This window comes from Vigna unguiculata, chromosome 5 (assembly GCF_037176805.1).
Source record: "Vigna unguiculata cultivar grain cowpea cultivar isolate G323 ecotype 2 chromosome 5, ASM3717680v1, whole genome shotgun sequence".
NCBI classification, from domain to species: Eukaryota; Viridiplantae; Streptophyta; class Magnoliopsida; order Fabales; family Fabaceae; genus Vigna; species Vigna unguiculata.
In genome coordinates this window covers 3,001,508-3,071,974 of record NC_140796.1, presented here as the reverse complement: position 1 = coordinate 3,071,974, position 70,467 = coordinate 3,001,508, and the positions used below count along the sequence as shown (strand labels likewise).

The 70,467-nt window shown below is 31.3% G+C and overlaps 10 protein-coding genes across 16 annotated transcripts; 4 read left to right on the top strand and 6 right to left on the bottom strand.

Annotated features, from left to right (window-relative positions):
* The first annotated feature begins 11,201 nt into the window (after positions 1-11,201).
* Positions 11,202-13,182, top strand: LOC114183451 (uncharacterized). 2 transcript variants are annotated; one of them, XM_028070475.2, is made up of 2 exons: positions 11,202-11,344; positions 11,785-13,182. In XM_028070475.2, the coding sequence occupies exon 2, from the start codon at positions 11,897-11,899 to the stop codon at positions 12,701-12,703; it is 807 nt and encodes a 268-aa protein (XP_027926276.1). In that variant the 5' UTR covers positions 11,202-11,344; positions 11,785-11,896; the 3' UTR covers positions 12,704-13,182. The 2 variants fall into 2 exon arrangements, with proteins under 2 accessions (XP_027926276.1, XP_027926277.1); XM_028070476.2 differs by lacking the exon at positions 11,202-11,344 and adding an exon at positions 11,363-11,489.
* A 3,100-nt stretch (positions 13,183-16,282) lies between these two features.
* Positions 16,283-19,242, top strand: LOC114186154 (uncharacterized). Of its 2 annotated transcripts, XM_085673519.1 has the most exons (3): positions 16,283-16,483; positions 16,652-16,710; positions 17,465-19,242. In XM_085673519.1, exon 3 carries the CDS (start codon positions 17,546-17,548, stop codon positions 18,890-18,892), a length of 1,347 nt encoding a protein of 448 aa, XP_085529645.1. In that variant the 5' UTR covers positions 16,283-16,483; positions 16,652-16,710; positions 17,465-17,545; the 3' UTR covers positions 18,893-19,242. The 2 variants fall into 2 exon arrangements, with proteins under 2 accessions (XP_085529645.1, XP_027929984.1); XM_028074183.2 differs by lacking the exon at positions 16,652-16,710.
* Positions 19,243-20,464: 1,222 nt separating this feature from the next.
* On the top strand, positions 20,465-25,594 carry LOC114185731 (EID1-like F-box protein 2). Of its 3 annotated transcripts, none has more exons than XM_028073614.2 (5): positions 20,465-20,604; positions 20,687-20,742; positions 23,352-23,514; positions 23,727-24,509; positions 25,156-25,594. In XM_028073614.2, the coding sequence occupies exon 4, from the start codon at positions 23,745-23,747 to the stop codon at positions 24,489-24,491; it is 747 nt and encodes a 248-aa protein (XP_027929415.1). In that variant the 5' UTR covers positions 20,465-20,604; positions 20,687-20,742; positions 23,352-23,514; positions 23,727-23,744; the 3' UTR covers positions 24,492-24,509; positions 25,156-25,594. The 3 variants fall into 3 exon arrangements, with proteins under 3 accessions (XP_027929415.1, XP_027929414.1, XP_027929416.1); XM_028073613.2 differs by having other exon boundaries at positions 23,352-23,528; XM_028073615.2 differs by lacking the exon at positions 23,352-23,514.
* Positions 25,595-25,957: 363 nt separating this feature from the next.
* On the bottom strand, positions 25,958-32,411 carry CLPB3 (casein lytic proteinase B3). Its single transcript, XM_028072140.2, has 10 exons — positions 31,912-32,411; positions 31,098-31,316; positions 30,731-30,968; positions 30,300-30,495; positions 29,631-29,685; positions 29,345-29,495; positions 28,778-29,086; positions 27,973-28,238; positions 26,790-27,716; positions 25,958-26,523 (listed from the first exon to the last, which is right to left on the bottom strand). The coding sequence occupies exons 1-10, from the start codon at positions 32,140-32,142 to the stop codon at positions 26,188-26,190; spliced, it is 2,928 nt and encodes a 975-aa protein (XP_027927941.1). The 5' UTR covers positions 32,143-32,411; the 3' UTR covers positions 25,958-26,187.
* A 1,477-nt stretch (positions 32,412-33,888) lies between these two features.
* On the bottom strand, positions 33,889-37,900 carry MUB2 (membrane-anchored ubiquitin-fold protein 2). Of its 2 annotated transcripts, XM_028072479.2 has the most exons (5): positions 37,617-37,900; positions 36,872-37,160; positions 35,278-35,442; positions 34,300-34,393; positions 33,889-34,209 (listed from the first exon to the last, which is right to left on the bottom strand). In XM_028072479.2, exons 2-4 carry the CDS (start codon positions 37,002-37,004, stop codon positions 34,338-34,340), a joined length of 354 nt encoding a protein of 117 aa, XP_027928280.1. In that variant the 5' UTR covers positions 37,005-37,160; positions 37,617-37,900; the 3' UTR covers positions 33,889-34,209; positions 34,300-34,337. The 2 variants fall into 2 exon arrangements, with proteins under 2 accessions (XP_027928280.1, XP_027928278.1); XM_028072477.2 differs by having other exon boundaries at positions 33,889-34,393.
* A 2,238-nt stretch (positions 37,901-40,138) lies between these two features.
* Positions 40,139-47,772, bottom strand: GAUT14 (galacturonosyltransferase 14). Of its 2 annotated transcripts, none has more exons than XM_028072764.2 (6): positions 47,253-47,772; positions 46,306-46,361; positions 46,057-46,212; positions 43,536-44,126; positions 41,450-41,752; positions 40,139-41,117 (listed from the first exon to the last, which is right to left on the bottom strand). In XM_028072764.2, the coding sequence occupies exons 1-6, from the start codon at positions 47,467-47,469 to the stop codon at positions 40,833-40,835; spliced, it is 1,608 nt and encodes a 535-aa protein (XP_027928565.1). In that variant the 5' UTR covers positions 47,470-47,772; the 3' UTR covers positions 40,139-40,832. The 2 variants fall into 2 exon arrangements, with proteins under 2 accessions (XP_027928565.1, XP_085530059.1); XM_085673933.1 differs by lacking the exon at positions 47,253-47,772 and adding an exon at positions 46,457-46,715.
* A 3,803-nt stretch (positions 47,773-51,575) lies between these two features.
* Positions 51,576-52,389, top strand: LOC114183688 (LYR family of Fe/S cluster biogenesis protein). The gene is made up of 2 exons (XM_028070800.2): positions 51,576-51,939; positions 52,044-52,389. The coding sequence occupies exon 1, from the start codon at positions 51,650-51,652 to the stop codon at positions 51,932-51,934; it is 285 nt and encodes a 94-aa protein (XP_027926601.1). The 5' UTR covers positions 51,576-51,649; the 3' UTR covers positions 51,935-51,939; positions 52,044-52,389.
* A 1,913-nt stretch (positions 52,390-54,302) lies between these two features.
* On the bottom strand, positions 54,303-56,123 carry LOC114182959 (calmodulin-binding protein-like protein). The gene is made up of 2 exons (XM_028069770.2): positions 55,483-56,123; positions 54,303-55,198 (listed from the first exon to the last, which is right to left on the bottom strand). The coding sequence occupies exons 1-2, from the start codon at positions 56,056-56,058 to the stop codon at positions 54,482-54,484; spliced, it is 1,293 nt and encodes a 430-aa protein (XP_027925571.1). The 5' UTR covers positions 56,059-56,123; the 3' UTR covers positions 54,303-54,481.
* A 1,701-nt stretch (positions 56,124-57,824) lies between these two features.
* On the bottom strand, positions 57,825-60,783 carry LOC114183214 (uncharacterized). Its single transcript, XM_028070145.2, has 2 exons — positions 60,317-60,783; positions 57,825-58,576 (listed from the first exon to the last, which is right to left on the bottom strand). The coding sequence occupies exons 1-2, from the start codon at positions 60,668-60,670 to the stop codon at positions 58,052-58,054; spliced, it is 879 nt and encodes a 292-aa protein (XP_027925946.1). The 5' UTR covers positions 60,671-60,783; the 3' UTR covers positions 57,825-58,051.
* Positions 60,784-64,927: 4,144 nt separating this feature from the next.
* LOC114183728 (UDP-glucose 6-dehydrogenase 1) lies at positions 64,928-67,727 on the bottom strand. The gene is made up of 2 exons (XM_028070847.2): positions 67,587-67,727; positions 64,928-66,647 (listed from the first exon to the last, which is right to left on the bottom strand). The coding sequence occupies exon 2, from the start codon at positions 66,627-66,629 to the stop codon at positions 65,187-65,189; it is 1,443 nt and encodes a 480-aa protein (XP_027926648.1). The 5' UTR covers positions 66,630-66,647; positions 67,587-67,727; the 3' UTR covers positions 64,928-65,186.
* Positions 67,728-70,467: the final 2,740 nt, after the last annotated feature.

Here is a 70,467-nt window from a genome sequence, read left to right as displayed (position 1 = left end):
TTTGTCTTTTTGTAAATATCCGCGAGTACTCGTGAATATCCGTGGATATTAAAAATTATGCAAATACTCACATAACAAATATCCAATGGATATCGGATAAGTACGGAAGAACTACTACCAATATCCGTCCAGATCACATCCCTAACTAAGAGATAATGACAGAATCAAAGCAATATTTTGCTAAAGAAATGATTTAAATATTATAAAGTTAAGTTAGAATTTTTTTTTTTAAATTAATATTAATAAAATATATACAAACTAATCCCTGAAGAAATCCAAGCTACTGTCATTCGGAGCACGGTCCTTTCTTTTTCAATCCACAGTGGAGCAAATGGCTTATTCATAATTATGAAACCATGCAAGATATTTATTAACTAAATCGTGTGATCTATATAATTGTGTGTTTTGTGATTTATTAAAAAAAATTAATAAAAGATAATAAAATATTATTAAGAATAGCTAAAATCCAATTAGTTTTAACGGGGCAATTACGATTACGATTTGGCTTTGAGAAAGTAAATCGGTTCTTCTTTTCTCTCTTATAAGCTATGGTTGCTTTCAAAGTGACGTGACGGTGATTAATAAAGGGACTCGGAAATTGAGTGGTTGATTTAATTAGTTATTTTTCATTAGCATGAACTTAAACTAGGTTACTTAGAATTGAATCATGATGGAAATTATAATATATTTAAGAATGAAAGACAAAATGGGAAAGTGGAAGTGTTAGAATTAACAGTATAGGATTTGTTGTGGAAGGACATCACCACGTGCTTCTATTAACTAAAATATACAACTATTTTAGCATTTCACTTTCACTATGATGGATATTTAGTTATTACAAACATTTTTGTGCTATTACCTTCCAACTATTATTTGAGACACCTAAGTGAAACGTAGAAGTTGCATAATCAAATATGGTTAGGGTTGGAATGAAAGTTTGAGAAAATGACACCATCGTTAAGGACCAGAGGAAAATGGTGAAAGAAATGAATAGTGATAGCAAAAATAATAAATTCATAAAAACAAAATAGGGTTAAATATGTTTTTATCTTTTAACTTTCAGTGAATTTTGGAATTACTTCATTTTGACACTTTAGACCAATTTAGTCCTTCATTTTTTCAAAATACGTGGATTTAGTCATTTAATCAAATTTTATTGGATTTATTAGATGTTTTGTACGTATTTCAGATTTTATTTGAGTTGTTTACACTATTTGATATATTTTTGCTTTAATGTTAAGTCAAACACTATTATAAAATACGTTTGAAATGTCAAATAAACTTAAAAAATTTTATTAAAATGACTAAATCTACGTATTTCGAAAGATAAATAATTAAATTGGTCCAAAATTTGAAATAGACTAATTCAAAAATTCATTGAAAGTTAAACAACCAAAAACATATTTAACCCAACAAAATAAATATGATTTACATGTTTTCTTTATCAATATATATAATAATAACAATAAGAAATGAAACTTTATTGCGACGCAAGAAGCAATGGCCCCTCATTTGCTTTGGTGTTTGTGAATAAACCAATATTTTCTATCACATAATATGCTTTAGTTTATCTTGTCGTATTAACCTTGTTTTTCTTATTGTCTATAACTAAAAGGATAAGGAATGCTAAATATATATACAATTACTATGATTTGTCAGTTAACAAATTTGTATAATCTTAAATTTTTGTTATTATAATAAAAATAGAAAAATAAAATTTGTTAACAATTTTTTCTTACAGATACGACATTTCTTAAATAACTTTTTATTTTTTATTTCTTGTTTTCTTATATTTTAAAATAATTTAGAAGATGTCATTTTATATGTAAAAAAAGTTGTCAAACTATTATTATAATAAAAATATTATTATAATCTAATGTAGATTTTGCGTGTCTTAGTTGAGTGAGTGAGCGAAATGGTAGGGAACAACTTTCCGCAGGTGGAAGGTTCGTAGTGTCTGAATTATTTCACATCAAATTTCGACATATATATATATATATATATATATATATATATATATATATATATATATATATATATATATATATTAATTGCATGCCTTCATAAAATGACGAACATATATTCTCACACATTTTCAATACACAATAATTGAGCAACTTTTAAACCGTTTCACTATATTAACTTATGCATGATCATTATTTAAATCTAAAAGAGAATATTAAATATGAGAAATGAAAATGTTGTATAGTAGAAGATAGGATAGATTATGAAATAAACTTTGAATAACTCATATAATATTAGATCGTAAAAATTAAGGGTTATATAGAGTTGATTAAGATTTATTTTACATGGAGTTATGACAAAAAAGTATTTCTTTTCTGAAAGAAAAAAAAAAAGTAGATTTGAATTGAAGTGGAAAAACATAATATGGGTCCCATTTGTAACACAATATTCTCCATTATTGTATCTTTTTAGGTTTTTGGAGAGTGACCCATGGTGATGGTTATTTTACGAGTATGATATGAACTATATTCCAAAATTTTGGTGCCGTGATAAACTGTAATTAAATGACACTGTTACGAGATTCCCTAAGAGTACTCATTTGTTTCCCTCTTCCTACCGGAAAACCAAACCACTTCCATGTTTTCATCAATGTTTTGTTTTGTTTCTCCTATATGTTTTGTGAAAACTCCCAGAGATCAAAAGTAAGTTGTAACTTAACAGTTAAAGAGATTTTACGATGTCAAGTATTTCAACTGTGAGTACGAAAACTACCAAACTGTGGGAAACTGCGAAAAACATAAAATAATGAAAACATTCCATTAATAGCAAACTATATTTGCCTCTTTACAAGAGAGGATTGTCCCCTTTGAGACGTTTGAGTTACATGATGATTTTGTCTTTAAAAGATGTTTCGAAACGAAGAGAGATATAAATATTTAAATTTTGTTTGACTTTGACTCTTAACCGATACGAGACTTAATAGATGTACCGGAACATGTTTTATCTTCCAAAAAGTTTTCTATATTATTTAAGTAGGTTGATTTTTGTTGATTATTTGTTTTATTTTAGTTATAGAAGAATGGGGAATTAGCAAGTGTACTTTTCTCTTCTAAAATTGCTATGTGAAAGATATGTCACCACACGTGCAATTGAACACTCCGAATCAATAGGGCTTCATAATCATTTTCTATTTGAATATGAGTTCTTTTACATTTGCAGTGAAAATATAGATATATTATGGTCTTGATTTTATGATTACTTAACAGTACAATCAATATTCACGTGAGTTTCTTAGAACTTTGAAGTCTTTGTAATCAAAAGGGCTGAACAATACTATAGGGAGTAGGTGAACTGATTAGAAAAAAATCCTTCAGAACAATTTTTTTTAACGGTGTTTTTTAAATTATCTAAAAGCAGGTTTTAAAAACAATCTTAATAATCTTCTAAGTGTAAAAAAACAAAAGAAATATGAAGAAAACAAATAAGAATATAATAATTTTTATGCACAATCTACATTCAATTTCAATTTTTAGTCATCCTAAAATAAATTATTTCACTGTTTTTTGAAAAAAAAAATTACATACACTTTTACCAACAATATTTAACCCACACAAGAAAACAAAATTTTATGTAGAACGAATATGTATAGGTGTAAAACTCAAAACAAAGAAGTAAATTAGAAAGATGTCAAACAAAAGTAAAATTTTCCTAGAATGTTTATTGATATCTCTTGGTTCATAAAATCGTGTTTTTTAAGAAAATCAGTGTTTATGAATAAGTAAACATTTTTGAAATAACAGAATATTGCATAAGTTTGAAAATAACGATAAACGATTTTACCGTTTTGATAAACAAAACATAATTTTACCATTAATTTTGTAAAACTTTTATTCCATACTTAAAAACATTATAATGACAAAAAATATTCAAAGATCAAAATCTTATATAGTAAAAATATTCTGGTAGAAAATTCTTTCTATCAGAATAACATAAAGCGTTTTCACAATGTTGGTTATTCCATTTTATCATTGTTTAGAACTAAAAGATAGATTCAATTAATTAATTCAAATCACTCTTATGTTTGGGATTTATAAATAGTAATGTTTAAAAAATTGATCAAGATGGTTGAGATGATTTAATATTTAATAACTTGATTATAATTTAACCATGTCAAATTATATTAATAAAATACTATATTACAAATATATTATTTTCCACTGTGGTAGCCCTTTAGTTTTAATTCATCTAGTCCACGCATCATCATTACATATTAATACGTCGTCAAATTGAATTGAAAAAATATTTCATATAAATTGATTAATGTAACATAAAATAGAACAACTAAAATATGATTTTTTTTCTAAATATATGATATCACATTTTAATGTGAATTTAGAAAATAAAATATGAAATAGAAGGGTAGTTTCATTCTAGTCAAAAAGAATGATAACTTATTGAAACTTTAGAACAAAAGACTAAATAATGTTACTAATACACGTCATTCTCAAAGGGTTGGATTTGCATAATGTTTCTTTCATCGACTTTTTTATAAATAGCAATAACTATGTAGATTGAAAAAAAAAAAAAAGTACTACGAAATATAATTAAAATTAACAGAGAATATAAATATTATCCCACAATATTGAAAAAAAAAGGTTAAATATGTTTTGGTCCTTTAACTTTTAGTAAATTTTGGAATTAATCTATTTTGAAATTTTGGACCAATTTAGTCCTTCATTTTTCGATATACATGGATTTAGTCATTTTAATCAAATTTTGTTAAGTTTATTTGACATTTCAAGCACGTTTCATAATAGTATTTGACTTAACATTAAAGTAAAAATGTGTCAAACAGTATAAATAACTCAAATACAAATTCTGAAATGCGTACGAAACATCAAATAAATCTAATAAAATTTGATTAAAAAGATTAAATCCACATATTTCAAAAGATGAAAAACTAAATTAGTCCAAAATTTCGAAATGAATTAATTTTAAAATTCACTGAAAGTTAAGGACCAAAACATATTTAACCCTCTTGAAAAAGAAACACTGTTTCTTAAAAGTGTGGGACACTGTAATTGGATGTAACATTTTGTTCGTGTAATCATGATTATAATTTATGAAGGAATTGTTCGTTTTGTTTCTGAATATACAAATTGTAAGTCATTTTCGAATGAGGAAACCAAGAAGGTGCGTTTGCCGTTGCAGAATCTTTTCACACTGTGAAAGTGTTCAAGAATACAAAGATAGACGAGTTTCTTTAAGAAATAATAAAGGAGGAATCTTTGTAAAAAAGTTGAATAAAAATGGTTCAAATTTTTGTCTTTTTCACAATTAAAATCCTCTTAAAGTGAAACGTGATGCACGATTTCAGACACCGAGGGTAAAAGCTAAAAGGGTAACAAATAATGATAGCAAAAGGAAGACATCGATTTTTCTTAAATCAAAGGTTGTTCATGAAACTGAAAACGGAAAGCGAAAGCCTAAAGTTATTGCTCCGTTTTTCATTGAACTGTTATTTTCACCCTACAAAACTTCAATATTATTGAAATCTTCAACACAGAACACTCTCTTTTTTTTTTAATAATTTATGTATTTTAATGTTAGTTTAAATTTGATATTTGACATTTTATTATTATAATGGTATCGCTGTGATGAACAGAGTGAAACTAAACTCAAAATTTTTAAGAAAACAATCATATTTTTTTAGTGAAGATTAATTTTGACAAAATTATACATGTGTTTGATGGTGATATATATATATATATATATATATATATATATATATATATATTAAAATAACATAAATTACAGAAACCTAAATATAGACTTCATAAAATCCCGTAAGTACTTATATTTGTAAAATTGTGTTGTCGATAAAGATAAAAAGTTAAAAACATTAATTATAGTGTGATGATTACGTTGAGTGTATCAATAGAAGAAGCACGAGGAATAGTCAACTTTTTAAATTTAATATAGAAATGTAGATATCCGTCTTGTCTTTCTTTATTTTCATTGTGTTTTATTTTTAAATTATTAAAACATCATTAGCTTATTAAGTAGTTTTAAAATATAATTTTACTATTTTTCTTTTACTTTTTATTTCATTTCATCCAAAGAATATTTATTTATTACATTTTTACTCTTTCTCTTAATTGTTTGGGTTATTTAAACAATATATTGCATCTCAAAAAAATATAAACTTCAATTTCATTAAATTAAATCACTGTTATTTGAACCATCATTTTATTATTTATCATTTTTTATATTTTTATTTATTTATTTTTGTCACATAAGAAAGTCCGATTATCAATTTTGTTTTAAATATTTACTTTATCAAATAATCTATTTTTTTTCTTTTTCTTGATTATTTTAATTTCGTTTCTTTTGAAAATATTTTCATTGGTTACACAATTTTTCATTGTCTTTTCCAACAATTTGAGTAGTTTGACGTGCACTTAATTTTCTTAAATCCTCTAAATGTTTTTTATTTCAGCATTTGTAAAAAGGTAATAGATCTATTGAATTGTTATAAAATTTTGACTCTGTGTAATTATTTGTTATTTTTTTATAATTATTCTATACTTCTATAATAATTATTTTAATATTTATGTCATCAATTTTTTTAATTTGAAATTTAATAATAAAATATAAAAAATAAATATAAATTAAAATAATAACGAAAATTCATTTGAAGTTGTAAAATGAAGTTGTGAAAATTTAGTTTTCAAAAAATATCTTTTGTCCTTTCATTAAATCCATTATTCCTTAATACAAATTTTCAACGAAGATATATGTTATCTCAGGATAAATTAATTATCTTAATGATATAATGATTATGAGATAAAATGATATTAGTAATGATAAAGTGACGAGTATCCCATCCCACAAACCACGTATAGGAATTGTTAAATTGTGAAAGTATACATAAAAAGTTTCTAAAATAACATTGGTAAGTACAAATTCCTATCATTTGAGGTCTTCGGAAAAAGGATATGTATCTGTCTCCATTGGAAGTGTGAGAGATGAAGAAAGAAGGTTTGAAAGAAAGAGTTCAAGAACCACATCCATGGCTGCACATCATAAACCACATTATTGTTTTTTAAACGGAAAATAAGGACACACATGCATAGGTCTAAATTCCTCCAATAATTACAAAACAACAAAACCCTTATCTTTCGTGGGACCGTCAAATAATGCCGCTGTTGTTTTCAAACATCCGTACAAATTAAATGTCGTACCTTTCTCTCCTTCTCCATTCTTGAAGTAAAATCGAAGCAAGCAATTGCTTCCAACTTCTACCAACGACAAACATAACCATTTTGTGTTTTTTTTTTTTTTTACATTTTATATTAATTTTTCTTATACTACTGATGTACCGTTAATTTAGTATATTAATAATTTGTTTAACTTTTCATTACAAAGAAGAAAAAAAACATGGGTGTTATAAGCGAGATTTTTGACGTGATGAGATTGAATGAGATGTGATTGATGGTTAAGTGTTGGTGTTTGAGAAATAAGTGAAAGACATTTGCCTAAAAATCAATGGTTATCTTGTAATCTATCGATAATAAGACAAATTGGAGAGGACTCTATAAAAACGATAAATTATTTGGTTCGGTGTGGAAAAATTAATTTTCTAAACGCAGAATCAATAATTAATTATCTTTTATTTAAAGTAAATTTTTTATTTTTTAATTAATTTTGAAAATCAAATATATAATTATTTCACGTTAGAATATTAATTTTATTCAATTTTACGTCAATTAGAATCATTTGACGTAGTAGTTTGATTCTTTCCAAAGTTTCTGAAATCACTTTCCATGGAGTAGTTTTTCTGGGGAGGCTTCAATTATTTGGTACAACTTTTACTCTTATTTTTAGCAGTTGCACGGAGATAGTACGAAAACACGTGGCTGACTCTTATTGGCTCAGATTTACACTAAAATTAGAAAATTCAACATTTGATGAAGATCAGAGATGGTCGTGGTATATGGACAGTTTTGTAATCAAGTAAAGAAGTAAAACCAATATTTCCCTCTTTTATTGGTTATCTTTTAATACGCCAATTCACCGAATTCATCTCAGTTTGATTTTTATTTTTGAAATAAAATTTTATTTTCTATTATCATATCCAAAAGATATAATTTTTTTTCTATCCTTATCTTAGATGTATTAATACTCTTCATGTAATTAAGGATAAGAAAAATAAAGATAAATTTATTAAATTATCTAATAAATTAAAATAAGAAAAAGGACGGATATATAAATGAGTATGGAACTATATATATATATATATATATATATATATATATATATATATATATATTATTTTTTAAAATATTATATCTATTCAATTGCAATAATTTTTAATTAAAACTATGACAAATTAAAAACGGATTTAATTATCATTCTTAATTATATTGAATGTAAAAAACATAAAATAAACTAGTTTTCACTCTATTTTTTTTTTTTTTGGTTTGAGTAAAGTTTCTTGAAATTCAAATTCTTTTTTTTTTCAGTAGAACACGAACCTGTTCCCTAACCACTAACTGATTTTTGTGTTATAAATTTGTGCTGAGATACAATGTTCATATTATATTAAAGAAATTTTTGTGACCCAACAAAAAAAAAAATTAGAAGTTGTTGACCTCTTACATGAGAGAAACGTGAGTGGTTAATTGGAATACGGTATTTGTTGTTGTCGTAATTTGTGGAGCTTGTTTTACTCCTACATAACCAACAACGCAATGAAGCTTCTCTCGGTACAAAGTAATCATTGAATTTTTTTAGAAATGACAAGACTTCCTATCTCTCACCTATTATTTTGCTAAGATCGTGAATACCTTATTTTATGTCTTTAATTTTGTTTTAGTCATGTGCTGTATTATTATGATGTGAAAATTCCCCAACATCACTTTAATATACTAAAATGTAGACCCCACTCAAAGATATTGGACTCTGAAAACTTGTGTCACCTTCAAATTCATTCAAACTTGTCTTTCTTTGATTTGCCAAGTACTTCATTCGCTCTCTCTCAAATATTTGATTACATTCCTTTACCTGTTTGCTTCTTATATATTTCAAAACTATTCTTCTTACCCAAATTGTTATTATTGCCTATTTCCCCATCATATCATGCCATAGATTTCATTCATCATTAGAGTGTGAACATAATTTATATAACATTCTTAGAATAAATAATGTATAATGACACATGAACCACCAAATAAGGATTATTTATGATGCGGTCGAAGAAGGATTTATTCAAAAGAGACAATATTAATGATAAATTCATATAAAGAATTGACACTATTACTAATGTAAAATTTAAATTTTTTTAAGATAATGTTGATATTTCTAGTTTATTGCATTAATACTTTTCGCTGGAACAGAAATAACAAATGTTTCTTATTTGTACCGTTGTTAATTATAACAGGACATACTTGTCTGATTCTCTATTAACAAGATTTTTGATGTAGAGACTCTTCTGAGTTAGTCACTGAGTTAATCATTGACTCTGACATATCATTAATAGATATTTCAAGGGAGGATTAACTAGGAAGAGACAATACTAATGAAAAATGAACTAAACTCACATTATCTTCAACACAAAATCTTAAGACAACAAGTTTTTAATCGTTTTCCTTGTATATTGTTCAATTCTTTCATTTTTACTCCATGTATATCTTAAACTCATACTTAATTTTTCAATAATATACAATATTATAAGTATCTTATATATAACATTATAGGTATCTTATAGTGAGATTATAAATATAATACGAGTGATATACAAGTTTTAATAAAAAATTATAGTGTTTTTATTATTTATATAATTCCTTATTCGAATTAAACAAATATTTAAGATTACCATAAGTGTTTTCATTACTTATATATTATGTAATGTAGTTATTTATTTGATTAAATCCATATTTAAAATTAAGACATGAACAAAACTTATGCATTACAATGAAATCATGTAAACTTATCATAGTATTCATTAAATCATGTTTCATTAATTATTACCTACAGTAACATATATTTTAATTAATTGTTAGTGTAGAAGTATTACAATTAAATTCAATAGTAATACTAATTATTTCATATAAATAATGAAGGAAATATTAACATAAGAATTCAACTTTTTTTTTCTTCTATTTCAATGTATGTAAGTAGGTTCATTATTGGGGCCTAACGTGATTTTAAAATATAAATTTAAGTATGAGTTAACATTTCTTTAACATCTTTTATGCAGAAGTCTTTTTAGCATAATGGATGCAGAAAATAGTTTTTCATTTGAATTGTGTTACTGAATATTGAGTGTACACGATTTCAATTTGAATTTGATGTTATTTTATTTTAATTAAATATACACATAACTGCGCAATATATGTAAAGATGCAATGAAACTTGGGTTGAATAACGTCATGTCCTCAAATTCCTATATAAGGTTTTAAAAATATTTCATATTATGTTATTTATATATATTTACAAATATAAATAAAATAAAAGTATAAATGATAAAAGAAAACAAAGTTAGATAAGATTGATTATTATAATATAAAAATTATATATATATGTGTGTATATATATATATATATATATATATAAAATTCAAGGAATATATTCCACTGTTACCGAGCATTCTACACTCCTACTCAGTCCATTAGAACTCAGTATCTTGGTTGGGCCTCCCTCTTAGAAATCTCAATTCCATTTTTACTATTTACACTTCCCTAAATTTTTATCGCATTCCACCTTCCTTTAATTTTTGTTATTACAAAATATACCCTCTTATCGAAATAAAATTGCAATACCTAAATCCTATTCTTTATACTATATTTACTTTATTTTTGTTATCTTCTCAATCGTTTCTACCAAATTATTATTTTTTTCTATTATATGTTTGTAAATTAATTAATCATCTTTAAAAAAACATTATTTAATATTCCATTTGTTTGAATATCTTTTTATATATAGACTCCTTTCTGATTTATATTAGTTTTATATTAACAAGCAAACTTAAAACTAATGAATTAAGAGAAGTTCATTACGGTTCAAATTGTATATCTACACATATAATAGTGTAGAATAATTTTTGTCTTAGCTCCCACAACGAAATAATTAAAATATTTTATCTATAAAAAAAATTAAAATTTATTATATCTATATTGTTTTATCCAAATATAGCATTTGAAAATAGATTTAAATAGAAAAAAAATGGAAATGTATTTTAATTTTCTAGAAATGGTGACCGAACACATGGTAACGGTTCTCCCTTAAGCTTCTTTTCCTTTCCTTTTTGTTAAAGGAATTTCAATCTCAGGTTGTGTCTATCTATCATGAATTTTGCTCGCAATCGCTTCCGTCTTCGGTACGTTCTTCTATTTCCTCACCTGTTGCAGCGGTTATTATCATCTCATTTCACATTATTTCTCTCACTTCCTTCTATTAGGGTTCTTTTTTCTTCACAACAAAACATTGATTTTCGTTTTAATCACGTGATTCAGTTTCCGTAGGTGTGTGTGTGTGTGTGTGTTCACTTGTTGATTTAATGTTAGTGTTTTTTTTCTGATGCGATTATGCTTTAAGAAGCTAAATTGTGGTAAACAATTCGTATTAAAATGAAAGGAAATGGAAGATAAGGTGATGTTAGTATTTAAAAGTTATATTTCCCTTGAATTCGATATGTGTCGTATTTGCGCTAGAAGTGCATGTATTATGATCTGAAGTATGTGTATAACATTTTATTTTAAGGAAATGTTTCATTTCTGTTAATACATCACTTCTCTATATAATGTGAACGTGTTGCAGGGCGTGTTCTGACACTTGTTTTGATGCTTTGATGTCACCGATAATGGCCAAATTGAGGACCAAATGATGCCTGATTCATGGTTATTGCTATAGTATTGTAACGTGATTCAGAATGTGGAACTTTGCATCTAGTCTCATTTCTGGAAGTGTGGGTCTGAAAAATGAATATGATTCTCCAAAGTCAATTCAACCTGCTTCAGAATATTCTGATGACGACACTTCTATGGTGAGCAGAGAGGAAAGGCTGGAATGCCCAATATGCTGGGAATCCTTTAACATTGTTGAAAATGTGCCTTATGTCTTATGGTGTGGTCACACTCTTTGTAAAAATTGCATCCTTGGATTACAATGGGCTGTGGTGAAATTTCCAACACTGCCAATTCAGCTTCCACTGTTTATCTCCTGCCCATGGTGTAACCTTTTGTCTCTGCGTTTAGTATACCAGGGAAATCTGAAATTCCCTCGCAAGAACTATTTTCTTCTTTGGATGGTTGAGAGCATGAACGGTGATGGAGTGAAGTCACATTCTACTGTTTGTGGGGATCATCAACCAGTTTGGCAAATTAAAGACAGCTTAGCAACTGTAAGTCAAGTAAGCCATGGCAGCCTTCAGAGAGAACAAATTTGCCATCCAGAGTCTCCAGTTTCCAATCAGAGTCATGGAAATACCAGTAATTACCTTAGTATAGAAACCCTGCATACATCCCTGCGGAAGTCGCTGCTTTTATTTATTCACTTGACTGCAAAGTTCCCATTGATCATTATTTTTCTTTTGATTGTCTTATATGCAATACCAGCCAGTGCAGCCATTTTGGCTCTGTATATACTTATTACCATTCTGTTTGCTCTCCCGTCATTTCTCACGTTGTACTTTGCATATCCTAGTTTGGATTGGCTTGTCAGGGAAATTATCAATTGAGATTGAGGTTGTGTGTCCTCTGCTTTGAAAGCATTATGAGTGTTAGTTTGCTTCACCTTGTGGCCACCTTCATCCGGTGTCTTTTACTTTGCAATTAGCCAACATCTCCATTTACAACCTGTAGCATTTATCTTATCATATATAGCCCCAGTCAATCTCAGTACAGTTTTTGGGTTTTTAGCTCTGGTTGAGCTTGGCTGGTAGGGAGGAGGGATACCAGTTTCTCGCACAAACTATTTTGATGACGACCAAGGCCATGGAATGAATAAGGTAATGAATAATGATTTTGCCATTTGCTGTGGCAAATGGTTGCTTTATCAGTATTTGAACTTCATAAGAACCCCCTTTTTTATTGTAGTTATGGAGTGGATCAATAACAGAAAGTTATTGTTATTAAATTGCTTACCGTGTTATTTTTACTAAATGTAATTTGTACTATTATTATTAGTGGAGTTGTTTGCCCGGTTACATTTGCAAAATTTGTAGTATTAAATGCATATTGCATATTGCATAGTATATCTTGTTTTCATCTCATAAAGTATGTTCAATCAATTATTGAATATGACTGCAAACTAAGTTACACAAATTCAGCTAATTAAAATCGAGATGTTTGTTGATGATGATATTTTTGGAACATAGTAAGGATTAAGAAAAGTGTTTGGACATAGTTTGGGTGATTATGGAGAGGGAAGCACTACTCAGCTAACATCCAAGAAATACCAAAACACAACCTCAGTTCTTTCCTTTTCCTTGAAAATTCCTTTTGTGTTCTCTTTGCCGTTTTGTTTTGTCAAGTTTAGAAAAGAGTTTATATTTCAAACAAAATACATATTAGTCTCTCTAACCGAATGTTCCTAGTGTTTTTTAACTTGTGGTGTGGTGTCAAAGTTAATTGACTTTTGTGAACATGATAAAACATGTTATTAGGTAAGCGAATCGGAGTTGGGTAGAAAAAAATTAAGCCTAAATTCAAGTGAAGTTTAAGTATTAAGTATTAAATCTTATATTTTACCAAGTAAAGCTCAACTAATCTTAGCTTATTTTGTTTGTTATAAATATTGGTGAAAGATAAAAAACAATCATACTTTAAAAAAAGTGTTTTTAAAATGTTCTTATTTATTTAAGGAAATCGTAGTTTTTTTTTTTCATACTTTTACCAAAATTTAAAGGTAGCAAGACCTATATATCATTAGTGGGGAAGACTTATTTGTTTTTAAGGTTTTGAAGTTCAAGCACTCTCAATGAAAAAAATATTATTGAAATGAAAGAATTTGGTAATAAGGGTGAACTAGTTTATGTTGACTGAAGTTTAATATACCCTTTTACTTAATCTAATTATACATTGTATATATATTTTTGATTAGTGTTAGATTTGTTGAGTGGATCATCAAATTGAGTAATTCTAAAAAACATGGAATTTTTAAGAAATAAGTACTTCAAAATAAATATTTTTAATTTTCTTAATATTTGCAAACGAGAAATCATCTTTATAACATATATTAATAATATTCAAATGATAAAATAATATTTTTATTACATTGTTAGGTTGAATCTGATTTATTGAATTTAAAATTTAGGATCATTTACACATTCCAATTCTAATTAACTACACACAAAAAATTATCTAGACCACCAAAACCATAATTAGATTAAGATAATCTATTTATATTTCTTTTCGTAAAGTTATTAATGACAAAAGTGATAGAAACTACATATCAATAACTTTCTTATAAGAAAAATATAAATAAATAGCTCATGTACTAAGTTTTTTTACATTATCTTTTTATCACAAATCGACGTACATGATAACTTTTATTATTTCGAAAGTTATATATACTATGTTTATAATGATCTCTTTGTTCTTAAAAAGACATTTCACACCGTAAAAAACTCTATAATGGTCCTGATCGTGGTCGTGTATAGAAATCAAATTTCATTTAAAATAGCTTTCATGAAACTTTAGTAAAATGATTTATGTTTTGCTCATATTTTTTTATTTAAAAAAAACTTGTTAAAGTAATGCAACTTCAATAAACTTTATTGTAATATTTATGTAAAAATTTTTATGCACTAAGTAAGCTAGTTTTTATTGCATGTATATTGTATATAGGCAACTAGAAATGGATCAAATCATCTTTAAAATTAGCTTTTGTTTTTCTAAAAAGTTTTAAATTAGTTTGAGACTCAATAACTATTTTGTTTAACTTTACTTACAAAATCAGATGAACTTAAATTTTCTTTCTACAAGTTGTATATTTAGTTTTTAATTAGTTACTTAGACTGTAGTTTATAAATGATTTTCTTCTATTAAAATATATAAATAACTTTTTTTTTAAATTATATAAAAAATATTTTAGCTTTTTACATACATAAGTGTTAATTCAACCTCTTATATTACAAAGGATTAATTTTGTTACATAAAACATTGACCTATATTGAAATTGATATCTTAAAAAAGTGTTTTTGATTAATAATATTTAATAAATATATTGATTTGATTCTAACAATTATTTTTTTATTTGTAAACTGATAATATTAAAATGTCAGATTTTTAGAATGTTTAAAAAAAAAAACATTTGACTAGAATGATTATATGTCCATTCAAGATTAATAAAGTAATTCTCAAAACAAAATATTAAGTTTATTAAATGTTGAGTATCAAAACAGAGAAATTATTAATCCTATGATGAATAGTTTAAAACAAAGTAAATATTATACAAGGCTACACACACAGAGATTTTATATATATATATATATATATATATATATATATATATATATATATATATATATATATATATATATATATATATATATATTTCAAACCAAAAGAATTGTGTATTAATGTCCTAAAATATACTTTTATGAAGTTTTTAACAACATGCCGTTAACCAAAGGTATGTTTATTCAAATTTTAACTGAAAAAAATATTAAATGATCAAAATGAATGAAAACATTCTTTTGGTGTGATAATATTAAATGACAAGATGTGGACCACGTATTTATGATTCTTGCTAAATTTTAATTAGTTAATAATAAAAAATGTGTTGAAGTGAATGTGTTTGTTGAGTTTTTTTTTTTTTTTTGTTCAAATTTTGAATTTTTTTGATTTTTGGAGAATTGTAATGTCTTGAAGTGAATGTATTGGAATTTCTTTTTAATTTTTTTGTGTAAATTAAATATTTTTTACCGTGAAAAAAATCAAGATATTTCATTTTTTTTTTTCATTTTAAAGGAAAGTAGGAATTTTAATTTCTTTTTGACAATTTGAAATTTGGATTGAAAGCATAATTGAAATCCAAAATTAATTTTCCATATCATAAAATTTAAAAAATACATTTTCAAATTTTAACCAGATTACCATATTTTACTTTTAATGCTTGCAAAGTTTGAAAAAAGACATTAAAAACCAGTTCATGAGTGCATTAAATATTCAGATTTCGAATGGGACACTAAAAATCCAAAAATAAAAAAATTATTTATTTATGTTTCTATTTTCTTTAGAGTATATTATATTTTGTATTTTGTATTAGTATATATAATAATGATAAGATAACAAAACAAACGCGTAGTGAAGCAACAAGCTCAACGAACGAAGCAGAAGAAACAAAAACCAGAAACTGTTGCTTTCTTGCGCGCATGTTCTCTTCCCAAAAGAAATAACCCTTCAAAAATGATGGTTCAGTGTTCACTTTGTTACGTTCTGTTTCCCTTTTCCTCGCTTCTCTGTTGAAGCACCCTTTTGCTTCTGAGGCTCCGCTGTGAACGTATAAAACAAAGGTACCTTATTTTCAAAATATCATGATCTGGGTTTTTCAAGTTTTCTTCCAAAACCAAGTGCATTTGCTGAAAATTGTGATATTGGTGGATTTTAAGAGCATGCTTTAATATTTCTCCCTGCTCCTTTGTCTTGGATTGCTTCATTTCGGTGTGTGTTTTGCTAAGAAGTTTGCTTGGCCGTTACGGTTTCTAGCTGTGGGTTCTGAAGCTTGAAGAATCGGCTTAAGGTGATGCTTTAGTTAGAATATAAATGTGAATTTCTTCAATTGTTTGTTCTTACGTTTGCATGAAATGGGTGATGATTAGTGATGCATGTATCATCATTTTGTTTCGGATGAATATTATTACACTCTATCTCAAGCATTGTTTAAGTTGATCGCGATCAAAATGTACCTGCTTGTAATGTGATCTTCTAGTTATTTTCCTCTTAGTTGATTGCGTTGGTACTTTGTTATTGATGTGCTTGGTGCTTGATACGTGCCTTTTTTTTTTTCATTAGGGTCAGTTAAAGCTTATAGATGCATGGTCGAGATAATTGTACTATAAGAAAAAGTGTTAGTTAGACGTGATTGAATAATCTGTTTAGATCTGCCTCTAATCTACACATTTGAATCAAATTCATTATTTGCAGTAAAGATTTTTTGTTCATTTTCAGTTTGAGATACCTTGTTTGAGTTTCAAGTCATAAAAAAATATCAAATCATCTGTTTTTCCGAACGCTATGGATTTTTTGGCCTAAATTGAGATTTGCTTTGAACATATTCTGTTTTTGTTAGCTTCCAAAGATTGCGCTGAGAACGGTACTTTTCTTGTTATCTGATATTATCCAGTATTTAGTTTTCTTGTTGCTTCTAATCTTAACAAATTTAGGTATTGGTTATGTACTTTGACTGAACGTTGATCATTATATTGCTTTTGCTGTTAATCAGTGAATACTTCGTTTTTGCTTTTATTTAAAAATAGCTTTGTTTCTTTATTAAGGATATTTGCCGCGGATCTTGTTCTGCATAGCAAAAATAGCTGAAGGCAAGGGTTGATTCATCACTGATCTCAGAAGTAACAATGTCAAGTGGTGCCAAATTACGAAGGCATTCCGATGGAATAGCAAGATCTGGAAATGATGAAAGAAAAGTTGTTGTTCCTCGTTATCTCAGAGCATCTATTGGCTCCTGTCATGATTTTTGTAAATATGGAAGGATGAATGTGGAGGAAGCAAAGGAGACACTCTCCATGCTTAAGAGAGCTGGAAGAAAATCACTTTCCCGAAGTTCAGATAACAGTATTGGTGGGATAACGATATCAGTTGCCAAACAGAAAGCTTCACTTGATTCCAAGCCAACACAGATGTCAAAAGTGAAAATTTCTTCAAGTTCTGAGGGGGAAATTCCATCAAAACCAACTTCTATAAGGGTGGAATCTTCACCAGCAGCAATTTCTCAGAGGGTGAAAACTCATCCAAAATTAACTTCCAAAATAGTCAAAGCTTCATCAAAATCTATGTCTACGATGAAGCAAGCTTCACCAAAGGTGTCTTCTTCTGAAGATAAAGAAGTGCAGTTGTCCGAAAAGCATGCGACTCCAATGAAGACCACATCTTCTATGAATTCTTCTGAGGGACTTGGTGGCCAAAGGATTAGTAAGATTAAGTTGAGAAAGAGGAAAAACTCACCCAGGTCTTCACCCGGAGGCATTGGAAGCGTTAGTGCAAGAAAGCACAAAGGCCTGAAAATTGTGCCTCATCTTATGATTATGAATCAACCCGCTATAGAAGTAGAACCTGAAGAGCACAACAAGGAGGCTCAGGAAAAGACTTTGTATGTCATCAAGATGGAAAGTGCAAACCAAAGTTCACAATCTGATCAAAACGAAAGCCAGGAAATTGAATCTCCCCTTTCTAATTCGTTATCACCCTCCTCAATTTCTCTAACCTCACCCCAAGAAGACCAAGAGGAATCGGAATATGCAAATACTGAATCCGAGGAGGATGTTCCTCCCCAAAACCATGAATTTGAATACCAGGCTAATGTGGATACACTGGAAGCTGAGGAGAATGGAAGGCATCAAAAAGATGTTGAGGTTGCTTTTTCCGAAGACAAGGACTGCCAAAAGTTGAGTGGAGAATTGGCTGAAACTCAAATTGACGAAGATAATCTGAAAAGCCTGGAGAGAGGAAAAGTGCTAAGGGACAACGCCACTGATGAGTCTGCTGCTAGAACTGGTCCAGAGATGGTTGTTTTGAGACCTGAAGATGAGAAGGAGAAGAAAGATGAAGAAGAATTGTATAACAATGTGATTGAAGCAACAGCAAGTAAGCTTGTTGAAGAGGGCAAGGTTAAAGCATTGATTGATGCCTTTGAAAATATAATATCTCTTGAAGAGAAAAGGACTTTGGCAAACATTTTCAACTGATCTGGGTAGACTTTTTCTAGATTTCTCTTACTCTATAAAGAGATGATAGGAAAATAAATCCAAGCTTGTTGCAGTAAATGTTAGCCAACAAGCTGTTGGTTCAGCTGAAAAGTATAGATAGATTAGCCTTGCCTGTAGAGACCGACCTGGGTGTGTAGTGTTGAAAGAGGAATCTCTGTTCACCACCACTCATTAAATTGCTCAAAATATTAGGTTAACTCTTCATCCTGTTCTTGAAACTTATATCTGTTGTTGTTATTGATTTTATCTTTGACTTAAAAAAATATAGCACGGATCATGCATTCATTCTAGCCAGCAAATGAAAAGTGCTTTGAGCTTGTGAAAATTTCGGTTCTGTGTACTCACATGAAAGTAACAGTTTTGGCACTGTGCATATGTTTAGGGAAAAACATCGTGTGTCTTCCAAATCAAAGTGGCTGTTTTTTTGCTATACTAAAGGAGGGCAATTGCTTCCAGCACTTCTGGAATTTTGATTGATTAGGATAGGAGTGATGCAAAGTTAGATTTTGTGAATGCGATAGCTACAAGTCACACACAAAACACTAATTATTACTCGAAGCAATATAAGACTTCTAGAAGCATGTAGCTCTTGTATACGAAGAAAAAGAAGGAATGTGCAAATTCAAGGATAATTATTCTATTCCTCTTGTTTTCAATTTTATGGGGAAATTTGACCCAAAACCTTGACTTGAATTAATGAAAAGTGTGAGATCTATTTGACAATCCCTCTTTTAACTAGATAAAAAAAAAATATAACTACATTTTGTACCCATCAAAAAATAGAAATATATTAACTAAAATATAAATATAATAAATATAAATAAAATAAAATACATTACCTAAAAATTAAATAAAAACTATTTACAATAAAATTTATAAAAAAACTTATACTTACAATAAAATTAAAAAAATAGTTTTTATTATCATAGAAAGATATGCTATAAATGTGCATTATTCTCCAACTTCATTCATAATTAATTTCTATCAAAACATCACACCACTAAAAAATCATTTATTTTCAAGTACATTTTTTTCATCCATGAAAAACATACACATGTCACCTTAAAGATTGAATTAGAAAAATTTCAATCGAAAGGGCTTGATGTATTTTTTAAAATTGTAATTGTGCATCTCCATATTGATTCAGCCACGTATAAGAAAACTTCTGATTAAAATATGATTAAGCTGGATAAAATCGAAAACAAAATTGCTGAGTTTGACCAGAAAATGAAGGAGAAAAGCATTTACCAGACACGTGGCATAATGGTCCATAAAAGAGTTCTGAGCAACCTGGTGCTGCCCGACAAAGAAATCTTTCTGTTTATCTTTATCCTTGAAAACAAGGTTATGGGTGGCGTGCTTCTCGCACACCTCATTTTACGAAAATGACCCTCCATTGTCTTCATGGCATGTCACTACATGTGGACCCCACCTCCCACCTCTCTCCGGTGACATCTAAGTGGTGATGACACGCTTCGCCACATGATTGGACCTTGATTTTGGATTGCACCAATATTGTGAATCAATGATTATCCTGAAATATATAAGAAGCAGTGTCATAAATCATTACATATCTATCAATCCAATCCTCAATTGTACACTTGCAACTTCCTCTCTTGTTGTTGCCACTGCTGCAACTTTCACTGTGTTCTATTCTATGCATCTATTTACCAAATTGTCCCTACTCAGAGGTGAAATTACTTCACCATTTTTTTCTAACTTTTTTTTTTTGGTTTTTTTTTTTCTTATCTGGGATTTGGAATTTGCATGCAGAAGTGGGTTTTTCTAGGGTTTGGAGGCTATGCCGAAAGCGGGTTAAATAAGTTTGGGTAAGGAAAATATGTCTCCTTTCTTTATATATTTTTAGTTTTTAATTGCTTAGGGAGCTATGCAATTCTCAAATTCGGGTTTTTTTGATTTGTATGTTTTTCCTTTCTTTTTAAAGTTCCTAGTTCGTGAGCGAATTTCTGCTTTGGGGTGGATTTGAATTTGTGTCTGCGAAGGGTTGTGATTGATTTACTGAGCATTTTATTCACGCGTGTCTGGAATTTGAGATTTTGGGGCTGGTATTCTGGGAGATTTGAAAAATGTGTTTCTCTGTTGCCCAAAGCTCTGATTGGCCTTTCCTATGAGGTGTTTCGATATATTATATGTCGTGGATGAAATATTGGTGTGACACAAGGCATGTGGGGTAGTTTGAACTCGTAGGTGTATGAAATATATGTGTGTTGAACATGTGGTGTAAGATTGCACATCACTGCGACAACTGGGGTGGGTTGAGAGGAAAACAACTGAACACCATTTTATGTCCAAATACTTGGTATTCTAGTTGTTAGGTTTGGAGCTTAGATGTATGAGAAAGTTTGAAACTAAATTTTGAGGTAGCGATCAAGATGAAAGCAGCAAGATGATCATTATGTTTTAGTGTAAGTTATGTCTATAAACAGATAACTATTTTAACGATCTAAATTAAGTCTTCTTAACGCTTTGACTTGCTGTTTTTCTTGATTTGCATCACCTCTTAACCACTGGACTACCCTCCATTTGATCTACTTTTCTTTCTGGATCTTCTATAAGTCTTCAAACATACCCAAATCACCTAGGGCAATACTATACCATCTTTTCCAAAATAGGTGCCACTCCAACTTTCTTTCTAGTCCATTCATTTCAAAACCTATTTCAAAGTGTGTCCCCTCATCCATCGTTGTATTCACATCTATGCAACATTGAGCTTCAGTTTTGTTGGCCTTTTACAAACATTCAGCTCTACATGACATTGTAGGTTGCATAGTTATATATAAGATGCTTTTTTTATGCTTGAGATACGTTTTACTTAATACAACAGATAACACTTGAAGTCCTCCTCACCTTTATCCAACCCACTTGAATCTTTTGATTTATAATTCTCTCTATAATCCTGTCAATGTTATGTCGTTCACACCAGTTACTTATACCATGTGACTTATAGTATGGTATAACATCAAATTTTCACTTCTATGCTAGAACTAGTATGCCTTCTGCTAAACGTATTTCATATTTTCTGTTCTAGTTCTACGAAACCTATGTCTTTTCATAGCTTTTCTTCACAGCTCTAACCTCTAATTTATTTCTTTTCTGAACTGCCCTACTAGGACCATAGTATCTGCATAAAGTTTGTATCATCATTGCTCTGGCACTTGGATACATTCAGTTAACGCATCAAAACCTGGTTAGAAAGATAGGGTTTGCAGTTGCCCTTGATCCTGTTCTACAATTATATATTACGTGGTCTTGTGTTCTCCTACACTCCTTCCATATTTGATTTCTTGAATATACAATATGAACTTTTTTCTTTTCACGTATTCCACGATAATTCCCTACGCACCGTATTATACATTTTTCATATCAATGGAAACCATGTTTGTCCTTTTGTTGTTTTATTCCTCTAATATCTCCTTCTACAGTTTTATTCCCATAATATCTTTCCATCAATCACCGTTGTCAATCTTCAACATTCATAGCAAGTGTATTGATATCATACTTGATCAGCTAGCCATAATAAAATCTAATTAATCTTCTATACTGTTAATATCACCTGAGTCTTTCCTCAATTACCCTTACCATAACTTTTTAGTCTGACTATAAGCTTAATCTGGCTATCATTTGTACAATTTTTGCAAGTTACTCTTATCTTAGATATGGATATAAGTACTCCCGAGCTTGTCCGATGTTATCTTAGAGTTACAATCTTGTTAAATAGTTGCGGTATATTTTAACCCATTTGTATCTCAGTAGTTATTACGTTACTGACTATTTTTGTGATTCATTCTCTTCTTTGCTTTTTTTACCTCAGACTCCTGTATTCTACTAAAAGAAGCATAATTTCGGTCATGTTTCTTGTCTGTTTGGTTTAGCCTATCATGGTTAAATAAAATTCTGTCATTCTTTAAGTAGGTTGTCAAAGTAACACTTCCACTTTTCCTTGTATCTTGTTCTATGACTTTAACAGTACAAGTTTACCTTCTTTGTTCATAATGCATTTCCCTAGGTTCAGGTCTCGTCTTTCTTTTTTATACCTATAACAAGTATATACTTCTTTCCTTGGAAGCCTAAGGATTTGGTGTAATCTGTCAAGTGATGTAACCTCCACTTTGTTTATATGTATGTGTGCATTCAATTTTCAGGTTTTTACAGAAGAACTGTGATTTATAACTCTCCCTTTTAACCTTAACCTTATGTTCCATGCTTTGTCTCAACACACTACCAAATATTTTAAGCCCTTGGTCCAAAGCCTCCTGATTGATCGAGTGTCACTTTTGATACCTGGCCAATCCCTTATAGTCATCTTGTTCCGCATGTAGTGAGCAAAATAGAAACATGTTATTTTGTAATTATGATAAAAACATATAAACTGAAAATGGCAAAAAGAAACACTCTAATGTGCAGTATTTATTTTCAGTTTGGAGACAGAGAAGGTATTTTATGGATTGCATGACTAGAAGTAATCGAAGTCACTGTTCATTGGAAATCCACTCCATACCAAAGCATTGGAAGGAGAAGAGAATTTCTTGTATTCTTTTCTTGAGCTAACTTTGGAGTAACATATAAAGGAACTTGCTTAGGTTATTTCTTTATTGTAAGTTATTTGCTTTAAATGTATAATCATAAATTTGTTGTTTGAATTGTTCAATATTGGCTCATCTGTTGGTTTGATTTCTCCTCATCACTAAGAAGTATTCAATTAATAAATTTGGTATTTAGAATTTGTCAACTTTATGAATACCCTAGTATTCTCTGATAAATGTTTGTCATGAACTGATTCTTTTTATTTCAGTTTTTCTAGGTGAAGAAAATGATTCTCACAAAGCAGTATCGATGCATACACTCGGCTAGCTGTCAATGTACCAAAGGGCATTTAAGTGAAGATGTGATATTCTTAGTATTTCATAATTTGAATTGGAATCCCAAGCTGATTGCTACTCTATCCTGTGTGTGCAAATGGTTTGATGATCTTGCCAAGCGAGTTCTATGGAAAGAGTTTTGTCGAACGAGAGCTCCAAAGATGCTGCAGGATCTGCAATCTAGTGGGAGCCACATCGTTGATGGAAACTGGAGAGCCTTAGGGAAGCTTCTTATATACTGTTCAGGATGCACAAAAGGTGGTTTGTTCAATAGCATTCAGATCCCTGGTCACTTTGTTTATCAAACTCGATTTTCTAGAACATCAGGAAAGAGCTTTCTTTTGCCTCAATGCAGAACTGATGTTCTGTATGTGTCTGATCCCTGTGAGCATCTTGACCAAGGTGAAGAAGGAGATGTAGGATTCTTCCGTGGAATTTTTAAGTCGTTTGCTACCTCAAAGGTCAGAAAGATGCTTATTAATAAAGGAGCCAAATTCCATCCAAGTGAAGTCTGCCCTTATTGTAAGGCAAAGTTATGGAGCATGCTGCAAGCCGAAATGATTCCTCAAAGTGCTAGTCTCAGATTGGGTTCTTATGATGACTGTATTGAGTATTATGTGTGCCTCAACGGCCATATGCTTGGGATATGTACTCTGTTACCACTGTCCGATTCAGAAGAGGCATCTGAATTGAGATAACACCTAAATGATTCTCAGGTATTTTGTTTATCTGTAAAATCACAACTTTTTTTACTCTAATGTTTATGTTATCTGTTTGCATTTCAATTTGAAAAGGAAATAAGGTTTGAAATGTGTATTAGTAATTGTGACAATTGGTTTTCATTGAGAAGAACTGAACCCACTTAGAGTGCCATTGGGTGGAATTTAATTGGATGTTTTACTTGTAGTTAATATTCATTCTTTACTTTTAAAAATGAAATAATATTTCCTAAAATGAGACTATAAATTTATATAGTTTGATTATGTTAATATTCAAACAGATTATAAATAAGAAACTTTACATTATATTTCAACATCTGCAGTAGCTTGAATGTTTTCAAGTTAAATCGCTTTCAAAGTATTCAAGTTGCTATAGGGTTCTTGGTGGTAGATTTGATATTAGGGGTATTTATAGAAAGTTTGACCCCTGGATGGGAGGTGGTGGGGCCTGTGTAGGAACAGCCAAAACCAAATAATTATTGTGTGGTAGGTACATAATTCTTTTAATAATAATAATCTGTCTCTTCTAAAGTTGTATTATTTGCTATCGTTCTTGAAATTGTTCCCTTCTACTTACGACAACAAGAGTAGAGAATTATTCTGAAGAACTAGCATTATGACACGTCCTATTATCCTTGGACAGGTTGGCAGAAAATGTTCACAAGTTGGTTGAAAACTTTGGTGGTAAATTCTTGGGTCAATTCAGCCAATCAGAGCTTCGAGCTTGTTGCTTCAGTCTCTCCAAGCCAACATTTCCAACCATAGAGAGATATTAAGCATTTCTTGGAATGATTAATAGACAAGGTTGTTAATGTGAAATATGTTATATCCCGTATATTGATTCATACGAGGTGTCTCTGCATCACAAATATGCGTCTGCAATACTTTGCACTAGTTCAATGTAATGAATCCTCTATCCAACCCTCTCTCCAGCTGAACAATACAAAATAAATTGGATTTAAATGAGAAATAATATTCCCTTTGTCTTAATAAGAATGCGTGACATTAGGGATACAAATGTATTTGAGATATAACTAGAACTCCTGTAGAACTTGTATCAATTTATGAAAGGTATTCCATGACTCTAGTTATTCCATAAATTCATCACGTTTAGGAAACGCACACCATTTCTTTATTTTATTAGTAATTAAATAAATACTCAAATTGATACTGGAAGGATACAAGTTTCTAACTAAAGTTTTTATGTAAACATATTTTTAAAAAAAGTATTTACAAAATCATTGTTATACAGAAGTTGTTTATCGAATATTAAATACTAATAAAGAACGAACTTATATGCAAGCAAATAAAATTTTCAATTTACACGATAATTTAAATTTAAATTTATTTAAAGAAGTAATATACTAAATTATTAAATCAAATCCAGTCTTATCGACTATATCTTTCTTATCACCTATATCTTTCCAGCAGGAACAGTTTGATGCTTCTCATAAAGCTTTAATTCTTATCAAAAGTGGGACTAAATCAACTCAACAGGACTCAGCCTAGCTCATGTACATCATCACAATTATATCATTATATGATGGGGTTATTCGTATTGGTAATAGAAAATATACATCAGATGCAAACTACAGAAGGATCATGGTTCAATAGTATAAGGAAACTTTATACTCAAATTTGTGTGAAGGAAAAAGTAAGGAACAGTAGAAGGAGTTCACGGAGCCTGTGGAAAGGGTTCCAAGGAAGAGTCTTCTTGAGTGGTAGATTCTGATTCAGCTGCAAGCTTCTTAAAAACAAGTTTTTGCTGGGGAAGTTGGCCGTTGCTAAATGCAGTGAGTTCTGTGTCTATTAAAATTGCGTCCTCTTCCTTAAATTCTCCTCTGAGAATACCCTTGGCAAGTTCATTCTCCACATTCTGCTGAATCACTCGTTTCACTGGCCTAGCACCATAATTGGGGTCATACCCCAAATTTCCAAGAAGTTGGACAGCAGCATCTGTCACTTGGATTTTCATCTTGCGATCTGCAATTCTCTTCTGCACACGCTCCAACTGCAATACACCACAAAGGGAAACTTGTTATTAGGGATGTTAAAACTATGTAACAGCACCATGAAAATAATTCAAATATGGTTTAATGAAGTTGACACTTTTAGTAACTTCAGATGTTGAAATAAGTGAAATCAGATTTCGATTTAAGACTAAAGCCAAAGAAAACATGTCAATTTCACTAAATCAATATGAACATATGAACCAAGCAATTTTAGGACATGGGGAGGCTTGAACTCATTGAGAATGTGGTAACATGAATATAGTACCTGTAACTTGACAATGCTACTTATTTGCTCACGGTCTAGAGGCTGGAAAACAATATATTCATCAACTCTATTCATAAACTCAGGGCGGAAGATGGATCTTGCAGCATCCATTACTCGCTGTTTTATGGTTTCATAAGCCAACTCTTTTGGCACAGTGTCATCATCTGTGTTCAGAATATACTGCGATCCAACATTAGAGGTCATAATGATAACAGTGTTGGTAAAACTCACTGTACGACCTTGTGAGTCGGTTACTCTTCCATCATCCAAAATTTGAAGGAATACATTGAAGACATCCGCGTGTGCCTTCTCAATCTCATCAAACAAAATAACGGCATATGGTCTGCGGCGAACTATCTCAGTAAGTTGCCCTCCTTCTTCGTACCCAACATATCCAGGTGGAGCCCCAATCAATCTTGAAACAGCATGTTTTTCCATGTACTCACTCATATCAATTCGTACAAGAGCTTCTTCAGTGTTGAACAAGTAGGCTGCAAGTGCCTTAGCAAGCTCTGTCTTTCCTACACCGGTTGGTCCCATAAACATAAAGCTGGCAATTGGCCGATGGGGGTCTGAAAGACCTGCTCTTGAGCGTTGGATAGCCTCAGCAACTGCTTTAACAGCAGGGTCTTGACCTACAACACGGTTATGAAGCACTTCTTCCAAATACAGTAACTTCTCCCTCTCTGATTGTTGAAGCTTTGATACAGGGATACCAGTCCACTTGCTTACAATTTCAGCAATATCATTTCCTGAAACTTCCTCTCTAAGCATAGACTTCCCTGAATTCATATACTCATCTAATTCCTTCTCTGCACTTTCAAGTTGTCGTTGTAAGGAGTTTAGACTGCCATACTTTAATTCAGCCGCCCGATTCAGATCATACTCCCGCTCCGCCTGTTGGATCTCAAGATTCACCCTGTCTATCTGTTGCATAAATGCAGAAATCATTACTATCAGCTGTAAATCATATATAAAAAATACAGTGATCTTTTATTTGATTGAATTTCTATCTTAGATTATAATTGCCAAATCAACCCAAATAGTTGCACTAGTTATATGTGCAGAAAATACTTCAGAATGCAAAATTCATCCTACCCCTCTTCTGAACCATTGCTTAATTCAAAATGAAAAAATAAATAAATAAATAAAACCCCCAACAGGAAAAGCTTAAACAACAGACCTCTTCTTTGATTGATTGAATACGAGTCATTACAGACTTTTCATGCTCCCACTGCTCAGTCAGCTCAGCCTGTTTCTCTTTTAAGAGAGAGAGCTCAGTCTCAAGACGATTCAGCCTATCTTTAGTAGCCTTATCTGTATCATTCATGAGAGAGAGTCTTTCCATCTCCAGTTTTAGGACTGACCGGTTAATCTCGTCAAGTGCAGTTGGTTTAGAAGTGATTTCCATTTTCAGTTTGGCAGCTGCCTCATCAACCAGATCAATAGCTGCAATTTAGATGAAGCTAGCAATTAGTGTTTCATGGGCATTGTTGATGCTGATGCCATTCCAGAAGAAAGTTTGACTTAGATATGTAATAAAAGGAGATGAGTCACTCACAAGTCAGAACTATATTAGGATTATTCAAAGCCAAACCCTTCAGAAACCAATACTGTGGTCTATGTATGTTACTAACAGCAACCAAGTGCTAAAGATTTGAGTTTTTACATATGATTTTAAACTTTAATATTATCAATCCCTTGGTGGCAGCAAAATATTCTCTAAGCGTTGTCATTTCAAGGGTATCAAGAACAATTAATATTTTAGCAATCATCTGTACATTAATTGTTTTCCATCAACCTCAACTGAATTACTAAACTCTCAAAAGCATGCTTTCATCACTAAGAAAATGTTCTAATTTGAAATTCAAATCTCTTTCAAGTAAAACTTGTGTCAATAGTATTAATTGGTAGAATGAATGTCAATGCTCTAGAAACTTCTCAATCCTCACACAAAAATATTTAGAGTTTAAAATAAGTATTGTTACCTTTGTCTGGCAAAAATCTCCCACTGATATATCGATCTGAGAGAATTGCAGCTTCCACAAGTGCGCTGTCAGAAATTCGAACTCCATGATGTAGCTCATATCTTTCCCGCAGTCCCCTTAGTATTGAAATTGTATCTTCAACCGTAGGTTGGTCAACATAAACTTGCTGGAAACGTCTCTCTAGAGCTGGGTCCTTCTCAATATACTTCCTATACTCATCCAATGTTGTTGCACCAATACATCGAAGCTCACCTCGGCCAAGCATAGGCTTTAAGAGATTACCAGCATCCATAGCACCGTTTGTAGCTCCTAACATGAATAGATAATAATTGCAATCAAATTCAACACCCAACATGTTAATTTCAAATCTCTATATGGCATCAGGTACAAAAAAAAACATATTTCAAGAAAATGATGTGAACTAAAATGCATCTATGATAAGAATCCCAATTGATCCCAAGAGTTTGGTATATAAAACTTTGCATCAAGTAGTAGTCTGACCCTTTGAGCATCTTTAACAATACCCAAAATAAGCTGTTCAAAATGGTTAAGTTTCAAGCTTCTTACCTGCCCCAACAACCGTATGAATCTCATCAATGAAAAGGATAGTCTGACCATCAGATTCTGTTACTTCTTTAAGCACAGCTTTCAGCCTATCTTCAAATTCTCCCCTGTACTTTGCGCCAGCAATCAGTGCACCCATATCAAGCGATATAAGCTGAAGAGAGACCAGTGCAAAAAGACAAAGTTGAATATTATATGAAATTGAAAATGGGAATAGAAACTTGAAATTAAGTTCCTTTCATTTACAGCTCTATCAGGAATAGCCAATACATTTGGATTAAGCACATACCCTACGGTTCATCAAAGCTTGAGGAACATCGCCTTGCACTATTCTCTGAGCTAGTCTGTTTCAAAGGACGAATTAGATCAATAAACAGAATAAAGAAAGGAACATTAACAAAAGTATCAAATAAGATACAAGCAAGAAGGAAAAATTAATTAACCTGATTGTTTTCCAATAAAGTTAAGAAAAATCTGTGCTAAATTTTGCTAAATGCGTGTTCCAAAGGTGATCATGTTCACACTACGCATTGAGTAATAATGAGTATACAAATGAAACAAATTGTTTTCTCCATTCTAATTTATACAACTACGGGGGAAAATCATCATCTAAACTATCACTTGGGCAACCTCTAAAAATCCATCCAGAAAACTTACCTTTAAAAGATTAATTTTACAATATTACATATTTTCATTAAAATTTCATTTACCTTTTTTCATAATATAACCGCGTATGTTCAGAGAAAATTTTATTACTCTTTAACCTGTTTAACAGATGGCATTGCTAGTATTTATGAAGCAGGTTAGACATTGAAATTAAGGCTTGTCAATATTGCTATATATAAACTAGTTAAGCTTAATTTTACATTCATTCCAAAAGATTTTAACAGCAATAATGTTAAACATATGGTAATGTAATCAATCATAGGCAATGGAGGATAAAGGTCTAAGCGCTTACCCTTCAGAAATGGCAGTCTTTCCAACACCAGGCTCACCAATGAGCACAGGATTGTTCTTTGTCCTCCTGGAGAGAATTTGGATGCATCTGCGTATTTCATCATCTCTTCCTATGACTGGATCAAGTTTTCCAGCTTTTGCCATTGCGGTTAAATCTTTTCCATATTTTTCCAAGGCTTCATACTTCCCTTCAGGATCTGTATAGAAACTTAAAATGAGGCTTAAGCAATACAAAGTTGCCAATCATTTAAGCATACAGTTCAAACTCAAGGACCAAAAAAAATGAAGGACAACAACAATGTACATATCAAAAATCTCTAACTACCCTTCCTCCAAAAGAAAAGAGGTAAGAAGATAAAAAGAAGACAGCACCTGGTTACATATCACATACTAAAAGTTATAAAAAGAAGACAAATGGAAAAATATAACTACCTTGATCAATAACTGACTGAGGCCCCCTAATGGACTCTATTGCAGATTTTAAAGCCGGCTCAGATATTTGAAAATCTCTAAATAATTGCTTCCCAAATCGCTGATCTTGGGTAAAACCAAGAACCAAGTGCTCAACTGAAACAAATGAATCCCCGAACTTTTTCTTGTGGTCCCTAGCTCTCTGAATCAATGCCTCCAAATCACGTCCCAACATTGAACCAGACGATTCCCCTAGAACCTAACATAATTGAACAGGCATTAAACGTCTGGGGTTCTCGGGAGGAATAACTAGCAATTAAACTCAACCAGACAACAAAATATTAAAGCTAATATTTCAATTCAATCTTAATTGAAAATGTGATTCAACCTTGGGTTGCCGCTGAATGTACTTCTCAGTAGCTTCTAGAAGACGAGTGTTATCCACCCCAACCTTGGAAAAGATCCTACGAGCAAGCCCATTCTTCTGCTCTAATAAAGCCTTCATCAAGTGCTCTGACTCCACAATCTGATGCTTGTTCTCTTTGGCCACCTCCGGCGACGAAACTATCGCCTGCCACGCCATCTCTGTGAACTCTTGCTGCGTAATCTGCCCATAGCATCAAAACCTCAGCATCAACCACTTCACCCTACTTAACAAGCTCTAAGGCCATCATACAACCCAAATTCACAAACATTCAAAATTCTAAATAAGCTGACAAAATTAACAAACATAGTTAAATTGGTTGAGTTTGGTTAATAGAAGCTCAATTTTGAACCACTTTTCTACGTTCAACCTATCTTCTCTCTCAACTGCCTCTCCTCTCCACCATGTTTTCCAATGAAGACAATTTAAAATAGAGAAAACTTAAAACAGTTGTTCAGATCCGGATAGTTTTTTCCATAAACACTTTCAGACGAAGGAATAAGAAGATCAAATCAATTAAAACATCTCATCATTTAAAAACAGCAGTTCTCTCAATTACCTAACTTGATGTCCATCAATGGATTTTAACTTAGCTTAGTTCAATTACTTTTTTGTTTCATTTTTCTAAGAGTTGTTACATAGCAATTCATCCATCTGGACCTAGTCAGACCATTCTGAACTTAACTCAAACATGATTGCATGTTTTGAAAGGAAAAGAAAAAGAACAAAGTAGAAGCAAATGCGCTATTCATTTATTTAATTATTTAGGAAGTGTTACCCTTCCACTTGAAGCTTCACAGCGAACGGTGAAAGGTGAGGAATTTCTCCGAATTGTCCAAAACCCATTTGCAAAAGGGTGTCTTTTGTTGACGGGGAGCGATCGGAGTGGCTTAAGGGGAATGGGTTTGGAGAAGGAGGGACAACGGCGGTGAGAAAAGCGAGCACGGTTAGTGTTACAGGAGAAGGGGGCAGCGATGTGGGAGAGAGAAAACGACGTCGTGGAGGCCATTGGCGAGGAGGAAGAGAGCGTTGAGGGAAGAGGGAGTAGGAAAAATGAATGAGAGTGGAAAATTAAAGAAGGGAAGAAGGAAGAAGGAACTTTGTGTTGCGTGGGTATTGAGAAAAGAAAAAGAGAAACAGAGAGAAAGGGAAAAGCGTGTTACTGAATTGAAACAGAGCTTGGAATGAAATACAGAGAGTTGGACATGGAATAGAGTGGAGAGTGGAGCATTCTGGGAGGTTCCTGAAATGGTGATTTGTATGGATATGCAGCCATTCACCACGTGTTCATGTTCCTTTTGGAGTCATGCAGTTGCTGTGAAAATGACTAGAATCATTACATTTATCCTGTAAAAGTTATATATTTATTACTGATTATGTTTTACAACTCTAATAAAGGATAGATAATTTGAAATAGGCAGCGTAATTATAAGAATATAATTTTTGTGAAAAAATTATCTTAAATATGAGTCATATTTTAGTGTATTTTGCCATCATTGTATGATTTATTTCAAAGTTTCATGAATTTTATCTTGAATTTCGTTAATGGATTACTGTTATAATAGTAGTGATTGCTGCTATATCATTTTAAAAAATATGTAAGATTTATTGGAATTTGAACTTGTATTGATAATTAACAAAGAATGACTCATTAATAAATAATTTATAATATTCCTATACAAAAATTATCTTCCTGCATTCAGTTTGCCTTAATTGTGGTTACAATAGTATTAATAAAAGTAATTATAATAATTAGTAGTATAAACTCTTTTCCTTTCATTTTTTCTGACAAAATAATCCAAGAATCGTTTCTCTCTCTAATTTTTGTTCTTTGTTTTTTCTTTTCCTTCCTTTTCTTAGATGTCTTTCTTCCAAACGCTCACTCCACCTAATCAAAAGTGTTGTAGGGAATAACGGATAATTAATTGTCCATTGCAATAAGCACAATTAGTTAGTATTGTTTATTTCATCATGAAATAAGCAATTAGTACTCATAATTTTGCTTGATTTAAACAATGAGATCAAAACCTAAATGAGCACAAATATAAACAATAGTATTAAAGGAAAAACTATTAAGAAATAATGTTGGTAAGATGAACTTAAGTTTATTTCATTCTTCTGTGTTTTTCGTATATTGAAGACTGCAAACAATATGGCTACAATATTTCAGAAATTATTTAGAAAAATGTAACCAACGATGTTGGAGCCTGAAGTCTTTTTCCCCTAATGTTATCTACTTTGAAAAAACAAGGATGTAATTACTGTAGACCCATGATTGCGAATGGAAATGTTGATGTTGTTTAGAGTACATAAGATATTACTCCAAAAACATCAGCATAAGGTTATAATAACACAACCTCAGGCAGTAAAAAAATTAGAATGTAATAAGAAATGAACACCTCTCCCAATAGTTGAACACGAGAAAAGAATAGAAAAGGTAATTTTTCATTATATTTCTGACAAGAAATAGGGCATACCACAAGAATCTTTATTTTTATTTTTTTTGTAGGGCTATAATCTTGACAAGACATACTGCATATCTTGTGGTCAAATAGTAATGGTGTAAGAGGATTAAACCATTTTGTATGCGACTTCTAGCATGAAACTTGAATGGTAAGACTTTAGTCTGTGTTTTTCTAAAATATAAACAATAAATGAAGGGCAAGGAGATTTAATTCAAGCATCAAATCTCCATTTTGTAAGAGGTGTGTGGTGAAACCACTATTCCACAAGTGCTATACAAGAGTAGCAAGGGTACCAAATAAATAACAAGCAAATTAAAACACATTCAAATGTTCAACACATACATGTCTGAAAGCATGTTGTATCAGACAGATGCAAGAGAGGAATTGTAAAGTATAGATGAGGTGCAAGATGGCAAACTAGTATTGTTCATTTCAATATAGCAAGTGCCTGATGAGGCAACACCTAGGATACATGTTGAGACCAGCAGAAGAACATCTCCTATCAAATTGTGCAAGAAATATAGAGCCGCAGAGGAATCAGGGAACTACTAGTTTCACAATCTTCACCAAGTAAAGTGCTTTTTTTAGGTAAACAGTCCAGTACTCTTTGCCTGTAGTATGAATGAGACATGCAACCAAATAATTTGTGTATGTTGAAATCTTCAACGCCGCAGGTTACGTAAAAATGAAGTGTCCCTAACCTTCTAAGATAGATGACATCTGCTATTCAATCTGGATGCTATAAGATAATACACATGCATTTGTTCTGTGTTGCTTTGCTTGCAGCTTTCTTCTCTGTTCAAAAAAATATAATTGTCAGCAAGTAGGCACCAAAACTGAATGAAAACAAAATCAGTCAAACAGAATAACACCACTTTTTCATTTCGATGCGAGTGGGTTATTTTAGTTCTGGAAGTGCTAGTAACTGATAATTAAAAAAAAAAATTGTTTCCAAAGAAGTTCTTCTAGTTATGAAGTACCTACTACAAATTTTATCTTTCAGTTTTCTATTTCTCCCATAATTTTCAGGAAGGACTGTCTTTTTATTTGAATTTTCAAACAGATGGTTACTGTTTTGTCCGACACAAGATAAGTCTAAAAAATGGATTAGAACGAATAGTACTTTGATACTTTGACAGACATCAATGACCCATTTGTTTGTTTTTCTCTCAAGAAGAAATACATTATATCTATCTATCTATCTATCTATCTATCTATATATATATATATATATATATATATATATATATATATATATATATATATATATATATATATATATATATATATATAAAAACTTACATCATAAAAGCATTTTTCTAAAAGAAGCTTAGGGTCACGTATTTCAATGGATTTAGTTTCTTTGATCTGTAGTTCTTCCCTCTACCTAAAACCCTATAATTTCAACAAATGCTTTTAAAATATAAATTTATGTCAACAATGTAAGTGATCTTTGACCCTTAAAGTGATTAAACGACAATCCCAAATAAAAAAAATGACACAAAAGAATTTAACTATTTCTTGCAGTAAGAAAGTGTAATTAAGAAGGCATTTTTTGCAGAAATTAATAAAAAGAACTTGTTATCCAAGCCAAACTTTAAAAAAACTGCTTACTAAAAAAATGCAGAACTATCAAAACTAGCTTTTGGCATATCTCAAATAAACACAAAATAAAAGACCTTTCTCTGTAGCAGGATGTTGGACGACCACATGCATTGTCGTAACTGTATCAGGAGTATCACATAATGGGCTCTGGCATTCACCAACTGTTCTGTTGTTCTCCAATATTTTTCCTGCACTGATCAACTTCACATCTTTTATGGTCCTTGGCCCATTCTCCTTGTCTTCAAAACAAAAACACAAACTTACGAATCTCATTTGTCACAAAACACACGGCAAAATTTTAGCATGAAGCTCACACTATGACCAACATCAGAATTCACCACAGAATCTACTTAAAGATAGAAGTTTTAGTCTTGCTAACTTTGAAATACAACTATTGGAAAATGTCATTTTAGTTATATCTTATAGTATGCCAGAAATTTGTGGCGAACCATAGAAAATGGTACCTTGATTCTCAGTATAAGGACATAAATACTATGCTTACACACACCTATCCATAAACAATGAACAATTGCGTGGACTCTAAGCTACAAACATCCTCTTGAAAAATTACTAAGCAATAAAGAAAACCTAAAATTTAGAAACTTTCAGTTTAAAGAAATAGCAAAACCATTAGACACATAATATCTCCTTGTAACTACACGGCTAACAATTGGTAGGCATCAATCCTCCTGAACAAGTCAAACAGTATACACTAAGGGATGGGAGAAGAAATTATGGTTTAAGAAATAAACTACTAAACTAGGGACCTACACTCAAGCTGGGAGGGAATGTCCACCTATTCAGAGTCTACCAAACCCCTAATGAAGCTAGTTCACGCGTTTGCCGAGTGATACTCCTTGTTATGAACCAAAAAAAGGGACTTATACCAAGACTACCCACATTTTCGATTTAAGGTTGTTAAAGAGGTCTTATCACTTTAGATACTTTCACAATTTATAAACTCCCAAAAGAGCCTTCATATGAAAAAAAAAAGCGTTTGTTTAATGTTAGTAAAGTCTTCTAAAGGAATTGACCAACATTGACGCATTAAACATAAGTATGCACATACACTGGACGGCATATCTTCGACTAATGTTAAAAGTAACTGTATTACACTAAATGGAAAATATTTGTATTCATATAGCTAATTTTCTTATCTCATCAAAAGAATGAAATATTTCAATTGCTCTTCATCATTTTGGAAACGGAAAATAGTGACCACTTCTGCACTCACTCAAGAGGTGATAGTTATATGGTAAAAGGAATTTATAAATTATTCAACCAGTGTATGTCTTCTAAAATAAGAGTTCGTCCAGCCCAAGAGCCTCAACTGCGGTGACATCAGGTTCCTAAGGGACTACTTCTTCCTGTTAACAATATTCCTAAGGTCACTTTGTACCTATTTCAGCCCACTATCCTTGCCCATACCAGGTCTTAGAACTTTTTTTGTAACCAAAATAATAAAACCCACATAAATATTCCTGCAACCTCAATCGCCATGTTTTCCAATCCACCCAACCCAGAAGTCTCTTAATTTATAGCACAGAGTTTCCTCACAGCACCAGAACAATACTACTTCTTCTCAGTTCTAACATGGTAATTTAGCTATTAAACCAGAAGACCAAAAAGCGAAACAAAAAAGAAAAAAACAACAGTAACACAAGTAACCTTTTGGCCACTGAGCAAGAACACTCTCCTTTAATGTTGCAATACTGGTAGCTGCAGGAAAACTTTTGGGGCCAATATCAGAGCCATCAGTCAACCGAAACTTGATCTCAAACTGATCTTGATTCCCAGCCATGTTCGGAGATCCAACGAACTCGCGTAGTTAAAAGAAATATTACAGCTTCAGTTTTACGTCAAATATTACGAAAATAGGTTTTCCACTGAATCAATTCGTTCAGCTAAGTTTCATCAGTGAAAAACAGGATTTCATTCAAAGCCAATCTTGTGAGGTCTGCAAAGTTCAGACACAAAAGAAAAGGTTGAGTTAGAGCCCTGTCAAGCACGCATCCATACTCACTAAACATGCAGAATCTGGCGTGGGAATCTAGATATATCAGGGAAAAGTTTGGAGCGGTCTGAAAAATTCTTATGGAAAAAATCGTTTAATAAGAATATGAACGAAGAAATAGTGAATAACTGAGGTGGATACATCTTCTCACAAAATAAAAACAAATTACAAAAAAAAAAAAAAGGTAATGAAATGATTGAAATCCAACATCATAACATAATTCAACACACTGTCGCCAGCCAACAAAAAGAGAATCTCAAACAGCTATATCAAAAAGAGATCCAATCTTGAAATGGGTACGCATCAAACAAGAAAAAAATCTCGAATTTTCAACTGGGTCACCTGCAAAACAAGCAAGGATTGAGAAAAGGAAAATAAAATAACAGATTATGGAAAAACCTGAGTTTTTGTTGATGTGGGGTTTCTTAGATGGGTATGTGCGTCACTGATCTGAGGGGTGAATTGGCTTTTCACTTTTGGGAAAACCCAAATGGAAGACGAAGAACAAGAAGAAGAAAAAGGGAAAGTGGATGCTTTATTTTGTTTTGGTTGGTTAGTGTTTTCGAGAGCAATAATAATAATAATAATAATAATAAATAATAATAATAATAATAATAATAATAAATGGAGAAAGGGAAGAAAAATATGAAGGTAACAAGGAAAGAGGCTTCTTCGGAATTTTCAAAGTCATTCAATTCTTTGGTTTGGTCAATCGCTCCTTTCTTTCTTTCTTTGCTTTTCCCACTTCATAATAGCCTCCCAAAGCTGTGGAAAATGAAAATGCAGAAATGGTCATGATGTAACATATCATATAAAATTATTTTTTTTATAATACTTGTTATATATATATATATATATATATATATATAGATATATATATATATATATATATATAGATATATATATATATATATGTGTGTGTATCCAAACATTGATTTAGTACTCTAGTGTGTAAGGTTCAATTAGTTTTTTTTAGATTAAAAAAATTACAATCAAGGTGCTTTCAAGAGACATTTTGAAAAATAATGGTTAATAGTAACATAAAGTAGTATAAATATAGAATTTAGTTTAAATATTCCTACATTACAATGGTTTTTTATACTATAATTGTTGTATAAGAAGTACTTAAATTGTCACGTGCGTATATCATGATTTGCAATTAAACAAAATAATACACACAAAAATTATGACTGCGATAAACAAAAATTGAAGTTGTAAAATATATATAATTCTATACACAGTAGTACTAATACTAAAAGGTCTTACTATATTCAAATCCATTCTTATAGGTTAAAGACCAAGTCCTTTGGTTACGGGTCCGACAAAATAAAAATAAAAATAAAAAAGTAACATAATAAATGGTCTTTCACTTCCTATAAAAGAAAAAATATTATTGGATTTTTATAACTAAAGAAATGTTAATAATTAAATTCGTAAAAGTGGTTTATATCTTTAAGCAATTGAATCGGGTTTGAAATGTAGTGATACCACATTATGAAATAAAGTGTGGAAAGGAAAATATCATGGTTATGAACAATCAATTATTTTTCTTTCAAAAGAATAGTCGATGGTTAGAAAACAAAAACAACTAATAATTCATTTGCTGAAAGTCATGAAAAAATTTCATTTTTATTTCATGATTTTACCTTTTAAATTAATAGATTTGGCTAGAATTTTAGTTTATAATAATAAAATTGTTTTAATTTTTTATATTTGATTTACTTTGAGAAAAAATCATCAAAAAGATATTGATATCAAATAAGACATAAAAAGTTGACACTATCTTAAATTCAAAATATTTAAACAATAACTTTATGAGTTTTTTTATTTATTTAATTTTCTTTCTCTTTATTGTTTATTATTATTATAAAGAATAAAAATAATATGGTAGATATCGATAAAGTTGTGGTCCATCTCTTGCATGGTATAAAGTTGTAATATATAGTAATAGTAATAATAATGGTTATTTCCTTTCTCTTTCATGGCTAAAGAATCTTTCATAGTGTTTCACGTAAGATTTTGGGTGAATTGACACTTGTTAAAAACAGAGACACAACTAAGTGACGCTTCTTAAATTTCAATCATTCACACAAAAATTGTCGATTATTTGACAAAGCTTAGATAAAGAGAACGCAGAAAGAGGCCTATTTGTGGGTCCATAATATTTTGTTGGAAAACTCGTAAAAGATAATATCTTGCATGCAATTTGAAGGCACCACACTACGGCCAAATTTTGCAGAGAGAGGGATGAAGAAGGCTTTAACATTAAAATAGTTCTAATTGAAAATCATGTCATCATCAACTTACCAAATTCCTCCAACATCATTCTTCTCTTATTTTACATATTAACTAGGGTTAGTTACTTTTACTTATGGATTGTTTAAATATCCATATCTTTTATAAAAATAATATACTTTCTGAATCAAACAAAGCGAAAAATATATAATTTTAATGATATGTAATATGCTTTAGCTGGTTGACAAATTTCTCTAACCACAATTACTATCATGATAGAAAAGTTTATTAATGGTCTGTCTCCAAAATCCGTTGCATGTGAGTAATGTTATCACTTATAAATGCATTGTTACAATTGTAAAAAATAAATTAATAAAAATCTCAAGAGATTACAGCAAATAAAAAGTTAAGTGTTTCCTAAAATAGAAAACTACAAAATAAGTGATAACTTGATAAGAGAAAAATATTTAGACACAAATTTAAATATTCTTTCATTTTCTAAAGTATAACTAAAATTTTGCTTTCATAATTTGTAAACTAAAAGTTAGCAGTCCAAAATGGTCGGTGTTTATAAAAGTAAATACTAAAGGTCAATGTTTAAAATTAAAATTTTAATTTCAATTCCAGATCAGTATTAAAAACAACTAAATTTGAGTACGATTATGATCCGGCATTGCAAGGATACAGAAGGGAGAAAAATGAATTTTCTGCACATTTCCAATGTCTCGTAATAGTACATAATGAATAACAATATATATTATATATCCTACAAACAGTTCCCCAATTCAATGAACCCGTAACGAAGCAATCTCCATGAACTACTCCTAGAATTCACCATCATGATATCAAATCAAAGCAGGTGAAGGTAAAAATTGGCACTAACAAAAATTAAGAAACTAAAAAATGAAGGGTAAAATGCTGCTCTAGAGGGGGGAACCTCGCAACTTACTGCCCTAGCACTTGTGTTCTCAACACCAACTAGATTGATGAAACATGCCTGATTTTTTTATCTCCAGCATCCAGTTTATTCTCCAACAATCAACTATGGAATCTTTGATATATTTGTCCCATAGAAGACCAATAATAGTATATCCTTTCACAAACCAAAAATAGAGGATGTGTTTCTATGTCAAAACTCAAGGACCCAAATGATTCTTTAAGGCCGTGCAGTGACGGTGGTGTCGGATGTAAAAATGTAGGGAATGGAAGCAAATCCACCCAGTGTTTTTTATCACTTTGGCCCTCTCAACCAATTTTATATTTGCCTTGTCAAATTCTTCTTGAAGAAAATTTCAAGCTGCAAAAATTTAGATGAAACCTGTATTACTCGTCCCTTTCATATTCAATGTTGTACAAAACATTGCGCTCCTTGCTGGCAGACTATGATTCCAGGATATGACAGTTCCTCAAAAAATCATTAGAATAATTGACATATTTGGTCCAAAATGGCCGAAGATGTTCAAACCCAATTTGCAACCAAGGTTTTGACTGACCATTGTAGTGAATAACAGCAGCCTTTTTCACACTCTCAATATTGGTATTGTTCTGATAACCCAATCCAAGCATGTGCCATGAGGGATCAATTGGGTGAACAAGACCTTTAAATGCAATCAAAGCAGGAGGCAGCGTTCCAAGCTTCCACATTGTCAGGTTTGACTTCAGATTCTGCCATAGTGAAGTTGTCAATAATATATTCTTTGGTAACAGAAATATTCTAAAACTCAACGCCCAAGAACCAAATGCCCAAGAACTCCCAATCCCCAGCCCCCTCTTTCAGCTTCACTAGGGGGTTCAATAAGAAGAACAAAAACAGAAGGAAACAAAAGGTCACCTTATTAAGCATACAGATATTTAAGCCATTCAGTCAGTTGCCACGCAACCTTAATTTATAATAATGCGAGGATTTTGTATGAACCTCAACTTATAGAAAATCAAAGAATAATTTGATGTTTTGAAAAACTAAAATTATATTAGTCAGAATCTATTTGGAATTTTACCTCTTTCAGCCAAGAATGGTATGTCTCTCTTATATTAGTTCTTCTCCATGCACGCAGATCAAAGATATTCATTCCATAAGCCCATGCACACTCATCAGGATCCAAATTCCTTGCAATTAGGGGATGAGAAAAATTGAAGTAGTTCCTAAAATGCTTAGACATGACCCAGTCGTCCTCACCTCTGCAAGTTTCCACAGCTCCATTAACTTTTCCTTCCAGGTCAATTTCCCAAAGTGGAGACAAGTCACGTTGAATTACCACATCATCATCCAAAAACACCACCTTGTCAAGGTTTGGGAAAAGCTGTTTGACACACAAGACTAACATAATCAGCACAAATATATCAAACTGAATACAATTTATGTTCAAAAGAGAATTATTGCAATAACAAGAATATTTTCCGATTGTTAATATTAGTATTACTAAAAAATAAAGGGTCAAACATGCTTTTCGTCTCCAAACTATCATAAAATATTGTTTCGTCCCTAAACTAAATTATATTGTATTTAGTCCATGTACTTTACGAAAATCAATGTAAAACACTTTTACAACAAACATGTCAAGTGTTTCTCATGTGACAAACTGTGTTCCATAGTGAACTGAAATATAACCTTCACATGTTTTGTGGAAAATATGTTTTACATTGACTTTTGCAAAGTACAGGGATTGAATCCTTTATAATTTAGTTTAGGGACTAAACAAAATTTTTCATAAAAGTTTAGGGACAAAAAACATATTTAACTCAAATAAATAGCAATCTTAGCTATAATTGGAGCATAAGTTCTGAATACTGATGAAGGCAACACAACGCAAAAACAATTAAAGTTAATAATTATCTATTTGAACAAACATCAACCGAAGGGGAGAGAGGGGAACATTCCACTATGATAGGGACTTGGGAATCATAAGATGCCTGGTCTCATATCAAGTAGTATGGGATGCTTGGTGAAATATTTAAGTGTTTGGAATTACACCGCTGACATCTAGCTTTTAGAGGTGAGTTCTGTGTTTGGGTGCTTATTAACAGGTACCGAAGTCTGTTGTTAATGTCTTAAAAAAGGTTACCCATGGACGGAGGCTTTCGATCCATGGAAGGTTTTTTGACTTATGAGAAAGTTGAATGAAGTGTTGTTGTAGACCGTAAGCCGCCAAGACTTCCACTTTTAAAGACTATGCTATGATAGGGACTTGGGTATTATGGTCTTGCATAAACCACTATGGGATGTTCAGCACAGTACTTAAGAGCTTGGTTCTTCCCCCTTAACAATTAGCTTTTAGAGGTGAGTTCCCCATGTGTTCGTCACTCTATTCATAGCACTGAAAAATAGAGAAATTGTACAATTTGCAAGGATATCTTGAATCTTAAATAAAAAGGGACACAACGCAACTTCCAAAGGTTTCCCTTTTACAGTTAAGCCAATATTCAGATCTCCAATACTAACAACTAAGAATGACCTCTCTTCTGCACTTTTCCCCTCTATTGAAGCTAAGGCTTTGATACTGCCCCTTTCAACTATTTAACCACCTAAAAGTTTTAACTGTAATATTCCATATAATTGCTTTGTCTCACTTCAGTTGGCTTTCTTTTATTTTTTGTTCATCTCCAATCATATTTCATGCTTCATGTTCTATAAATTCCTAGAAGCAACTTAGTCAAAATAGAAAATGTTTGGCTTGAATTAAGTCTGCAAAACATATTCTGTGTTCTAAAATATGGTTTTATGTTCCCTTAAATCACTGTAGTTTGTAAAATATTCAGAGGCATTCAGTGCCCATAGGAACTTTTACCATTACAAATTCAGTTTATAAAAGCACACATAAAAGTACAACGCAGAAATTTACACCAAAATGTTCAGCTTCAGTGATCACTTAATTGTTCATTTATATTTTTAGAGTAATTGTCCATTTCTTTATGTTAAGTTCAATTCAACATACAAAATCACATATAAGACCCAAAACTAATAACAAAAGCCAATGAATTGCATTAGGGTAAATTATGGCTTGAAAATTATCATCGGTATATAGTGAGCATACGAGAAAGATAAAGGAAGAAAACAGAAAGAGCATTGTGATGAATGCAATTTACCTCTGGTAAGTATATGCGGAGGTGGTTGAGTAAAGATATGTACTTCGGACTTCTCGCCTGCAATTTAGATGCAAATTTACGTGGACTAGTATCACTGAGATTGGCTCCTGCTAGATGATTCCCATGGTAGTAATTCCTGATCCCGTTTTGATTTTCTACAGCTTCAAGTACTGGGACATTCTCTCTAGTTAACCAGTCAAATTGGTGAATTCCTTTGATTTCAATTACAGCAGGGTTGACTGGATTCAGTGCAAACCATGAGTGCATACCCGCATAAGTTTTTTTATCAGTGATCACATGGAAGACTATTTTCTCTGGTTTCAGAGACGATTGAACAGCTGAAGTAACAACTACTGAAGCAGCCAAGATGTTATCAGTAGACAGAATAAAATGGTGGTGCGAGTTGTCAGAGAGTAAAGGAAGTAACTCTGGAGGAGGCAATTGTTTGCGTGCATGGGCATTTGATGAATATTCATCAGTCAGACGCAAAGACAGACAATGAATCCCTTTAGGGATAGAACTTGCAGCAAAGTGTTTATTCATCAGCTCTGCAAATTTAGACTCTCTGATTTCTCTCTCAAGTTTTTCCATCTGCTCAAGAAGCACAGCATTGTAACAAAGATCAATAAAATCACCATTTATCACAAATTTCAATACAACAAGGGTAATCTATAGTCTGAAAAGTGCAACTAAGCTATTGCAATATTGAAAATATGGATATACTTGTGCTAAAGTTTCACACATCAACCTTGCCTCTACTCATACAAATTCTCAGGGTCTTAATGGAGATGCATAAACCATCGTTTATGAGTAGTTAACGTTGCAGATTGATGATAATGACACAGTACTAATGAATATTTGTTTTTTGAAAGACTACGGTGATATATAACAGATGAAAAGGAAGAGCCTTCTGCCTGATATAACAAAGACGACAAAAATACTTGAATGAACATGACACTTGAATCACATATTGCTGGGTGGAGGGTGGATGGGAATGGAGGAAAGTAGGTGGGAATGGGTGTTTTAATAGCATTAATTTTGAGGATTTAATTATAGAATTTTAAAACTATATATAAGGATTTAAGGAAAATACATAGATTTTCAGATTAATTTATATTTGAACTGCGATCTTTACCAGAATATTACTAATAAAAATGTTGCAGGTTCAAAGGACACATCAGACTCTTTCCCCCGAATCAATGTTCTGTGCAGGGCTTGCTCGGAAGCAGTTCCACAACTGTTCTTACATAGCTTGATCTACTTCTATTTCTCTTTGATACTCTTTTGCATTTTTCAAATCTAGTTTTAGCATATATCCTTAGAACAATTATATACGATGATCAAGTTCAACAGTTTTGGAAGAAATAACAAGGCTAAAATTGTAATAATGTGCAATATACACAACATTTTAATGAATACGGGTGGAGCATAACTGTAATACCTAAGGATTTTCCTTTTTTGCACATCAACTGATTTGGGATAATATTAGGCAATTGGCTTCCGTTTGGTCTGAAGTACAATATGTTGAGCGATAGGGCATCTGCTCCGTTAATGTTAAGTTTTTCTATTTGTTGTTTTGTGTTTTGCACTTATGTTAAGGATTCATCTTAATTAATTTATTTTTTAAATGCAACATATTGTTATTATTATCTATATACAAGAAAAGTGTAACAACCAAAGAACTTTATCCATCTAATAGTAGCATGATTTGTTTCGAAAACACCTGAGAAAGGTCTCCAACACAAGACACATTACCAGTATAGAAAACAGGATTAACTAATGTGAGACATGTAAGAAGGTGAAAAACTGAAGGTAAGGACAATCATGATTTTATCTATCTTTTGGAATAGAGGTATCATACCAAATTCAGGTAAAATGATAAATGGCATTCATGGTAGATGAAAAGCCGGTGTATCTATAGTAAAAGCAATAAAATAATATTGGTCAAGTATTCTGGACTAACTCCTTTACAACAAATCAACCAAGTTAGCAGAAACATCAACAAAAGCAAGATAAACCTTTCCCCCAGTCAAAAAGTAAATTAACATAAGCATAGTACCTACATAACTCAGAAGCGTCAAATCTCTCCACAGATAAAATGAAACCGTGTTTAGATTTTTCTTTTCCTTTTGTAAATATTACTTGAAGATGAACCAAAAAAAGCAGCCTAATTGTAAAATTTGAGGAAAATCCAAATCACAAACAGTCGGTACTCAGTACAATGCTACCAAACAATACAAAATCAGGTCTAGCAAGACTTCCATCCAATTGACAAAACCAAAGTCATAGACTCGTACATTCAAAATAAATATTCATCCAGAAAAGTCAAGAACTGAATCATTATATTTCTAGACAGAACACAAAATTAAAAATAAAATAAAAATGTATCTTCCTAGTAAGCCATTACACATGAGATTTTAAAATGTTAATAGAATTCAATTTGAGACAAGCTCTTCCTTACACAATATCAATTAACCAAGAAACAGACAACACTTCGTCTTGAACGATTCAAGCAACTTACCATTCCCCTTAGCATGATCGCAAAAGTTTTTGCATCATACTGATTGTTCTTCATATCAGAAACCAGTTGATCAAAAGAATCTGGCAGCTTTAGATCAGGTGGAATTTCCCCAGCCTTCACTTCGTTAAGAATCTTGTAAAAATCTCTAACTAGTCTCTGCAACATCATTGATTGCATCATAACCACTCAGGTTCAGAAAGCAACTTAAACCAAAACTATATTGGATATGAGATAATAAAAATTGTTTACCCCTGAATCGTCAACCCTACCAAGAAGCCTTGGCCCCAACCGCCTACCTAAGCAATCTGAAGCACAAAATAAGAAATCAATTAATGTTCTAAAACAAGCACATGGTGAGGGTGAGAGATAAAAAAAGGCACAAATAATAAACTTCCAGAACCTATTCCGGATATCCTAAAAAAAGTGCCATACAGCTGATGTTTTGGTAAGACAGAAACAGATAGAGCAAAACTTCTATCATCAACAACATACTGAAAACAGCCGAACCAAGCATTGCTTAGGCAGGGACTTAAAAAATCACACATCGCCCATAATGTTTTTCCCTGACATGTACAACAGCACAAATAGTTATCCAGTCAAGAACAAGAGGAAACTTTTCATTCCTCAAATGCAATACTAAACAGCCCAATGCATTCGGGAACACTTGCCGCAAAAAGCATCTCCATCCCATCACTGATTTTCAAGCTCAAATGAAATCAAGAACCGCCCATACAGAACACTTCAATAACACAGTCACACTTCAAAATTTAGATCCTAAAACAAAAGGATGCATAATTCATTAACACTAGCCAGCAGCTACAAAACTATCAACAGGAAAAACACCTTCAGAAATTGCATTACCTCGAGAAAAGTTTTATTATCTATCTCACTAAGAATCAACTACATGAATCAGAAGCAACCTAAATTTGCCTATACACCAAATACAGATCACTAACAAGAAACAACCGCAAAATAAAGCATCCCACCAGGTGAGGTCGGTCACACGGATCAGGCAGTAATACACAATTATTGCTATGTAAATCTAAAACAATTCCAGCGCTAAATCTTCATTTTTTAGAAATCCCATCACATGTATACAAACAACAAACACAATGTCCAAATCGTGATCTAACTTATAAAAGAAATGAAGAATAAAATCGGAAGGGGAAAAGATAAGAAGAAGTGGGAAAGAGTACCAAAGGAGGAGCACTTGTTGACACCTTCGAGGGTGACGAGAGCGGTGAGAATGAAGACAAAAGGCAACAAGAAAGCGAGGATGAGGATGGTGTGGAAGAGGGTTCGATAGGAAATGTGGCGAGCTGCGACCTTGATCTTCATCAAGTCAATAAACCCATTGTTGTTGCTGCTCGATATCGTGATGCTTCTCATGCTCGGCGAGAAGTGAAGCTGCATCGTCGTTCGCGCAGCCCCACCGCCGCAACAACCCTACCACCACCACCACAACCCCAAAAAGACAACGACACCCCCCATGCCCACACCATCACATTCCCATTATTCCGATCTCAGAACCACACGCCCTATCCAACCCTGTCAATCCCACGCAAGATTGTCCAAAACAATCGATCGAGGTTGAGGTTCACGTTCGGGCTAAGCTTCCAGTTCCTCTCCCATGGATCGATCAACAATGAGAGAGAGGGGGAGAAAATATGGAGAAAGAGAAAAGAGAGAGAAATTTTTGGGTCTTTTTTTCTCGTTTTGTTTTTATTTTTTTATTTTTATTTTCATTTTTTGCTCACTTTGTGCGGAGCCTTCCCATTGGTCCGATCTAAAATTTCGTTTTCCCCCAAAAAATTATGAAAACAAAAAAAAAAAGTGAAAAACATTGCAATTGTATTATGAGTCAAAATCTCAAAAGCGTGTTGTGCTCAGGGAGAGAAATGTGGTGAGTGTTTGACCTTGAGATTAGGGATTTAACTCCTAAATTTGGATGTTTCCTATGTTTATGGACAAGGTTAAAACCATTATGTGGAAATTAGTGCTTAATTTTGGTTTAAGTTTCTTGATTTTGCGTTTGTGTGAGGTAGTGTTAGGGGAGGTGATTAGGGAAAATTAGGGTTATTGAGAGCTTGGAATGTAGGAAAAGTACTAGTTGAGATAATGAGATAGGAAATTACAGACTAATTCTTCTTAAATATGATAATATAAAGTAAGAAAAACCGCGATATTTGTTAAGACACTAAACAGGTAATTTTGTTTTTTTTAATTTGTAAATAAAAAACAAACAAGTGATCCCCTATACCAATTTAAATAATATAAATATAAATAATTACGTAAACATAATAGTTGAGAAATTATGTAATTATATTTACTTTTAAATTAACTTAAATCCAAAGTATAGAGCAGCATCTTAAACTGAGTTGGAGTTTCGAGGATATGATTAAAGAACATAATACCAATTTATATTAACAATGACAAGTGGCAAAATCTGAAAAAATGAGGTGTGTGGAATCAATGAAAGTAACATGCTTTCATGTGAAGGGTGCTTCATTCTCCCTTATCCTTCACCACACTTGGAGATTGATAAAGGGTTAACATATTCTTTCATTAAATTAAACAATACCTTTTTTCTTTTATAAATGAGAAATTGAGTCTAATATATTTAAAGAAGAAAACATAAAATAAAATGAGTGAATTTATCTTTTGTAAAAAAGAAGAAAAAATTTTGGAGCAACTTTTATAAACCATCTAATCTTTCTTTATTTTGGTCTCTCTTTGTAGCCACAATTTGAGTGTTGATATGTTAGCTCCAAAAAGAGGAAGAACATAGGTTCCATAAATGTTAACTTCCCTCTAACAACATGAAAATTGTAGCCAAAGGCATGTGTTCAAGGAATTACCCTATTTCATTGGATGTTTTTGACCTACGATTATAATATTATTCTAATTTTTAATGTGATAAATTATTTGGGATAAATTAGGAAATAAGATTGAAAAAACATGTATATACTTATTACCATTGTTTTCTTTATAATTGATTATAAAAAATATATATATTGCTAGCCGTTTTAGTCTAACTCTCGATATAATAAATTGTTTAAAATTATCTAAAATATTAAAATTGATAATTATAGAAAAAAAATGGACATAATTATGGGATTTAACATTGTAATGAATTAGCAACTATTACAGTTATATATAATTATTTGGAATAATATTTAACAGATAATTTTTATGAAACGTGTTGTAATAAAAATAATTAACTTATAAATTTTTACATGTGATTTGATGTGATTCGGTGTTTCACTGATTCGATAGACAATAATTATCGTGTTTTAAATTTTTATTATTGTAAGGAAGAAATAGTAAAAAAAAAATTGATTAACACGAGGTTATATTAACCAAGTGTTGTTATAATGAAATGAAAACAAAGTTTATTTTGACATGAAATTATTTGTGATTTGTCTGTTTTATTTTAACCAAATGTTCTTCTAATGAAGAAATGCACAAAATAAAATTTATCTTGATGTGAAATAACATATGTAATTTGAAATAAACACAATCAATTGTACAAATATATTCATTTAATAAGTTAATTCGTAATCGAATTATAAAGAATTATAAAGATAAGTAACTTTTAAGTTGTTTATTGTACAACTAAAATATATTAAATGCTTATTATATTTATGTACATAATGTTTTTTTGTCCGTCATGCAAGTTGATCTTATGAAGATTTGTCTGCATCAAAGATCTTTTGAAAAATATGCTAAAGGCTAAAGTTATTTCATATCAATTGTCATGTTTTTAGAAAGAGTAAATGTTTTACAAATACTTTCATTTATCATATAACATGTTACTTGAATAAGAATTTTGTAATTAGTGTTGCATGAAAAACATTTAACATTTAACACATCTTTATGCTTGAACATGAAGAAGTGCAACTTGAAGAATAATATATTTTATGACATTTAGAAAGGATTACTGACAACTTTTTATTTTGGTTATTTATAAATTGAAAATACTCTTCAATAAATAAATAGGATTGATAATAATGAAATTGGTACCACTTTTACAATTTTTGAGCAACCCTTTAGTTATAACCTTAGAAATTTTAACATATTACTAATCTAGAAGAGTAAACTTTATTTGTATATATATTAAAATGTTACTTTTTTTTTAATAACTGCATATGATATCTCTTGTACAACAACTCTTGTAATTTACTTGTGTTAGTCATTGTGTTAGTCATGAGTTTGAATTCAAAATAATATTCAAAGTGTTTAATACAAATATGAGGTCCAAATAATAGTTTTGGTATTTGAGGTAGAATCCAAATAATATTTGTCCAGTCAACTATAAGTAGTTGAACTCAAGATAAAACTCAATTGTAATTTGCAACGCAAAATAACTCAATAACATAATATTTGTTAACAAGGATGTTAACAAGCAAATTAGTATACAAAATATTCAGACTAAATATTTTTTACCTATTTTTTTATTGCATCTATAACTATATATAAAGGGGATTCCCTCTTTTGTGTCCACATTTCATAATTCCAACTTTACCCTTTATAATTTAATTATTTATTAAATTTTTAAAAATTAACGGTTACTTTTACAAGTTTTTATAAAATTATTTACTTATCTCCTTTTTCTTTTTTTCTCTTACTATTCATCAACAGTTATTTTTCTCTTATTTTCTCCGTACATTTTATTTTATTTTTTATAAATATACTTTTATTTTGTTTATTAAATTAATAACATTACAATATCATCAATTATTAATATAATTCAAAAAATGCGTACACACAGGCGCGATAGCGCCTGTGTTTACACTAGTGTTATTAAAATGTTTTTAACTAGAAAATGAAAGTTTGTTTTAAACAAGATTTTTGAAAAATATTTTAAATAAGAGTCTATCAAGTTAATATATATATATATATATATATATATATATATATATGTATATATATATATATAACGACATATCTATTGACACTAATATTGAAAAAAAAAAACAGTAAATGATTGCATATTTCAATTATTCATTCTTATGTAAATTGTATGTTTTCACGTTAGTTAGTTTCTCATATTTGATATTTAGAACAGTTTTCTTTGTAATAAAATTTATAAATTAAATTAATATTGCTACTTATAAAAAAGTTAACAAAAAATATTAAAATACATACATTAATTTTATATTATGAAAAATAATTACTTTAATTTTATATTATGAAAAATAATTACTTTAGTTTCTTAGTTATCCGTTTTCTCAATAATTCTCAGGCTACATTTAAATTTCAGTCCCTTTCTAATTCTTTATTTGAAATTTTGATATTTTTAATAATTGTTGTTTACAAATTTTTGAAAAGTTATAACTTTAACTTAATGTTTTTTTTTTTAATTCACTAATCTTTTAGAATAAATATTTTAGGTATAAGAATCAATTACATCAAAATAAAAACAAATTGGATCAAATTATGAACTTTGCAATTATAGAAAAAAAAAATTGAATTTTGGAATTGATTTGGGCCAAAGTTTTTGGACCCAATAGGTGTCACTCAAATCCCCTTCAATTTTCTCTCTCATTCCTCTCTGAAGCTCTCAATCTGTGTTCTGTATCCGAACTCAGCCATGAGTGCATCTTCTACTCCTTCACCCGCCCAAATTCTCTCTCTCTTCCGTTCTCTCCTACGCGTCGCACGAGATTTCCCCGATTACAACATCAGGGAATACACCAAACGACGCACCATCGATGCGTTTCGGCAAAACGCCTCTCTGTCCGACCCCTCTTCGATTTCCTCCGCCTATTCCCACGGCAAGTCCCAGCTCGGCGTCGTCAAACGACAGGCCGTCGTGTACTCTCTCTACGCCCCTCCGCTCCGCAGCGTCATGGAACTCCAGCAAGTCCCTTTCTAGTAACGGTAACCTCTAGCATCACAGGGTTTAGGGTTTATGCCTCTTTGTGACGCTAATTTGTTACTTGCTGTGTATTAATTGATAATAGTTTGTGTTGGTATCAATTCAGGTTCTGAGAACTAATTGGAGAATTGTGTTTCCATAATCTGTAAGGAAGTGAAGATCTTTTCAGGTCTCAACCTAGAGTTGCTCTTTAATTTCCTGCCGTCATTTTTTAGGACAACTTTATGCATATTTTCTCTAAATTTGAGTGGTGCGTTCCTATAATAAATGGAAAACCGTTTTCTAGGGTTTAGAAGGGATGATTTAGTTGGTTTACCTGTAAATTTGATTACTTTTTGTTTGATGGTGATATCAATTTGGTGAAATGCTTCAAAAGTGATCATCTTGTGCTCTTGTTAATAATCAAGTTGCCATGCCTCATTATTAGCATGACAATGTTTTCTTTTGCTTAATTATTGGCTACCCTTGTGATTTTTGCAAGCTCTTCCATTTGGGATTTCGTAAGATGTGATGTTAAAACTTAAATTGCAAATTAAGAAGAAGAAAAAAGGTTTAAACTGGAAATTTCCAGTATTAGTTAAATACATGGTCAAACAGAAATGTGGTCTGTGTCTATAGTGCTCATGAAGGAGGTGTTGTGGAAGATATTATTGGAGAGGTTGAGGAATCAAATAGAGAGGATCATAACAATGGGGGAACTTGGTTTTGGCTGTTTTTGATATTATAAAATTATAAAACATTTTGTTAGAAAAGAATTGTAAAATATTTTGCAATGAAGAAATATTAAATTGGGAGATATACTGTGAATTATTTTTATAGTTTTTGTTATTATAAATTTGTTAAAAAAACTGTAGAACGTTTTAACATGAAAAATTATTAAATAGAGAAATAAGTGGAGAATGGTTTTATATGATTAGTGTTTATATTTATAATTTATAACCTTCTTTCATATTTATAAATAAATTATACAATTTTTTGCTATTTTGTTTTGATGTATACACATATACATACATATTTACTATTTTAAAAGTAAAATATAATTGAACTATAACATATTCATGTATGTTTGATAATTGTTAATTAACATTATACTTTAACAAAATAACCTATTTTTATCGGTTTGATTTTCATATTTTCAATTTGAAACAAATTGTTTGGCTTAAGAAATACTAAATTTAAAAGAATTAAAGAAAATTAGGTTAGCTCAATTATTAATAAAGAAATCGTGAAACCAAAATGACTTCTGTTGCAGAAATCTAAATCACATAAGTCGTGCTCCCTGATCATGACTTTGATTTTGTTAATCAAGATGCTAATTAGCTTTAAGTCCTGAGAAATTACATAAAAATAGTTAAAATTCGTAAGGGAGAATGAGAGGGAGTGATTATGAGTTTGTTTGGATAGAGAACTAGATGCACTTTTTCTGCATTGGGAAAAAAAAGTTTATATTTCCTGTAGAAAACTTCTAAGAAGTATTTGTAATTTGTATCCAGACAGGTACAATGTAAAAAGAAGATCAAAGGTTTTACGATAGAACAGACGGGATAATGTAAAAGAATGTTGTTCTGTACTTTGAAGATGATTTTACAAAAATGGTCGAAAGAATAGACAATGATTCTTCGAGTTCGAAATGTTGTAAAATACTTTATACATGAATTTAGATGCTACGTTATGTCTATGTTTATCAATGGCTTCAACAAAACAGTACCTATCCTCCAACTTTGAAAAACAAAACTGCATTTGGTGCTTACTATATGTTGCGTTTTTGTAAAGTCACGCTTAACACCAAAGTAGAAGATAGTCGAATTTGTAAATGTAACTTAATCACTCTAATTCTCCCAATTATCATTATTTTCTCTTTTTTCAGTCAATTTACTTCAAAATGGGTGCTTCTAAGTTATCGTGGTATTTCATGATCAAATCATCCTTAAATTTTACTCTGGCGGGACATTTAAGCTTTCTATTGTTAATTTTCTGGCCATTTTATTTCTTTTCTCAAGATCATTGTTGAATCCTTCATTTAATTATTCGAGTCAGATAAGAAATTGTGGTCTGCTTAACAATCATAATTTGTGTATCAACATTTTTTGGGTGGGTTAGCTGATTAGCTCACTGACGTTGACATTCAGGTATATGATGTATATATGAATAAGATACGAAACAAAGTATATAATCAATAAAGCCGCTTGATTCTTCATCAAATTATGGGTTTTCTACGATGAGACATTTAATAGTATATTTGTTAAATCCGCAAATTGGAATTGCCTAACAATATTCACAACTATCCTTTTATTCTACTACTATCAACATTGAGAAAACAAGTGACACTGCTTCAAATAGTGTTGGAAAAAGTTGATAGCCCGAATGCAGTAAAAACAACAACTGAAGTTGAACATTTCAAGTTCATTACAGAACCAGCGATCAGTTAGACACACAAATGAGCTCCACCAATCTGAAATCCAATAAAAAAAATACTCCTAGGTTACAATTAAACAATACAAATAGAGCGAAAACTAAGTCATACATGATACATTCCATGGTCCTTCACGTCAAAATCTTCACACCTTTACTCTTCTTCACACCACTTCTATTTTCCATCTTAAGTGGCAAAGGAGCAGAGTACATGAGCTTTTCTTGGTGCGCATGAAGCTGCTCTTTCTCCTCATTTTCCAGAAACCTTCCACTCTCCATCACCAACACTTCCTCCTCCTCATCAGCACCCTGATAAGAATTTACACCATCATCCTCAACTGCACCACTCACATTATCCAAAACCTCTCCTTGCTCATCACTAGATGAACAACTTCCATCGGAACATCTTACATCCCTACTATAAACCTCACGAATATTCCCATTTTCAGCAAACCTCACACTCTTCTTCACTCCAGCTTGAACTCCTCGCTTCCCAAGGAAGACGCCATTTTTCTTTGCAGACACCTCACTACTTCCACCAATCAAAACATTGGTCACCCCATCATCATGAATGCCCTCCTCAGACTCGGAATCTTCTTCATCATTAGCAGAAACCTTACATAATCTACTAAGCTTTTCAACCCTATCCCTCAAATTATTCAGCAGCTTCCTCCTTTCGTCATCACCTGCATTTCTCGGTGTTTGAACTTTCTTACCAGACCTCACAGTCTTTGCTTCTCTAACATAAAGCACGTGCTTTCTCAAAGCAACCTCTTCAATTGAGTCCAAAAACCGAACCAAATCTCTGCTGATCGACCTTTTCCCATCTACAATCATCGGATCACAACCCTAGAATCAAAATTGAAACTTTTAAGTTTTGTTGGGGGTAGAGAGGCTATTAGGCTAAAAAGCACAAGCACAGATCTCAGAGACTAAAAAAGTGTTCCAGAAAGTATTTACAGATTGCACACCAGCAAAATCTTAACACTCCTAGAGTAATTCAGACTCATTTCCTTCACGGATAGGATTCTGATCCTCACCCACTTAACCAAATTTAGCAGTTTATTTTTCTACTTTTTTTTTTTTTATTTAAAAGTAATAAATTCAAAAGAAAATTCTCATGATTAGATTACCTCAATGGAATCGAGTTCGAGGAGCAAGTTCATGGCTTTGAGAGAAAGGGCTGCGAAATCGACATGGGCATGGCTGGAACAGGAGGATTTGAGAGCGTTGAATGTGGATTTGATGGAAGCGAGGTGTTTGAGTTGGGTTAGGGTTCTTGATCTGCGAACAAGGAAGGAGCGAAAATGGGTTTGAATGACGGTGGCCGCGGTGTGTCGGAGGGAGTGGCGGGTGTAGTGATTGAGAGAGGACTCGAGGGATTCGATGCGGTGAAGGAGAGATGAGATAGCGGAATGAGTTTGGTGTTGGTGTTGAAGGTGGTGGTTTTGGGTGGGGAGGTTAAGGTTGTGGTGAGTGTGAGATTTGGTGTAGTTTTTTGGGGAAGGAAGAATAGGGTGAGGTTGGGGTTGAGAGAGGAATGATGCAATGGGGTGCAGAAGGTGGTGTTGGGGTGGCGGGGCTGTGCAACAGGTGTTAGGTGGGTTGTGGTAGCAGCAGCATTGGGTGGTGGTGGTGGTGGCTGTGATGGTGGGAGGAGGAGGAGGAGGAGCTTGGTGGTGGTGGTGACAGTGGCAGTGAGAGGCCATTCAGCGAGTGGGAGAACCAGCAACACTCCGAGGGAAGAAGGGTTTTGATCTTGTTGGCGAGAACTTGGTCAATTCAAAGGGTATTTAAGACACTGTAATGAATTGGTTTACCGTTTGCAAAAGAAATCAGATATTTACTTTCTTTGATAAAAGAATTTACTATGAAACATATTTTGATTATGTTTTTATCTGATAGACTTTAATGTTTTTAATTATTACATATATTATATTTCATAACCCTCGGGAAATTAAACAATTGACATTATTGTTTGTTCAGTTTAATGTGGAGGAAGGAGAATGAAAGGAAAAAGAAAGAAATATGTGAGAAATGAATAATAAGAATTAAGGTGATTTGGATTGAAAATGGAAATATCATAGAGAAAGTTGAAATTAAAATTAAAATAACCATAAAAACAGACAAAAGGATATAAATGTCTGAAGGTAGAAAAAGGATCACAATTTTAAAGAAAACAGTCTACTGATATTTATTTCGAGTAATATACTTTCCGACAAGAACACATTCCAATCAAATAAATATTCATTCAAGCATTATGTTTAATTATTTTGTTCTTCCTCTATTTATTTTATTTACCTTATTGAAATATTCTCATTTTTAATTCATTTTCAGCTTATTTTTTCTCTTTCACTTCTTCGCTTACTTTACTTTCATATATAGTTAGGGGCGTATTCAATTGAAATTCAAAAGATTTAATAGATTTGTTTTTATAAAAAATTGTGATATTCGGTAAAAAAATTAAACTAAATAAATCTCATGAACTCAATTAAGATTATCAATATTTAAATATACAAATTTAAAAGTAAAGTTTATAAAACTAAAAACGAGCAATTATACGTAAATATTTGAACCTTATCTGATCATAAATTATTAGATATGTTATATTTGATAACTTAAATAATAATAACTTTATTAGCGATTTTCAATTATTTCCAATTCATGTAATAACCTCCGTATTCAAAGTGCATACACGAGTCATGGTTGAGAAAAAAAATACACGAATTAATATAGTATAACATAATGACTAGATGATTTGAAAAATGAAAAACGCCTAAATACTATATAAAGTTAAGCCAAATATCCAATCTCTAGTGTATTTTCGTTAAAAACTTTGTTAATTATTTATTTATTTATTAGAGTTTGTTAAATGAAACTATATTCAATAAGAAAAAAAAAGACAAAGTATAAAATAACAGAAAAGGATAATCAAATTCTTTTATATTCTTACTAAGGAAAAATTGTCATATATTTTAAACTAGGAAAAAAAAATATAAGTTAAACTAAAATTGCATACTTACTATGATGGTTAACAGTTAAATGCGAGTTTACTCAGCTATAGTTTTGATTAAATACCATAGCTTCAACTTATTTTTGAATGAGCCGAGTGTGTGTAAAGAGAATCAGACAAATGTGTTGGTAATGATAGAAAGTTCCTATACTGTGAAAACATAATTCTTAAAAACAAAAAAACAGACAAAAAACAAAAAAAAGGAGCGTGGGGTATATACAAGTATTATTAAGATGGTGGCAAAGTTGGTGTCTAAAGTGTGCAGGAATCGAGGAAGGCAAAGTTTGTGGACACCACCACATTATTCCCTCCAAGAAACTATAAAGTAGTTTTTCTTTTTACTTTAAATGTAATTCATAAATTTAGACTAATGATAATAATTTGATTAAATAGAGTAAATCGGAAAGCCTTTGCCAAGAGTTTTTGTCTCACCTTAGTTTATATGATAACAGAGGCTACTAATTTAGATCACAATATCCATTGAAAAATACCTTTGAGCATGCAACATTATACGTTCTTGCTGAGACGATGGTGTGATACATCTCAAGTTTTCATCTGCTAAAACAATCTAAAAGTGTATATACTCACCCAAGTTCATATCTAAACTAAAAATTGAGAAGTGAATACTCTATTCAAATGCAGAATGAAGGTGCCAAAACAAACTATGTTCCTAAATATAAGGGGAGAATTCAACTGGCATATGTTTTCTTCAGCATAGCAGCATGCTTCTGTCCAGTAAGATGATAATTATAGACTGTCTCACTATTACACACCACGTTACATATAGCACATATCTTAACTGCTTCAGCTGCTGCCCCGCCATCAAGAACCTTCTTTTTCTTTTTCTCCAAGTCTTCAATGGTTTCAGCTTTTTTTCTCTTAATCTTGTTCCCACTGATTGATTTGCTCTTGTTGTCTGGTAACTGGGGTCCTATTACAGGATTAGATGACCCAGATGGTTGAACTTGGGTTGGTTTCAATGATTCTCTTAGTTTTTCCAAGTTCCTCTTGTGCTTCTTTCCTAATTTATGTTGGTCCAGCACTTCCTTTCCAGTGCATTCTATCTTGCAAACTTCACAATATGCAGGTTGCACAACCTTAGTTTTAGCTTTCTTTTGTTTTTTACTCAGTATTCCATTGCCATGAAGTTGAGCTGCAGTATTTGCCCACCACATAGCCAATTGTTCTGAGTCATTGGATGGTATAGAGATGCCCTGCACGGTTGCATGTATTTATGTATTTATTTCCAAATCTAGATAATAACAGTGCAATTAAAAAAAACGAATGGAGAACCCAGACTTGCATACAGCCAATAAACGAACTTTTATATACTATTCAAATCCTTATCCAAGCAATCTTAAAAACAATACAATAAAAACCCAGAGTCACTCAATGAATTTTTTTTAACACAGCGTTCTTCAAATGCTTTTTTGGGTCACCATGTGATTTGTGCAGAGTATTTGACAATGACTAATCTCCCCACAAAAACCTGACAAATTTCATGAAAACCTAACTGATCATCATAGCCGAGTCTCTCCTCCTAGATATATTTTTCTCCACTAAGGTCTCTATAAACTTAGTTCTACTTGAACCAACATGTTGGTAGTTAAGTACTTCCTTATAAAACAGATTTCAAATACACTATGAATGTAGAGAAAATTACCGGGACTATAATTTATAAAAGATAATGCACAATGAATTTTTACCATAATAGTATAGGCTGAATGACTTAATCAATGTCATGAGCTACTACTCCAATCCAATTAGTAGGTAAAACTTGTTCAGGTCAATTTTTTATGGAAAACTAAATATAACACGGCCAATGACAAAGGCAATGACTGCCAAACAAAGTTCATAGTAACTTCAAATCCATAGACAACTTCAATAAATTCAAAATCATAATCCACTCAATTTCAGAAATATATAGTAGAATAAATTTTTACATTCCTCTGCTTAAATTCTTAATTTCAGATAACTATGATAGAAAGATAGCTGATTCGAGATAACAAACAATGTGTACTTGATTCATGTGAAACCCAAACAATCAGATAACATAGTCTCGAGGTCATAAAACTTCCATTACCCAGATATAGAGGATGTGTATTTAGAATAGCAAGAGTATGCTCTACTAAGAGGAACATAATGGGTCAGAAGAATAGGCTTATGTAAAACATTATTGACTAATATGCTAACTCCTCTCATACTCATCATGGCCCTATATATGTCCAAAGTCATTTCAATATTGAAATACAAAACCATTGTATAATCTGCGATTTAGCTATAGCCAATAGTGTAAATTTTAATAATAAATGAACTTCTAACATCAATGAATATAATATGAAAGATATACTAAGCATGTCTAAGCATCCAAATATGGTATCCACATATTTCTACATGGATTTCAACTCCCTATGTCCAAACAAAATAAAAAACAAAAATCAGTCATACATCAATGGTAGACACTACGAGTATAGTTAACCAATCATCACCAACAACAAATCAATTTCCTATAAAACTTCAACTAGCTGCCACTAGACAAGAACATGCTCACTTCTATTTTAATTTTCAACTACTTCATGAAACTAATGGAAATGTACACAAGCAAAGATTAAAAAAACTCTCTGTCAGAACAATTTCAACGGCGACAACAAGGATACAGGGGCATCCAGGATAGTAGTAGTCCGTATTTGACCACAATTTCCCACAATATCAAGGATCTCAACAAAACTAGGACCGTGACTGCAATTTAAAACCTTGTTTAAAAGAGACCAATAATTGTGGACCAACATTATAAGCATAGCTCTATGCTCTCTACACGTGCAACCAGTAAACAGTATAAACCAGTCACAAATATAAAAGGAATCAAACTCATGCATACACATTATCCAAATCCGACTTTTCCCCTTTAAAAAATCAAAACTTTAGCCAAAGACTTTAAAGAAACGGGCACTTACAGGTGCATAGACAGTTGGGTCAGAACCAAATTGCCTAACAGCCTCTCTGGCAGCCCAGTTCTGGTTTACATAGTACCCAGAATTGGAATCAGCCCCAGCATGGGTCTGGGGATAGATCAAACTGGGAATGGGAACAGATTCATGATTTGAATACACAATAGGGTTCGACGGCGGAAGGGAATCAACCCCAGGAGGTTTGAGGGGAAGAGAGGAAGAGGGGTTAGGGTTTTGAGAATAAGAGGGGTAATGGGTGGTCTGAGATGGTGGAGGAGCATAAGATGATGAGGAAGGTTGAGGGAAAGAGAAGAGTGGGGTTTCGGTTTGCAGCGATTCAGCCCAATTGCCGTACTCCATGGCTAAATGTGTTTGAGTAGCATGAGGATTGAATTGAAGATGATGAAGAAGATGAAAAAGAAAGGGAAGATGCTATATGATTACACTGATTCAAAAAAACTACTTGCATACAAAGTTTCGGAAAATTATTTGTTCTTTTTCAAATAAGATATCCAAAATTAACAAATACAAAAAGATAATAACAGTTTTTTTTTTTTATTTACGCATGTACCTCCCCATATTTACCTTATAATAATAAAAAGTAACATTAATTATTCTAATTATTATTAAAACAAAAAATATTATTAGATTTAAATAAAATATATTCTTAAAAAATAATTATAAAATTTTAAAAAAATAAAATATTTTTATTAATAAAAAAATTGGTAGTAAAATACGTAAAAAGAAAAAATAAATATCAAATAAAAAAAAAACTTATAGCTTTTATTAATAACTAGTAAAAACACTTTTCTTTTACTACAATTGTTTTTATTAAATTACAAAATAATTTTAATTATTAAAATAAAAATGACTAATAAATTATAACATAACATTTATAAAAAGATAGGTTTAATTAATCGTAAGGTACCCAGTTTGGTACTAGAATGTCAAATTGGTACCTGCTTTTAAAAAAGTGTCAATTGCATCCCAACTTTTGAAAATTGCTTCAATTAGGTCCCTTTCAGACAGAGTTGACTAACGCCGTTAGTCAACGTGCCACGTGTCAATCTGTGGTTTTTTTGATTTTCTTTTTTAAAAATTTTAATTTTTTTTTAATTGTTAATTTTTTTTTAAAAATTTTATTTAAAAAAAAATTAAAAATGCCACGTGTCAAGTCCCTGTGTGTGACACGTGGCATTGTCAGTGCCACGTGGCATTGTAATGCCACGTGTCAGTGTCACTATCAGATGTCATTGTGATGATTTCGATTTAGTTCCCATTTATGTTTTTTCGTTTCAATTTAGTACCTACTGTATTTGATTCAATTTTGACCTAATAATTTTTAATAATTAAAATATTTTTTAATAAAATTAAAAGTAATTAAGTATAAAAGTTTAAAAAAAATTAAGTATTTGATATTTATATTAAAATTTAGTGGTAAAAGTCATTTTAGTACTTATAAATAGCATAACATTCATACAAATAATAAATTTGGTCTGAAATTGAGAAAAACATTATAAATATTAGTACTTAATTTTGTAAAAATATTTATACTTAATTATTTTTAATCTTATAAAAAATGTATTACAAAAATATTTTAATTATTAAAAAAAAAATTTGGACAAAATTGAATCAGATACACATACTTAGGTACTAAATTGAAACAAAAAGACATATGTGGGGACCAGATCGAAATCAACACAATGACATCTAATAGTGACACTGACACGTGGCATTACAATGCCACGTGGCACTGACAATGCCACGTGTCATACACAGGGACTTGACACGTGACATTTTTAATTTTTTTTAAAAAAAATTTTTTAAAAAAAATTAAAATTAAAAAAAAATTAATTTTTTTAAAAAAAAATCAAAAAAACCACAGATTGACACGTGGCACGTTGACTAACGGCGTTAGTCAACTCTGTCTGAAAGGACCTAATTGAAACAATTTTCAAAAGTTGGGATGCAATTGACACTTTTGTAAAAACGGGTACCAATTTGACATTCTAGTACCAAACTGGATACCTTACGATTAATTAAACCAAAAAGATAATATATATAATTTTTTTTAATAATTTTTTATTATGTAAATGATTTTTTATTACGAGTAATTATTTAAATTAAAAAAATTAATTAAGGGAGTGATCTACAAAAACAAATATATATATATATATATATATATATATATATATATATATATATATATATATATATATATATATATATATATTACATATTTGTATAAAATAAAGAGAATTAATTCATCATATAAATATTAATGGCTTCTTTTATTCTTAAGTCAGAGACACGAATAATATTAATAACTTTAAAGACCTTTAAAAAAACTGTCAATTCGCTCCTAAAAATAACTTTGTTCCTTTAGTCCTATGAAGCCCACAAAATTGTCATCCATATAGAACCTCGGATACTCTTTTGTTTATATTCAATTCCATAAGATCAAATTGACTAAAGTTATGATGTGGGACATTATGATTAACACTAGTAATTCCAACACATCTAAGACATTGATTTCATATACACTAAGCAACATTACATGTAAAGAAGAAATGAGAGACACTTTCCTCACCATTTCTACACATAACTATAAGCTAGACCCTATCAAAATACCTCTCCTAATCAAATTATCCTTAGTTGTCACTCTATTGAGGAAAACTTTCCATGCAAAGTGTTGAGCTAAGGGAAAAACTTTAATCTTCCAAAATTTTTTGAAGACTTTGTTGTGTTCCCTATGAATTATACCAAGAAATTTACTATAGGTTGATTTGACAGTGTAGTTGTCCCCTTCTTCATCTTTCCATATCAATGTGTCTTCTCTAACCTTAGATAGTCATCTACTTGTACGTTCTTCCATGAATCTACCTAATTGAGGTGTTTCATATTCAAACCATTCTCTTCTCCACTTCATTACTCATTCCCAACCTTGATTATTCCATCTTCCTAACTCCCTTATTGCTCCATTCTTATTAAGAGAATGAACATATAATATTGGGTAACTGACACACTCAAAGGTTGTTTTGAAATCCATTTGTCCTTCCAAAATTTGATATTGTTCCCCTTTTTCACCGTTCACTCTATATTACTTATGAACCGATTACCACATATCCCTTTGCTTATGGTATGTTTGGATGAAACAATTTAAAAAAGTAATTCATTTATTTGGAGAATTTGAAATTATTCCAATAAAATGGCATGTTTGAATTTAGATGAAAAAACTTAAAAAGAAATTGAAATTGAGAAATTTTAAGAAAATATTTCAAATAACTAAATTTGAAATTCACTTAAAAAAGAAGAAAATTGAAATTCTCCAAGTTGTGGAATTGCTCATTGCTTAGGACCAAAAAAGTCCACAAGTCCAAAAAGTAAAGTCAGGTTGGGCAGAAGGTCGAGATGACTTAGTTCGTACTGAATATTGAGCCGAGTTAGCCCTGACCTAAGGTCGAGATGAGATGGCTTTGGTCAAAAGTCGAGACAAAATGACTCTTTTAAGCCAAAGGTCGAGCTGGGTCGACCTTGACTAAATTTAAGTCGAGTTGGCTATGGCTAACGGTTGAGACGAGATGACTCTAAACTGAGTCGTCTGAGTTGAAGATCGAACTAAGTCATTGTTGATCTCTTGGCAAATGTATCAATAGTCAATTGTAGTATAATGATTTTCATAGTAAGAATGTTAATACCACGAGGAACGAGTTCAATTAAAATAGGTAGTTTATCTAGATCGGCTTATATACAAAGATATTCATTTGATTTATTGTTAATTGTTATATTAAGGTTAAAATACATTTTTGATTCCAATTTTCGTCAAGTTTTATCAAATCAGTCACAATTTTATTTTTGTGCTCAAATAGATTCTAATTTTCGTCAATTTTGTTCAATTAAATTTCTTTTGTTAAAATCGTTTAAATCATTAACGATCATGAACAGGATTGTCACATATCACATATCACTTCGTATTTATTTTTTTTTAATTTTTTAACAATAAAGTTTTACAAATTCAATTCATTAATTATACCTTAAATAAATAATACTTAACATTCTCCACCTTTTAAGTATTATAGAAAATTCTACCAACAAAGTTCTCAAACTAACAAAAGCTTCAAATGAGAATTTATTATTCTATTATTCAATTTGATGGATCCGATCTATTTAACATCCACCACCTATTGATTACATTTAATGCGTACCAAATCCTTTATAACACTTGCAAGAATATTGTTCACATTTAATGCGTACTAAATCCTAACACTTGCAAGAATATATTCGCCTAACTTTAAGAACTCGAGGGATCCATAATTTTTCTACTTGTAATAACTCACAACAGAAAAAAATAAATAAATAAAAACCTTTGAGCTGAGCCTAAGAGCTGCGCTTCACATGTCCTGCATACAAAAGCCATCTACAAGATCCTTTTAATGGAAGAAATTTGTAACTTTCTCAAAGGAAACTTTTGTTCAGAGTACATATAAAAGGTGTATAGATTATTAGTTTAGTTAAAGTATATTGAAACGTCAACCATTAAAATTTATATGAATTTTGATACACTCTAATCTTTCTTGTAGCCCTTCTTTCCACCTCAAATAATACTTACTCTCAAGATTACATAAATTTCCACTTTATGATATTAAAAGAAGATTAATCAAACAAAATAAGTTTCTCTGGTACATTCATAACAGACTGGAGTAAAGCAACAAGGAAGAACATAAAACCTCCTACTTCCCCACAATTTTTACCTCATTTATGTCAACTATTATGAGAAAGACAAGGAAGGAAAGAAAAACTAAAAAAATAATAAAGAATCAAACTGACTGCCTCAATACTTGACTGATATTGCAGTATACTTGATTAATAATCTATCTTATGCCACAGCAGGCATGTCTTTGAGCCATGGATCAAGTGGCTTACCAATTGAGTAAACTATGAAGCCAATCTCACGTAGCTTATCACCATCCACAACGTTTCTGCCATCAAAAACAAAAGCTGGTTTTTGCATGTTGTCAAATATCTTCTGGTAATCAAGAGTCTTGAACTCATCCCACTCGGTTAGAATACAGAGACCATGTGCATCCTTTGTTGCTTCATAGGCATCCCAAACCACACTGACTTTCTTCACAGTAGTGGGACTTGTGGGCTGCAGGTGGATCGGATGATCCCAATCAAACTTGTTCATTGATAGATCCCTCTGGATTTGGTCCTCGGTTACCTGTGGATCATATATGCTCAGGTTGGCCTTATCGCCAAGTAGACCCTGGCATACATCAATGGCAGGGGTCTCCCTCGTATCACCAGTGTCTTTCTTGAAGGCAAATCCAAGAATAGCAATCTTTTTGTTTGAAACAGTGTTGAACATTGATGAAACAACACGGTTCACAAAACGGCTCTTCTGATAGTCATTGATCTTGATAACTTGTTTCCAATACTCGGCCACCTCTGGAAGGCCATTGCACTCACAGATGTAAACAAGGTTCAAGATATCCTTCTGGAAGCATGATCCACCAAAACCAACACTAGCATTGAGGAACTTGGGTCCAATCCTTGAGTCCGTACCAACAGAATAGGACACCTGTTGAACATTTGCCCCAGTAGCCTCACAAAGTGCTGACATGGCATTAACAGATGAAATCCTTTGGGCCAAGAAAGCATTGGCAGCAAGCTTAGAAAGTTCTGCTGACCAGAGATTTGTGGTGAGTATTCTTTCTTCGGGAACCCATTGAGAATAAACATCCTTCAAAGCTTGAATAGCTTTTTGGCCCTCTGGGGTCTCCCTGCCTCCAATAAGAACACGGTCTGGTTTAAAGAGATCCTCGATTGCAGTTCCCTCAGCAAGGAATTCTGGGTTTGATAGAATCTGGAATTTGATTCCCTTGCTGTTGTGGGTTAGAATCTTCTCTATGGCCTCAGCAGTTTTGACTGGGACTGTGGATTTCTCTACCACAATCTTGTCAGACTTTGAGACATCAGCAATCATGCGAGCTGCGCTCTCCCAATATGTCAAATCTGCTGCTTTGCCAGCTCCAAGACCCTGAGTTTTAGTTGGGGTGTTGACAGAGACAAACACTATGTCAGCCTCAAAGACATGCTTTTCAACATCAGTGCTGAAGAAGAGGTTCTTGCCACGGCATTGCTTCACAACACCATCAAGACCAGGTTCATAGATAGGAAGCTGGTCACTGTTCCAGGCTGCAATGCGGGATTTAGAGATATCCACAACAGCCACTTCAATGGATGGGCACTTAAGTGCAATGACTGCCATTGTAGGACCCCCGACATATCCAGCGCCAATGCAGCAAATCTTCACCATTTTGCTTTTCTAAATAACCTATCGAAATCAGGTTTGAAACAGATCAGAGTTAGAACACAAGCTTGCAACGTAAGTCACTAAGATGCCTTATACAACTATCATTTCACATAATAGTATTAAAACAGTATAATATATACGCTATCAGATTCTGCAAATTGCAACTATTATCATCTAGGAAAACAAGGAAACAGGTCACCGTAGCTTCTTATGTCCTCATGAGTTCAAAGAATAGGACGAAAAATCTACCAGGTCTCGTCCTTTTTGAGAAATCATATCAAGAATCATCCTTTTGTTCTACCTAGACTTTAGGATCTAAGACCTGGCCAATCATGGCCAACAGAACTGCATGTTTCTATTTTAAAACAGTTCCTACTTAACATCTTGGAGTCAATACCATGTAAAAATTTCATATGAGAAAACAAGAAATCTGATTAAAAGAGATTCGAAAGTCAACAGATGAAAATGACCCGAATGATGAAGCAGGAACTTGCATACGAGCTTATATGAAACCAGATCTAGAACACACATGCAAACTTCAGTATGACTACTAGACAACCAGTAATACCAAAGCAGATCTAGCAACAAGAGCAGAACCATGAACTAAATGCACGTGGTTTCATAGCCAAATGCCACCAATCCCAGCAGATCCACCGTCAATTTTGCTTCAAAACAAGGTGACAACAAAAACCCACCAACAAAATCCACGAAAGCATCGAAATTTAACAACATAACAACAAAAGTAAGCGAAAACTGCAACAGATCCGTCTCACTTTCACACAAACCAGAGCCAAAACCATCAAGCACAAATAAAAAAAATATCAGCAAACAAGCAAAACAGCACGATCACACACAAACATAGCATAATTTTCAAACCATGAATGCGTGATGGAACAAACAGAGCATAATATTTCACATGAGAGGCAGTAAAAACAGGAAATGATAGTGTCGGAACCATACCTCCGGTGAAGAAACTATTAATCCCTTTGACTAAGGGAGAGAGAAAGAAGAAAATTATGTTATGCTGAAGAAGAGCGTGACCAAGGTTATATATACGCACCCAAAATCCACCTTCCTCAACATGTTATTACCAAAAGGGACACCATTGCAGTCGGTGTACAAAATCTATCTTTCTACTCTTCTAAAACTAAATATTATACATAACTCTATTTATTTAAAAATAATTCCTCGTTTTCATTATTATTTTTAAGAGAATATAAAAATAAAACCACTCATATAATAAATAGATAGGATTTGCATCTTGAAGCAAATATGAATCTACTTGTTTTAAAAATAAAAAAATAGATACATATAAAAACAAAAAGTTACTTGTTTTGTTCATTTTTTAAAAAGAAAAGACAAACTAATCTATCCAATGTTAATTTTTTTTTATATTATCGTGTTTAACTAAAAATATTCATCAACTTGATGATATATATATATATATATATATATATATATATATTAAAATATTTAAATGTGAAAGTAATTTTAATGGAGGAGGATGGTGTGATAATCACATTTTTTTCATTGATATTACCTATTACTATTTGATTATCATAAAATGAGTGTAGTTTTCTATAATACCCTTAGATATATATTTGAATTTGTGTTATGGAAAAGGATAAAAGTGGAAATTGAAGTGATTTTACCGAAATGGGCATGAGTTGATGGTTTTGATTCTAACGCAACTGGCAAAGATGGGTTTACAGCTTATTCGCGCGTTCCACGCGTTTTGTTTCCTTTCATTTTTTCTGTGAGTGAGTCAACTTCAAGCTGCGCATTCTCACAACATCCTCAAACTTAAATATATTTTCATTAATATATAATTAACTCTATTATCAATAATAATAATAATAATAATAACACATTTTCTTAGTTACATTTGTCTTTGTTTTGTTCAAACTTAGATTTGCAACTAACTTTTCTCTGTCTACTTAGAATATGATTAATTGTTTAAGTTGTAAATTAAGAAATCCCGTTATGGGGGCACATTCTATTAGTTGTACCACGTGCAAGGGAATGAAAGAATATGCATTAGACGTAAATAATGTGCGATTGAAGTAAAGACGTTGGAATATAAATGGATTATAAAAACTTTAGGTAAAAGGTACTACTACTAATGATAGTCAAAAATAAAAATGAAAATAAAAGGGTGTTTTTAATTTAATTTAATTTGGATTGACTTTGAAGAATTAAAGTTAAAATAAAAGGGTGTTTATAATTTAATTCTTGTCGAAGTTTGGCTTGAATTGGTGATTTTCAAGGATTCATTTGAGTGAGAGTAAAGTCTTTGACTAATAATGAATTCTTCTCTTGCCTAATTTTCATATTTAAGAAACAACACTCATTGAACAAATAATCAGCAAAAGATTGAATATTATTGTTAAAAAATCAGCAAAAGATTATGAATCACAAGTTAATATAATTTTCAAATTTACTTGAAGATAAAAGAAGAAAGTTAATATGGATTAATACGTTTGCCATTCAGAAAGACGTGAAATATATGTCAAAATCAAAAAATCAATATTTTATTTTCCATATTCTAATTGATTTAGTGGTCAATTGTTTAATTCAATTAATTCTTCAATGCCCTTAATTTTGTCTTTCTGCCTACTTTTAACGTAATCTACCTCAAATTCCACAAGTTCTAACTTTTCTCTCACGTCTAAATTAACAATATAAAGTACATGTACATTTTCTTACAAAATAAGGTATAAATTGAAAATTAATTAATGCAAAAACACTAAACAGTCACATACATGGAGCACAACCTTCCAAAATATCTTTTCTAATTTTATTGTTGGAATTCTGTTCCTTGTTTCTAATGTTAAAAATTTCCATTGTGCTTCGAATATAACAAGGATTTGTTATTTTATTTATTTATTTATTTATGAAGCAACGCTCTTTCATTAACTCCTGTATATTTATTATTATTAGAAAGCAATGTTTTTCAAAATATATAGTTAACAGTGATTATGAGCACTTATGAATTGACCAAATCACCATAATTATACTGCTTTTTCATGGAAGCAGATGGAGAAAGCTTCAAAACTAAGAATGGGCTTTGCTTTAGAAGTTAGTAAATAATTAGATATATAGAGTGCATTTGAAGATACATAAAACAGGAAAAAATTAACAAAATTTATATCGAAATATAAAAAATAAAATTCCTTTGATTATCATGTGTCTGCCAATTAAGAGAATGAATAGAAAAATAATATAATGTTGAAAAAAAAAATTATATTCCTTACCATGTCATACCAAACTATATGCTAATTTCACCAACACTGTCACACCGAAAACGTGCGTTTTGGAAAACAAATCTAAAGTTTTATAGAAAGATTTAGATTTTACGTTTTAAGAAAATAAGATATATTTTAAATTGTTCTGAAACTATTTTTAAGTAGTAGTCAATTTTATCATGTAGTGGTCTGGAATGATCAGAATAAAATAACTAAAATTAAATTTTAAATCACGTATTTTAGAATGTTTTTCTAGAATGATTCAATTCGAAAATTTCTTAATATTGCATTTTTGGAAAAATGTAAAGACTTTAAAATGTTCTTTTGTTGCATTGTAACGAGGAGGTGGAGAAATAAAATAGGTTAAAATACTCCCTTTATCCATGTTTTTGTTGAAAAATCTTAAATAGGTCCTAAGATTTTTTTTTAGTCTCAATTAGGTCCATATTTTTGAAAATGTGTAACAATTAGGCTCATTCCGTTAGTATGATATTAACGGTGTTAAGGATATGCCACGTGTAAGCTTCACATTTTTTTGATTTTTTTTAATTTTTTTTTTAAATTTTTTTAAATTTTTTTAAATTTTTTTAAATTTT

Bases quoted from the DNA above. Each gene is read 5' to 3' on its own strand.
- LOC114183451 (XM_028070475.2), top strand. From the start codon at position 11,897: ATGTGGAACTTTGCATCTAGTCTCATTTCTGGAAGTGTGGGTCTGAAA.
- LOC114186154 (XM_028074183.2), top strand. From the start codon at position 17,546: ATGTCAAGTGGTGCCAAATTACGAAGGCATTCCGATGGAATAGCAAGA.
- LOC114185731 (XM_028073615.2), top strand. From the start codon at position 23,745: ATGATTCTCACAAAGCAGTATCGATGCATACACTCGGCTAGCTGTCAA.
- CLPB3 (XM_028072140.2), bottom strand. From the start codon at position 32,142: ATGGCCTCCACGACGTCGTTTTCTCTCTCCCACATCGCTGCCCCCTTC. The intron at 31,317-31,911 runs GTAACACTTCCT...TGCTATGGGCAG, and splicing joins GTGAAGCTTCAAGTGGAAGG to ATTACGCAGCAAGAGTTCAC. The intron at 29,496-29,630 runs GTATGTGCTTAA...GTCTCTCTTCAG, and splicing joins AAGCTTTGATGAACCGTAGG to CTTATATCGCTTGATATGGG.
- MUB2 (XM_028072477.2), bottom strand. From the start codon at position 37,004: ATGGCTGGGAATCAAGATCAGTTTGAGATCAAGTTTCGGTTGACTGAT. The intron at 35,443-36,871 runs GTTACTTGTGTT...TTTGTTTTGAAG, and splicing joins TCTTGCTCAGTGGCCAAAAG to ACAAGGAGAATGGGCCAAGG. The intron at 34,394-35,277 runs GTCTTTTATTTT...TTTTTTGAACAG, and splicing joins ACATCCTGCTACAGAGAAAG to AGAAGAAAGCTGCAAGCAAA.
- GAUT14 (XM_028072764.2), bottom strand. From the start codon at position 47,469: ATGCAGCTTCACTTCTCGCCGAGCATGAGAAGCATCACGATATCGAGC. The intron at 44,127-46,056 runs GTAAGTTGCTTG...CTTCTTGAGCAG, and splicing joins CGATCATGCTAAGGGGAATG to ATGGAAAAACTTGAGAGAGA. The intron at 41,753-43,535 runs GTAAATTGCATT...TGTGTCAAACAG, and splicing joins TCCGCATATACTTACCAGAG to CTTTTCCCAAACCTTGACAA.
- LOC114183688 (XM_028070800.2), top strand. From the start codon at position 51,650: ATGAGTGCATCTTCTACTCCTTCACCCGCCCAAATTCTCTCTCTCTTC.
- LOC114182959 (XM_028069770.2), bottom strand. From the start codon at position 56,058: ATGGCCTCTCACTGCCACTGTCACCACCACCACCAAGCTCCTCCTCCT. The intron at 55,199-55,482 runs GTAATCTAATCA...TTTTGATTCTAG, and splicing joins TCGAACTCGATTCCATTGAG to GGTTGTGATCCGATGATTGT.
- LOC114183214 (XM_028070145.2), bottom strand. From the start codon at position 60,670: ATGGAGTACGGCAATTGGGCTGAATCGCTGCAAACCGAAACCCCACTC. The intron at 58,577-60,316 runs GTAAGTGCCCGT...GCAACCGTGCAG, and splicing joins ACCCAACTGTCTATGCACCT to GGCATCTCTATACCATCCAA.
- LOC114183728 (XM_028070847.2), bottom strand. From the start codon at position 66,629: ATGGTGAAGATTTGCTGCATTGGCGCTGGATATGTCGGGGGTCCTACA.